The sequence below is a fragment of the Myxine glutinosa genome, chromosome 3 (assembly GCF_964187855.1).
Source record: "Myxine glutinosa chromosome 3, kmMyxGlut1.1, whole genome shotgun sequence".
Lineage (NCBI taxonomy): Eukaryota > Metazoa > Chordata > Myxini > Myxiniformes > Myxinidae > Myxine > Myxine glutinosa.
The window spans coordinates 44,031,010-44,103,098 of NC_136263.1; the positions used below are offsets into that span (position 1 = coordinate 44,031,010).

The window sequence follows — 72,089 nt, forward strand, 5'->3', positions numbered from 1 at the left end:
CTGAATGCCTCAACTCTGTGTTTGCCTCTAAATCTTGTGTCCCAAACCCATCCCTCTCTGTACCCACCGTTCCCAGTCGTACCCAGCTGCTCCTGGACTCTGTGTCCTTTCCTCCTGACGAGGTGGAAAAGTTTCTGTCAACCCTCGACTCTGATTCTGCAACTGGTCCTGACGGCATCAGCCCACGGGTCCTAAAATCATGTTCTTCCGCTCTTTCACTCCCTCTTTCTGTTCTCTTCACCCTCTCTTTTGCTCAAGGTCATCTGCCATCTGCTTGGAAATCAGCCAACATCACCGCTTTGCACAAAAAAGGTGCAAAAACAGATCCCAGCAACTACAGACCAATCAGCCTTCTCCCAATTATCAGCAAAGTTATGGAATCCATCATTGCTTCAGATATGAAATCTTTCCTCTTCTCCAATGGCTTGATCTCTGATCATCAATTTGGTTTCAGACCTGGTCACTCTACTCTGGACATGCTGCTTCTGCTTTCTCAACAATGGATGGAGGTCCTCAACGCCAAACAGGAAATTAGAGCTGTCTCCCTTGACATTTCACGTGCCTTCGATATGGTCTGGCAGCCTGCTCTGCTCACCAAACGCTCCTCCTTTGGTATCCATGGAAATCTCCACGCATGGCTGGTGGACTTCCTCTCTGGTCGTAGTCAACGTGTGGCCCTGAATGGGTTTCTCTCATCTCCTCTTCCTGTTCAGGCTGGAGTTCCCCAAGGTAGTGTTCTGGGCCCTGTGCTTTTTCTGGTCTTCATCAATGATCTCTCTGACTCTCTTGAAAATCCTCTCTATCTCTTTGCTGACGACTCTACTCTCTGTCGCTCCATTCCTCATCCCTCAGATCGGCAGTCTGCAGCCTCCTCACTCTCTGCAGACCTGGACAAAATCACAGACTGGGCAAACAAATGGAACATGTCTTTCAATCCTGATAAATCTCACACTCTTACGATGTCTCTCCGAAAAGACCGACTGGAAAACCCTCCCATCCACTTTCTGAATAATCCTCTCCAAGAAGTTCTGTCACTCAAGCTTTTGGGTCTCACTATTTGCCATGATCTTTCCTGGGAAAACCACATTTCAAATCTGGCCTCCAAAGCCAGTCGCCGACTGGGCATCCTCCGTCGTGCGAAGTCCTTCCTTGGCACACCTGAGCTCCTCACCACATACAAGGCTTTCATCCGCAGCTCCATGGAATACTGCTCTCCCCTCTGGTCTGGTGCTCCTGCCTCACACCTAGCCCGTCTTCACGCTGTTGAAACCAAAGCGTTCAGAATCATTGGAATCTCCCACGATGAAGCTAACTCCAAGGGCCTTTCACTCACTCACCGCAGGCAGGTTGGTGGTCTTTCCGTCTTCTACCGACTCCTCTCTGGCCTTGCCCCCCCAGCCCTCTCTGGGCTCTGCCCCCCAAATATTCCTACAGGTCGCACAAGTTCTGCCTGCAACCCTCTTATGGTTAAACTGCCAAAATCAAGACTTTCTGCTCACCTTCACTCCTTCATTCCTCTTTTCTCCCGCCTCTGGAACAAACTCCCTCACTCTCTTCAATCCCACTCCACCCTCCAGGTCTTTAAAACAGCTGTTCACCACCATCTCTTATCCTCCCCCATCCAAAACCTTGATCTTTTCTACCCCCGCTAATTTCGGTCCCCTTGTGTTTTATACCTCTCCCCCCCCCCCCCTCCCCATCCCACACCTCCTGCCCCCAAGCCCTCTCCCTCCCACACTTCTCCCTGCTCTCAAATGTTGTGGTTGTGTGCTTCCCCTTCTCTCCCCATCTTGTCTTCCGCCCCCTCTTTTTGTATATTTTGTTTGTCTGGTTGATTTGTTTGTGAAATAAATGTTAGCTCTTTCACGAGCCTCGATTCAGTATACAAAAAAAATAAAAATAAAAAAAATAAAAATGATACACTCATTTAACCTTTATGATACACTCATATAACCTTCATTATACACTCATATAACGTTCATGATACACTCATTTAACCTTCATGATACACTCATGTAACCTTCATGATACACTCATATAACCTTCATTATACACTCATATAACCATCATTACACACTCATATAACCTTCATTATATACTCATATAACCTTCATGACACACTCATTTAACCTTCATGATACACTCATGTAACCTTCATGATACACTCATATAACCTTCATGATACACTCATATAACCATCATTATACACTCATATAACCTTCATTATATACTCTAATAACCTTCATGATACACTCATTTAACCTTCATGAAACACTCATATAACCTTCATGATACACTCATATAACCTTCATGATACACTCATATAACCTTCATTATACACTCATATAACCTTCATGATACACTCATATAACCTTCATGATACACGCATATAACCTTCATGATACACTCATATAACCATCATGATACACTCATATAACCTTCATGATACACTCATATAACCTTCATGATACACTCATATAACCATCATGATACACTCATATAACCATCATGATACACTCATATAACCATCATGATACACTCATATAACCACCATTATACACTCATATAACCTTCATTATACACTCATATAACCATCATGATACACTCATATAACCATCATTATACACTCATATAACCTTCATGATACACTCATATAACCATCATGATACACTCATATAACCTTCATGATACACTCATATAACCATCATTATACACTCATATAACCTTCATTATACACTCATATAACCATCATGATACACTCATATAACCATCATTATACACTCATATAACCTTCATGATACACTCATATAACCATCATGATACACTCATATAACCTTCATGATACACTCATATAACCATCATTATACACTCATATAACCTTCATTATACACTCATTTAACCTTCATTTATAAACTCATTTAAACTTCATTGGTGAGGATGCTGTGGAGGGACATGGGTGAGGCTCCTGTAGAGGCTGGAGATGAGGGTGCTGAAGAGGTTGCTGATGGTGTTGAGGTGGAGGTATCGGAGCGAGTAAAATGGTTGATCAACATCTGTTTCATTCTGAGTGCTGCAGGTTTCTGTGCATCTCTGTCCGGCAGCAAAACATCATCCAGTCCTCTCTTAAATCAGAGGTATCGCTCCCATCACGGGGTCGGTATATTGCAACCTGTCTCATTTCCTTCTCTGATTCTCAGCCCACCTTCATCTCTCACCTCTTCCAAACTCTATACTTCTGCAATTTTTCACTCTCTTCAACTTCAGAGATCCTTCCATCACATCCAGGTTGTGGTCTGGATTGGAATCTCCACCAAGGTATGAAAACATTTAAATTATTCCGGTATTTCTGTTTCACCAAAATGTTCTCGATCTGATTCTGTTCCGTTGACAGATTTTCCCCCATGTTTATCTTCTTCTTGTTTTGTGGTTTTTAAACCACGTGTTGTGTGTGACCACAAGTCCCTTATTTTACAAAACTCAACCAGCTTCTCTCCTCGTCTGTTTCTGTTACCTCATCCATAGCTATCAATCACTTACTCATTTCTACATTCTCCAACAACATTCTTCCAATCACCCATAAAATCCTCCAAACTTTTCCTTTTTCTTCATCTATAATTTCCTATTTTTTGCAAATAAAAGTCGAGGCTCATGGAGGAACAGAACTGGAACAGAACGAATCAGGACGAAACAAAACAAAATGGAGAGAGGAAAACACAAACAGCATGGATGAGGGACAAAATAGAGGGATACTTGGACAAACAAGGGGTGTGGGGAAGAATGAGGAGTCAGAGAAGACACATGGGGTGGACAGGAAGGATACAGAAGGAAACTGTAAGGAAGAAAAAACTGAAAGAGTTGAGCTTGGGAAGTGGTGGAGGATGATGGGGGAGAGAAAAGGTAATGGCTTTGGATGAGGGAGACCTGAGATGATGGTGAACAGCTGTCTTGAAGACATGGAGGGAAGAATGAGATTGAAGAGAATGTGGAAGTTGTTTCCACCGGCGGCAAAAAGAAGGACGAATGGCGAGTGGAGGTGAGCAGTGCTCCGGGATTTTGTGAATTTCACCAGAATGAGGTTAATGGTGAACTCCATGTACCCCACAGACACCTGGAGGGAGAGGAGGGGGAGAAAGGACGGAGAGGACGAGGACGAGGAAGGATGTGTCTGCAGACAAAAAGACATCCACTTTGATCATTTCACATCCACTTCTTCCTCAATCTTATCACCTGTTGATGTATGAACGTGAATGCTGATAATATCCACATGGTCACCTGTAAACTTCACAAGGAACATTGCTTGGAGAAACAAATCACTTTGGAGAAACTTTCCAGCATTTTATCATTTTCTCATTTTCCCCTCGAGTCGATTTCCCATCACATCATCATTCATGAAATCCTCTTCTTTCCATCACTTCACAAAGTCCCAACACATTTCGTCTTCCTTTCTGTATCTTTCTCCACATGTTCTCAAGATTCCCAGCTCTTGTCATTGAAAGCACAATGCAGGTATCCACTCTGATTGTTCCACCAGTCTCCAAGTTGTAGGAATTTCATGAGATGTCCACCTGTATGTGAAGACCCTCTCCTATTCCTGTTTGATGTCACACTTCGTTACATGATGAGAGGACCCATCCCATTCTGATCCATATAAGTACCTGAGGTTGTTTCCCATAATCTACCTGTAAGTTTAAAATTTGGAGTTTATTTGGAACTTAGAGAATTAGATTCACAACTTCTACTGAAAGTCTCTTTTTCATGAAAAACACAACAACAGTTTGAGCCTCGTGTTTATCTCCATTTTCAGTTTGAGATACCTGTGACGTCATTACCACAAACAATCTCGAGAGGGGAATTTCTGGTTAACAGGGGTAAGATTAATCTTTGATAACTTGATAACTATTTGAGGCACATTCAGGTTGGTTCCCCAAATAATGATACTGTTCGTGAGTTGCACTTGAAACATTTAAGTGTAAAAATAAATGGTATTTGAAGGTATTTGATGTATTCATCAAATATGCAAACAACATTCCTTGTCGATGAATAATAAACTAGAACGGCACTCAGTCGAGAGCATACCTCCACCTGGTTGGCCATATCACTCAATGGTGAAGAATCACTTAAATACTCTACAAGCCGGATCCGGATCTTCACCAAAATTGAAATGATTCTTCCTTGTCACATACACAACCTGTCCAACAAGTTTCGTTCAAATCCGTCCATAACTTTTTGAGATATCCTGCTGTATATCGTTTTTGGCCCAATATCCCAATGGTGAAGAATCACTTTAAAAATTCCAATAGCCAGATCCGATTCCGGATCTTCACCAAAATCGAATCATTTCATCCTTCTCACAAACGCTAAATCTCTGCCAAATTTCGTCCGAATACGGCCACAACTTTTTGAGATATTTTGTTCACAGACAAACGGACAGACAAACAGACAGGGGTGAAAACATAACCTCCATTCACCTTTGGTGGCGGAGGGAATAATCAATTGTTGTTTTGACTTCTCTTTTTTCTTTTTCTTTTTTTTGTATACAAGATCGAGGCTCGTGAAAGAGCGAACATTAATCACACAGAAAGACAAACCGACACATAAAACATATAACATCGGGAGCGGTAGACAAGATGGTGAGAGAGGGGGGAAGGACACAAACACAACATCTGAGAGCAGGGACCGAGAGACATGGAGACATCAAGAGATCTGTGAGAGGGAGAGGGCTTTGGGGGGGGGGCATGGGAACGGGGGGGGGGCATGGGAAGGGGAGGGGGGTGGGAGAGGTATAAAACATATGGTGTGATTAAGATTGTGATTCATTGTCGATCGAACCTCGAGGTGTTTCTACCCTCTCTGATGTATCAAACCTCGAGGTGTTTCTACCTTCTCTGATGTATCAAACCTCGAGGTGTTTCTACCTTCTCTGATGTATCAAACCTCGAGGTGTTTCTACCCTCTCTGATGTATCGGACCTCGAGGTGTTTCTACCCTATCTGATGTATCGAACCTCGAGGTGTTTCTACCCTCTCTGATGTATCGAACCTCGAGGTGTTTCTACCCTCTCTGATGTATCGAACCTCGAGGTGTTTCTACCCTCTCTGATGTATCGAACCTCGAGGTGTTTCTACTTTCTCTGATGTATCGAACCTCGAGGTGTTTCTACCTTCTCTGATGTATCGAACCTCGAGGTGTTTCTTCCCTCTCTGATGTATCGAACCTCAAGGTGTTTACACCTTCTCTGATGTATCGAACCTCGAGGTGTTTCTACCCTCTCTGATGTATCGAACCTCGTGGTGTTTCTACCCTCTCTGATGTATGGAACCTCGAGGTGTTTATACCCTCTTTGATGTATCGAACCTCGAGGTGTTTATACCCTCTTTGATGTATCGAACCTCGAGGTGTTTATACCCTCTCTGATGTATCGAGCCTCGAGGTGTTTCTACCCTCTCTGATGTATCGAACCTCGAGGTGCCACTCAAGAACATTTATTTTCTTCTCATTCAGCCACTCCAGCGTGGCTTTAGCTTTGTGCTTCAGATCATTTTCCTGCTGAAATGTGAATCTTCTCCCCAATTTCAGATTCATTCCGATCAAGCTCAGACTCTTGGACATTTGGGGTACTGTCCATGGAAAAGGGACGACCACGTGGTTTCTGAAAATTTTGGATCTCTTTCTGCTGACGTGCCTTCTCGTACCTCACCCTGGCACGTTCCATTTGACCAATGTGACATGTGTCACTGTAGCATGTATGTGGTGCCATGAAGCCTTATTGGGTTTCAGTTCAGTATCTGTCACTTGACCCAGTCTGCAGATGATCTCTGGAACGTCACCATCACATCACCATCACCATACTGCCGTAGTTGCTGAACGAAAGTCAGAAATTTTGTATAAATGTCTAAGGATGGCTCATTGACAAGTCTTCTACCATCTGAATGTTGGCATTTTATGAAGAGCTTGAAATTAGTCTCTCGTCTTCCTAACTTAGTTGCACCAGATCTATTTGGTTCTTCTTTCATATTTCTAGGATTTTGGCCTTGCAGGTTTTCCAATCTCTACATAAACCATGAAATACAGAAATGGATGTTACAAATGTCACAAACAAAACAAAATCTGTAAAATAGTTTACAACGGGTTTTAATGATAAATATCCTCTTTTTCGTTTGTTCACTTTTTGATGGGATGTTGGGTAATAAGGAATAAGGTGAGTTGGGGAAGACTGGGGATGTGACTGAAGATTTGGCCATTCTGGATCAATCCTCACCACAAGACACCAGCTCACTCTGTTTTCCTGCAAAAAGCATAAATAGATTTATAAAATATTGTTACGGATTCGGGGGTCGGCTCTCCCCTTATGAAAGGGGGGGGGGGTTAATCCCCTTTTCATTTAAGCTGCCGTCCCCCAATCCTGGAAGCTATGACGCTCCTCCCCGGTCGGTCTTGGGTAGGGTGATTGGTCAATTTGGGGTCCCAAATACCTAATTACCAACCCCGACGGCGAGCAGGGAAATAACTCCCGTTCGAACCACGGATAAGATGGAAATTGCCGAGCGGTAAGCAATCCGCGGCCCGAGCCATTAACAAATACTAAACACGATTCTGAGTGGTTTCCAAATCGTGCCACAGGTACTCAATCGAGAAAAGACCAAAGCGATCGAATAAGAGGAAACCAGAGTTAGGGAAGAACAAAGAGTGGGTTTATTAATTATTTACAAGACCCAAAGAAGAGGAAACGAAAGGAATATACAGGAGGAAGAAGAGCAAAAGACACAGGGCAGGCTTATCTATATAGTCTTACTTACAACCCTGGACAAACAGACAGACTCACACGGGATGGCAGTGGCAGGGGAGGAAGGTCCAAGCAGATGGTCCAGGTGATGGGATCCGGCTCCGGTCCACTCTAGTCCAGGCTCCGGGTCCGCGGGCGAAGAACGGCAGGCAGCTTCGCGTCTCGTTGGCGCACGACCGGACCTTACATACGCGAGGGCTGGACTGCTGCTTACGTATAGCGTGCCAAACGCTCTCTCTCTCTCCCGATCAATCAAGGTCTGTATCAAACGGCCGTTCGTATCAAACGATGGTTCCCTGCACAGTCCTTTGAAACAAGCGCGCCTCCCGATCAATATATTCATAAAGTGCCTTTCCCAACGAGTTCGTTATATTCAAGCTCTCCCTTGAGGGTCTGTGAGAGGTCTGTGAGAGGGCTTGGCGCTTGCGCTTATATAACGCGCTTTGAAATCAATGCGCACTTCATAGAGACACGCCTGCCAGTGAGCTCACCTCAGCCCTGGTTGGATAGTGAGGGTTCACCAGCTCCGCCCTTGACGGCTCGCCGACAGGGCCATGCCTCGTTCTTGGCGCTCTGCCCCCTTCTTCTCCAAGCTTGACCGCGTGCGTAATGGCGTTTGGAGCGAGCGCTGAGGCGGCTGCGGCTGGCAGAGGCGCGTACCCACAATTTGGAGAGAGAGGCTGGCAAAATGGACAGAATGGGGCCTATCTTATTTGATTAATGCAACGCAGATTCAACTATTGGGAACACAGCCTTAACTAAACACAGACTAAGGAAATTAGTCCTATGGTGTCCTACGTGTTGCTGTGGCCTAACTATGGGTGCAACCTTTAACCTTTTAAATGATGAAATATTTACAGGAATTATTTACAAGTGAGGGGTTCTCAAAACCGCAACACTGCACCCTCCTTTCCTCCAGGCCCGGCCCGGGCCGAAACAACTTTAACTTAATGTGACACTTCGGTGTCGTAACCCTCTACTTTTAACCTCACACTAAGTATGTCCCGCCTGCTGCGTTGCATTCTACCTAACAGACTTATGCCCACAGACTAACCGAATTGCAGAATTATTCTCAAAACTACACATTTAAGCCGGTGGGGAGCATTATTTACAAAAACTACTATTAATTTGATTATTTACAAAACTGCAACCCAGGACCTGTCTTTTGTGGGAAAAGCAGAACTTTTGAGAAGAGGAAAATCATTGCCATGCACTGCACCGATGCACCATACCATATGCACCAAATCATTAAAATGCACCAAAAGCACCAAAAAGCACCAAAATAAAAAAATGCACAAAACAAACATTTTCTTAAAATAATAAATGATGCCTTGTGATGTCTTCTCTGCTGGGCCGCTGGTTCTGGTTGCCGATGGATCTTCATGCTTGATGTTATTTAAGATAAGAAAGGGCACAAACCGTGTCCACTTTTTATTATTTCTGGCCAGCAGGGCCAACGTAGGTGGTCCACTGCATGGCATGGATGCCACTTTGAACACAGTGGTCCGCAACCAAACACCGCTGGCAACAATGGCCGGTCCCCAGCAGAGGTGCCAGGCCCCAGAACGTGGGGTCCATAAGGTGGTGCTATGCCACAGAACGTGTGGTCCATATGGTGCATCAGTGCAGGCCGGAGGCAGCGGAGGTGCGGGCACACAACTACAGTCACCTGCGCACTCCCCCCAGGCCCCCAAAAAAACAAGTCCATGAGTGGGGGAAGGACGACAAGCAAAGCAGCGGGCAAGGGCGCAAGGGTACACATTAATACAAGGTAATGCAAGGTGAGGGGCGCAGGAGAGCGAGCCGAGAAAGCTCGTCCCTAGCGTACGTCCCTTGCCCTTAACCGTATTTACACACTTTACAAATTACTAATCCGTCGCTACTGTCTCGTCCCCCATATCTCCCCTAATGCCAAATTCATCACCAATCCCTCCTAAGGAGGAAGAGATGGAATATAAACAATGTCAACCCCATGTCGAGATGCGTCTTACATTCCAAATATTTGCACAAAATATGGTGTGGAGTTTTATATCACCCAGGTGAGTGGATACGGATGGTGCAAAGGGACTTTCATCCTAGCCATACGTCGAAATGACATTAACACTTTTTACTCTACCCGGGGTCTTTCCCTGCAAAACCATTGGCCATCATTAAACTATGTGGTTCTAAAAACCAATTCCCATTGCACATACTGTGGCGCTCACCAATTTGGGGTCTCACTCCCCCGATTCTACTCCCTGTGCCCTCGCACAATTTCGGGGCTGTGTCGTGTGGCTCACCAGCAAGTCCGCTTACCTGCACACCTCCGCCCCTGTACGTCGCCACCTGAGCTTACCTGCTCCTCACCCTAACCTACCTGGGGAAAGCCCTCCCTGGCACTTTCCCCCTCGATGCCCTCTATGGCACTGGGCTACCCGGGTCCATCCTCCGGATCCTCGGGCCCCCGCTGAACTCTAACTCTGAACTCTAACCTGGCTCCCAGAGCGTACCTGCGGCCTCACCTGGCCGACAGACTAACAGTGGCGGAGTGCCCAACCAACCATTCTCACTAACAGGCCACACGCCCAGCCATTTCACTCCACTAATGCACCCATCCAAGCAGTACTCTGCTACTTTCAGCACCACAGACGTCAATATCCAACCACAATTTACCTACTCCCTCTACCTACTTTTAAGCTACCCTGCCCGGGTATTCGTGAAGGTGTCCATCCTTCCCCCATCCACTCCTTCGCACCATACACTCCACTCCACGTATTCCACACTCCCACTCCACACCATTCATTCCATAATCCATTCCAGACCATCTATTCCAGACCATCTATTCCACACAACCATTCTCCATACACCTGTATTTCACTTGCACACCTTGCAAGTCAATCACCCAATGCACAATCACATCTCTCTCGAGCATTGCCTCATTTGCTCAGCACTACCGGGAACTTCCATACCAATTCCTCATTTCATCACTCTCACTACAAACACACTGCGTCATCTGGCTATCTATTGCCCTTCTAAGATTAGTGCTTCCCTGTCACCCCTTATACTATGCACATCCCTCGTCATTATAATCCATCTAATCTGGCTACGTCCCCACTACCTGTACAATGTCACGACTTAAATCTCAGTCACCTAAAGTCATTTCTAGGTCCCTAACCACTATCCAAGCCCTCCCTGGCTAGGTTTTCACCGCCATACCCCATAAATCTATAGCTCCTTTGCCCAAATAGATACGATGTGAGGGATGGTAGATCTACCATCCCTCTTACACCGTATACCATTCGCCATCACTATTTCTAATCCAGTCACTACTCTGAGCCTCTCGGGGAAATACATTTTTTACAGCTCGGCTTTGAAAAACCGAGCAATGCATACGGTGGTCTGTCTCCTGCAGGTTGGGTCCGTCCGGCATTTACGATTCTGGGGAGGAGGTTTTGTCAGGCCAAGGCTCCAAGCACCATCCCTACGCAGGGCCTTGCGCTCCCAAGCGCATTTGCTCAGCCTTCCCCGGCCGGAGCGCCGCCACCACAATGGGGCCCCCTCTGAACCCTTCTCCTTCCCCCCGAACCGGGCCGATCGCCTTGCCTAACAAAGCGCGGCACCGACCGTGCAGGGCGGGACCCGGCCCGAATCGTGCACAGCGCTCCGTGCAGGAGCGACGTGGTTACGATCCCGGCTGGCCCCCGCAGCACACAAAGCACACCACGCCCCGAGAGCTCGCGTCGGCTATCCATCAGGCCTAAGCGCTGCCCCGGTTAACGTCGATGCTCGGGTTGCATGCTCACACCACTCCTTCCGTTCTGCACTCACCAACCCTGGCGCTCCAACGCCTCTCGTACCTCCCATACATTCCCTGCACTCTATCACCACACTCTCTCTCCGTGCACACTCTTCTCTCACACACTCTGTTACACGCCACTCCTCTGTTGCACACCTCTCCCCCGTTACGTACTCCATAACACTCCCGGGTGTGCACTCTTGCATCCACCCACTCAGCGCACACCTACCCACGGGTGTGCAATCCCTCGTCGCACACCCAATCATGCGCTCCGGTGTGCTCTCACGCACACGCTCCTCAACCATTCAAGTGTGCATTCTTTCTCACTCGCCACAACCAACTCGCACTCCGTGTCACTCTCACCCTCACACATACACTCCCTTGTGCATTCTCCCTCACTCTCGGTAATACACTTGCACTCTGGCGCCATTCGCACACGCGTGCCATTTTCTCTCACACCACGCACCACGGACCTCCGACGAGCGCCCGGGCGATGTCGCGATCCCAAACGCGCGAAAAATCTTTTTGCACCATAGACATTTCTGTTTTATACACTCCTGCTCACCTTGGCGCTTCTTCTTCCTCGCTCCTCCACCTGCAAACTTTCCTTGGGGTTAAGCACGGCATCATGATGTGGATACAGACTTTGCACGCATTCCATCACTTTCTCCGGTTTAACTCCTATCTCTGCCGTCTCTCCAATGTCAATTTCGACTATAATTTATTCATTTTCTTTTTCTGCCGGTGAATATGAATTTGCCCTGTCCAATTCGGCGGCCGTCGGGTTTTTCACACCCCATGTCGCTATTTCTATCCCGGTCCAGTTAACTGTGCCTTGCTCCAGCTCGCTTAACCTGCGCTTCTCAAATCGCACTACCCCGTCGCATACCCGTGTGCCCTTCCCACTTGACCCGCGGTCCATGTCCTCTCCCATCTTTTTTATTAACTCCCCTCAGGTATCCATTTTTTCCTCTTGGATGTCCATTTTTCCAAGTAATTTATTTATTTCATTCTTTTGGGCGTCCATTATTTCTCTTTTGGATTGGTTCCCCATCTCTCTCATTTCTGCCATGAATTGCGCCATGAAGGCTTGCATGTCTCCCACCCCCATTTGTGCAGCGGGCGCGGCCCTCGTCACCATGTGCGAGGCGTCGCCATTTTGTGCGCCTGCAACACCCGCTACCGCACCTTCATTATTTTCCTCCTCCATTACTCCCACTTCTTCCCTGGGGTCCTGGGTTGACTCCAACTCCTCTTCTACCCCCTCATCTTCCCCCACCGGCATCCGATCGCCTTGACTATCCATGGCACGATTTAATTTACATCTTTTAATAAAATTTCGGCCGCTCGAAATTTTGACCAAATTTTTTTTAGATGTATAAATATTTGGTTCGGGTCCAATCCCACTCCTGACACCAATTTTTATGGATTCGGGGGTCGGCTCTCCCCTTATCAAGGGGGGGGGGGGTTAATCCCCTTGTCTTTTAAGCTGGCCATCCCCCAATCCTGGAAGCTATGACGCTCCTCCCTGTTGGTCTTGGGTAGGGTGATTGGTCAATTTGGGGTCCCAAATACCTAATTACCAACCCCGACCGCGAGTAGGGAAATAACTCCTGCTTGAACCACGGATAAGATGGAAATTGCCGAGCAGTTAGCAATCCGCGGCCCGAGCCATTAACAAATACTAAACCCGATTCTGAGCGGTTTCCAAATCGTGCCACAGGTACTCAATCGAGAAAAGACCAAAGCGATCGAATAAGAGGAAACCAGAGTAAGGGAAGAACAAAGAGTGGGTTTATTAATTATTTACAAGACCCAAAGAAGAGGAAACGAAAGGAATATACAGGAGGAAGAAGAGCAAAAGGACACAGGGCAGGCTTATCAAAACAGTCTTACTTACAACCCTGGACAAACAGACAGACTCACACAGGATGGTAGTGGTAGGGGAGGAAGGTCCAATCAGATGGTCCAGGCGATGGGATCCGGCTCCGGTCCACTCTAGTCGAGGCTCCGGGTCCGCGGGCGAAGAACGGCAGGCAGCTTCGCGTGTTGTTGGCGCACGACCAGACCTTACATATGCGAGGGCTGGACTGCTGCGTACGTATAGCGTGCCAAATGCTCTCTCTCTCTCCCAATCAATCAAGGTCTGTATCAAACGGCAGTTCATATCAAACTATGGTTCCCTGCACAGTCCTTTGAAACAAGCGCGCCTCCCGATCAATAGGTTCATAAAGCGCCTTTCCCAACGAGTTCGTTATATTCGAGCTCTCCCTGCACAGTCTGTGAGAGGGCTTGGCGCTTGCGCTTATATAATGCGCTTTGAAATCAATGCGCGCTTCATAGAGACACACCCGCCAGTGAGCTCACCTCAGCCCTGGTTGGATAGCGAGGGCTCACCAGCTCTGCCCTTGATGGCCCGCCGACAGGGCCACGCCTCGATCTTGGTGCTCCGCCCCCTTCTTCTCCAAGCTTGACCGCGTGCGTAATGGCTCTTGGAGCGAGCGCTGAGGTGGCTGGCAGAGGCGCGTACCACAATTTGGAGAGAGACTGGCAAAATGGACGGAATGGGGCCTATCTTATTTGATTATTGCAACGCAGATTCAACTATTGGGAACACAGCCTTAAATAAACACAGACCAAGGAAATAACTGAAAATCCTATGGTGTCCTACGTGTTGCTGTGGCCTAACTATGGGTGCAACCTTTAACCTTTTAAATGATGAAATATTTACAAGAATTATTCACAAGTGAGGGGTTCTCAAAACCGCAACAATATGTATTATAATGAAGAAACACACAACCAAATACATTATATGATGATTTTGATTGGAATTGCCACCCAAGTTTTCCTGGAGGACGAAAAACTACCCATGACCTTTGACCTCAGGTCAAGGTCACCAAAAAATAATTAAATAATATCAACAGCAATTTTCTTCAAATTAGGATTTATAGGAATGCAGTTATAATGGCTCACAAAAATTAAGATGAAATTTACATGGGAACCCCAATTCCATACATTGCCCCTCTCCCTCACTAATTGGGCCAAAACCGTTATATGGCAGAATATATCAGAAAGTTATGGACGGATTCAGAGGAAACTTGGTGAATAGGTTGGGTGTGTGACAAGGACGAATTGTACGTTATGTGATGGTCCAGTATGTAATATATGTACCGATTCCTTCATGATCTTTCAAGTTTATTTCTTGTGAAATCGAAGATTCGCAAATCTATTGGTTGGTCTGGTCTGTTATTCTCTGTCTGTTTGTCTGTCTGTGTGTGTGTCAATTACCTACAGGTCACATGTTTACTCTGATCTTCACGAAACTTAACCACCTGGTAGAGGTAGTCACAAGCAAGAGAAGTCTGTTGTTTTTGATGTCCATGTAGGTTAAAAGGTCACATATCTTCAATTTTCATCTGATTCACTTGATATCTATACGGTACATTACATAAAACCGAAATACACAGGTGGAATAATGCAGCATGATATGTAATTCGGTAGGATTTTTGTGCTAAAATTGTTTTTTTTGCAGATTTGGTACCATTTTGGATCAAAATAACAAAAAATATTGGGGTCCAATTTTTTCGGGCACTTTTCAAAATGGCCGCCACCAGACGGGTCTAGGGGGATATCTCAGGAATTTTATTGATCTGTGTGTCTAGTTGGTGTGTTTTTTTAGGGTGCCAAGTCTGATTATGAGGGTTCCAGATCGATTCGAGGTAGAGGGCAAGGTCATTTGGTCAAGGTCAAGGTCACAACTGCAATACAAACGCAACACAAATTACTTTTCAGCAAGGTGAAGAATTTTCTCATAACCATAAAACCAGCAAAAAAATTAATCAATTTTAGCTCAAAAATCAGACAGGACACTGCAATAATCCAGCAAAACTCATCGCCACTGCAATTCTCACAATAATACTGTACAAGCGCTAGAATACTAGAAATACTACATGTAGTAATACAAACAGTAAAAGTCTATGGTGTAAAACAAGTGGGAGTAGATACCATTAAGATTTTCTCATGGAACATGGACTATCTATACAGCCTTTTAGCTCATTGTCATCCTCATCATCATCATTGTCCTCATTGTCTTGCAGTCGGCAGTCAGAGAAATTGTTACAACCTGAAGTGAAACATTTGCAAAGAGGAGTGCAGGCCAAATTGTTCTTGATGCAGGAGCAATTTCTTTGGCATAATGTTCGACATCCACATTTTACAAGCTCAAGAACTGCACGAGGAGCGGGGGGAGATAGACATTTCAATGGAATGTAAACTTCCTCCTCAAGCAACCTTCCATTCTATTCCAAAGCAGGAAGACACGGATTTGGAGAGACATAGGATTTGTCTCGCATGCATATGAAGTTAGTTCGGACAACATGGGGCATCAGAGTGGTGCGAGTGGGAGGGAGCATCTCATCCTCGAGGTTTTTTGATCTAAAGAGCTCCCACCGGAGAGCAGGCAACGTTGTCGGACCCTTTTATACAATATACATTTCACCTCTTTCGGCACACATTGAAAGCGCCTAGGACGGGTCCCTTCTTGGTATTTCCCAGGACGACCAGGCCCTCTTTTTGATGAATTATTAGAGCGAGAGAGAGATTCTGATTGAGCCCGCTTCCTGTTTCTAGCTCTTTCTAAATGGTCTTTGTTCACAATAGGCTTGTGACAATCGCTATGATATCGAACATTCTCGAGCTGAGATTCATCTAAACTAGACAAACGATCTGCAAGTGGCTTGAGTTCATTCTCCCCCAACGATATACGCTCTCTGCAACATGCTAACAAGTCAGTAATCTTGTCGACACCCGGTTTCTTGACCAGTTTTTTCTGCGACGATTCGCCTGCCAGGCAGACAATACAGCTATTGGAGAGGTCTTGAGACATTGTGTGTGATACTGCACTGTGCCACACTCAGTAGGTCTGTAATTGTGTTAAGCAAACTGCTCCAAGACCTGAAACATAAGAAAAATGTGTGATGCCATAAATTCAACTTGATGGTATTCTTTACTGTCGTGTATACAATTACAACATGTAGTAACATTACAAACTAGATTTGACCCTGACGCTCATTCTTGACCTTAACGTCGTGATTGACTATACATAATCTGAAACATCTTGGAAACTGATAATGTATAATAAACAGGTACATAATTATGCTGAACACTTTAGCATCAATTTGCTGCGTTATTGAAAGCACCACAACACCATTTTATATTAGCTCTATGGTTATGCCCCACTCTCCCCTACATAATCTTGACCCTGACCAAAATACCTTTACCTCAGATCGACCTGGTACCATCATAATTCGACTCGGCATCCTAAAAAAAACCCAACTAGACACAAAGATCATCAAAATCAGCCAAATTGTTCCTGAGATATGCCCTTGGGCCTGTTCGGCGGCGGCCATTTTGAAAAGGGACCGAAAAAGGGCGTTCCGGGGCCAGAAAAATTCGGACCCTAAAATTTTCTGTCACTATGGTCCAAAATGATACCAAACCAGCAAAAAAAATCAATTTTAGTACAAAATTCCTACGGCACCCTGTTTTCGTACATTTATCATACTGCACTAGAAGGTGAACTCTCGTCGAGGTGAAGCCTCAGTCGACCCATGTGAGTCTTGGTTCACGAGTTATCAAACAGAGTGATCACTATATTCGTCATGGGTGTGTGTCTGTCTGTCTGTCTGTCCGCAGCATATGTAACTACCTCTTGATGAAACTTGGGTGGGAGGTTGATATCATGATCGAGTTGTGTCCTGCCTAGAGTGGGCGCATTGCGCCCATTGTGGGCGGAGCCACGCCCGAAAAAGATGTCTTTTTAGGGGGTAATCGAGTTCAAGCTACATCTTCTCCGAGGGGTTTGGTGGAATCTGACAGGTGTTTCGGTATTTGGTGAGGCCAATGTCACGTGTCTAGCCCCACGGAGTTCGATTTTTCATTTTCGCCCCAAGGTCAAGGTCACAAGGTCATGAAATTTAGAATTGTCGATTTTTTATGGTTTTATTATATTGTTCGCTTCCTGATAGGGTGAAATGTCGTACATGATCTTATATTATCACATACATCATGAAATACAAGTTTCCAACAAATTTCAGAATCTTAGACCTTTGACCTTTGAAGGTCACAGAGGTCAAATTTTCAAAGTTGTTGGAATCGAACCGAATTTACGGTAATGTTTAGCTAACTAACCTCATGACTGATATTATACATTACTTTCTATCTCATTTCAAGGTCAGTAACCTTCGTTTTGACATTTCAAGGTCACAAAGGTCAAATTTTCAAAGTTGTCGGAATCAAACCGAATTTTTGTTGTTGTGTGAATAACTAACCTCATAATTGATTATACATTATTTTCTATCTCATTTCAAGGTCAGTAACCTTCGTTTTGACATTTCAAGGCCAGCACCACACACAATTACGTATAGCTGGCCCTTAAAGGCCTACGCACGCAGCGCATTGGGGCCCTTTGTAAATAGGCATGTACACCGCATGTCGGGGGTCGACACCTGCCACGTGGGCCCCCGACCCCCCAGTCCGGGCCTGTTTCGGTTATAGTCCGTCCTTTGTCATTGAATACCGCTCGCTCGTGAACCATCGTCGTCTCCTGACTTGTGTCATTTTATTATGTACTATTTGAACGTGAGTTGGACCGTTAATTACGTATTTTAGACCATGACTCCGTCTATTATTTAATTACGGACCATTGGAACGTACCTTTTAGACATTAAGTCCTTCATACCCCTTAGATCTTTGAGACTCCTTCAGATCTTTTAGAATTTGACCCTTTAAACCTTTTCTGACCCTTTATACCCCCCCTAATAGCTTTAAGACTTGTTCACCCTTTAGACCACTTTTCCCTTTAGACCCTTTAAGCCTTTAAGGCCTTATAGACATTTAAGACCCTGGAGACACCTTAAACTCCTGAAGACCTTAACCCATTTTAGACTGCTTCCACCCCTTGATACTTATATATTTTACACAACTAGACCCTCTTTAGACATTTCAGACCCCTTTAGGCTCCTTAAACCTTTTAGACCGTTTCGACCCTTTAGACCTGTAACTGCTGCTGGAACATACCCTTGAGACACCTTCGACCTTTTAGACCCCATTAAAAAAAAACATTTTGGACGTTTTACACCCCCCCCCCCCACCCCCCTTAAACCATTTTAGACGTTTTAGATAATTTTACACCTTTTAGATCCTTTACACACCTTCAGACCCTTTTAAGACCCTTTAGACCATTTTACATGTTTTTGGATGCATAGTCAAGACCCGTGTTATATCAGCAACACAGAATGGATCAGGATGCAACATATAGAAGTAGCAGAAGGGGAGGGGGAAATACCATGAAGGGGGAAATACCACCAGCAGGGCCGAGGGAGAAACTAGACGGAGATGGACAAATAGGGGGTGTGGGTACCCCACCCGTGCAAGTATCGTGCTCTGCATGATATCAATTGGCTTGATTATGGCATAATCATCTTGTTTGTTTATTTGTTTCCTCATATTGAGCCTTCAAGATCGTCAAGTTAGTCAAGTAATCAAAATGGAGAAGAGATAATGACTTATATTTAATAACGTGTAAGTTGTTTTTTTAAACAGTTCAACTGAAGCATCACAAACCTGAACCCATCAGGTCTCTGTTAGGGATTTGTATGGGATAATTCAGGGAGGAGGGATTTGGGTGGGGTAACTTAGGGAGGAGGGATCTTGGTGGGGTAATTTAGAGAGGAGGTATTTGGGTGGGGTAATTTAGGGAGGATGGATCTTGGTGGAGTAATTTAGGGTGGAGGGATTTGGGTGTGGTAATTTAGGGAGGGGGGATTTGGGTCGGGTAATTGAGGGAGGAGGGATTTGGGTGTGGTAATTTAGGGAGGGGGGATTTGGGTCGGGTAATTGAGGGAGGAGGGATCTTGGTGGGGTAATTTCGGGAGAAGGGATTTGGGTGTGGTAATTTAGGGAGGGGGGATTTGGGTCGGGTAATTGAGGGAGGAGGGATCTTGGTGGGGTAATTTCGGGAGAAGGGATTTGGGTGTGGTAATTTAGGGAGGGGGGATTTGGGTCGGGTAATTGAGGGAGGAGGGATTTGGGTGGGGTAATTTCGGAAGGAGGGATTTGGGTGGGGTAATTTAGGAAGGAGGCATTTGGGTGGGGTAATTGAGGAAGGAGAGATTTGGGTGGGGTAATTTATGGAGGAGGGATTTGGGTGGGGTAATTTAGGGAGGATGGATTTGGGTGGGGTAATTTAGGGAGGAGGGATTTGGGTCGGGTAATTGAGGGAGGAGGGATCTTGGTGGGGTAATTTAGGGAGGAGGGATTTGGGTGGGGTGATTTATGGAGGAGGGATTTGGGTGGGGTAATTTAGTGAGGAAGGATTTGGGTGGGGTAATTTAGGGAGGATGGATTTGGGTGGGGTAATTTAGGGAGGAGGGATTTGGGTGGGGTGATTTATGGAGGAGGGATTTGGGTGGGGTAATTTAGTGAGGAAGGATTTGGGTGGGGTAATTTAGGGAAGATGGATTTGGGTGGGGTAATTTAGGGAGGATGGATTTGGGTGGGGTAATTTAGGGAGGAGGAATTTGGGTGGGGTGATTTATGGAGGAGGGATTTGTGTTGGGTAATATAGTGAGGCAGGATTTGGGTGGGGTAATTTAGGAAGGTTGGATTTGGGTGGGGTAATTTAGGGAGGGGGGATTTGGGTGGGGTAATTTGGGGAGGTTGGATTTGGGTGTGGTAATTTAGGGAGGGGGGATTTGGGTGGGGTAATTGAGGGAGGAGGGATTTGGGTCGGGTAATTTAGAGAGGAGGGATCTTGGTGGGGTAATTTCGGAAGGAGGGATTTGGGAGGGGTAATTTAGGAAGGAGGATTCTTATTGGGGTAATTTAGGGAGGATGGATTTGGGTGGGGTGATTTAGGGAGGAGGAATCTTTGTGGGGTAATTTAGGAAGGAGGGATTTGGGTGGGGCAATTGAGGAAGGAGAGATTTGGGTGGGGTAATTCATGGAGGAGGGATTTGGGTGGGGTAATTTAGGGAGGATGTAATTGGGTGGGGTAATTTAGGGAGGAGGGATTTGGGTGGGGTGATTTAGGGAGGAGGGATTTGTGTTGGGTAATTTAGTGAGGAGGGATTTGGGTGGGGTAATTTAGGGAGGTTGGATTTGGGTGGGGTAATTTAGGGAGGGGGGATTTGGGTGGGGTAATTTAGGGAGGTTGGATTTGGGTGGGGTAATTTAGGGAGAAGGGATTTGGGTGGGGTAATTTCGGGAGGTTGGATTTGGGTGGGGTAATTTAGGGAGGGGGGATTTGGGTGGGGTAATCGAGGAAGGTGGGATTTGGGTGGGGTAATTTAGGGAGGGGGGATTTGCGTGGGGTAATTTGGGGAGGGGGGATTTGGGTGGGGTAATTGAGGGAGGTTGGATTTGGGTGGGGTAATTGAGGGAGGTTGGATTTGGGTGGGGTAATTTAGGGAGGGGGGATTTGGGTGGGGTAATTTCGGGAGGAGGGATTTGGGTGGGGTAATTTAGGGAGGGGGGATTTGGGTGGGGTAATTTCGGGAGGAGGGATTTGGGTGGGGTAATTTGGGGAGGTTGAATTTAGGTGTGGTAATTTGGGGAGGGGGCATTTGGGTGGGGTAATTGAGGGAGGAGGGATGTGGGTGTGGTAATTTCGGGAGGAGGGATCATGGTGGGGTAATTTAGGAAGGAGAGATTTGGGTGGGGCAATTTAGGGAGGAAGGATTTGGATGGGGTAATTTAGGGAGGAAGGATTTGGATGGGGTAATTTAGGGAAGAGGGATATGGGTGAGGTATTTTAGGGAGGAGGGATTTGGGTGGGGTAATTTAGGGATGTTGGATTTGGGTGGGGTAATTTAGGGAGGGGGGATTTGGGTGGGGTAATTTAGGGAGGGGGGATTTGGGTGGGGTAATTTAGGGAGGGGGGATTTGGGTGGGGTAATTTAGGGAGGGGGGATTTGGGTGGGGTAATTTAGGGAGGTGGATTTGGGTGGGGTAATTTCGGGAGGTTGGATTTGGGTGGGGTAATTTAGGGAGGTGGATTTGGGTGGGGTAATTTAGGGAGGTGGATTTGGGTGGGGTAATTTAGGGAGGTGGATTTGGGTGGGGTAATTTCGGGAGGGGGGATTTGGGTGGGGTAATTGAGGGAGGAGGGATTTGGGTGTGGTAATTTGGGGAGGGGGGATTTAGGTGGGGTAATTGAGGGAGGAGGGAATTGGGGGAGGTAATTGAGGAAGGAGGGATTTGGGTGGGGTAATTGAGGAAGGAGGGATTTGGGTGGGGATTTTGTGCAGGTTTCGTTTTTCTTTACCAATATCAAATGAGCATCGTCATGGTATCGATAAGAATATGGCCTGAGATCAAGCCCTGATCTGACTTTGATCTTATGCACACTTAACAGGGTGCACTGTGACTTAGCTCACTGATGTATATTATTATGGGATGGGAAGGGGAGTGGGAGGGCCCATGGTTGGGTTACTGCCCGAGGCCCAAAGCACCCTCAATCCATCCCTGGGCCCAGTCACAGAGAAACACACCATGAGAACCAGAGTGGATGTGGAGGCTGCGATGGATACTATCCGCAAGCAAGAGCTTCATGCAAGCAGTTTCACCGCCCTCTCATGTCATTCCCCAATCCTTCTCACTATCTTTGTCTCCCCTAATAACTCGATACCTAACCCAACCCTTTGACCTGTAAGTACCTGAATTTTCTCTCCACCTCTCTCTACTTTTTTCCTGTTTGTTCATTCTCTTCCTTGTTGTGTCCAACTGTGGCTCCACAATCAGTCTGTTTCCTTTTCGTAAGTGTTTTGCCAAACCGAGAGTTTGTTTTTGTATTTGCTATACTCCCACATAACATACCTGGACTGGTGGTTTCTTGGTTGGTTTTTTTCTACACTGGGTCGAAAGGTCACGTCAGGTAAAATATGATACTTGAGAACTGGTGAATGGATTTTAATCAAACTTGGTACAAGTATGTACAATGATGTAATAATGTGGAAGGAGGCATATTGGTCTACATTGTGATGTCGAAGTGTCGTTCTAGCTTTCTATACATGGTATAGGCTCATGGAAGCGCTCGGACACAGAGCAGATCAGGAGACAACATAGGAAAGGGAAGAGCAGGAGAACGGGGAAACGCCAAGAGCAGGGCAGAGGGAGAAAGTTGATGGAGATAGACAACATGGGGATGCAGGTAACGATGAGTGGTCAGGGAGCAACCAAGGGATGCAGGTAACGATGAGTGGTCGGGGAGCAACCAAGGGATGCAGGTAACGATGAGTGGTCGGGGAGCAACCAAGGGATGCAGGTAACGATGAGTGGTCGGGGAGCAACCAAGGGATGCAGGTAACGATGAGTGGTAAGGGAGCAACCTAGGGATGCAGGTAACGATGAGTGGTAGGGGAGCAACCTAGGGATGCAGGTAACGATGAGTGGTAGGGGAGCAAATGTTGCTGCGGATGAAGAATATGGACAGGTAAGTAAAGTCTTGGGAGGGGTGGGGGTGGTTTATTGGGTGTAGAAAAGATCATGGTTTTGGATGGGGGATGACTTGAGATGGTGTTGAACACTCAACAACTGTCTTGAAGGCCTGAAGGGAAGAATGAGAAGGGAAGAATGAAATTGAAGAGAGTGTAGAAGGTAGTTCTGCAGGTGGGGAAAAAGAGGGTAAATGAGCAGAAGTGAGCAGTGGTTCTGGATTTAAGCAATTTTACTCGGAGGGGTTGCTGGTGGACCACGTGCATCCTGTAGATACATGGGGAGGACAGAGGACAGAGGACAGAGGACAGAGTACGGAGAGGGCAGAGGGAACAAGACCACAAATTTGGTGGAGGAAGTCAGAGAGAGACCACCGACCTGTCAGCGATGGTGAAGTGATCGGCCCTTAGACTCAGCGTCATCGTGTGAGATTCCAATGATCTTGAAAGCCTTCGTTTCCATGGCATCAAGCTGAGCAGGATGTGAGGCAGGCGAGCCAGTCCAGAGGGGAGAGCAGCACTCCACCAAGCTGCGGATGAAAGCCTTGTGGGTGGATAGGAGCTCAGGTGTGCCACTGACAAGGAAGGACTTTGCATGACGGAGGACGTGCAGTCGGCGCCTGGCTTTGGAGGACAGCTTGGAAATGTGGTTTTCCCAGGAAAGATCATGGCAGACAGTGAGACCCAAAAGCTTGAGTGACAAAACTTCTTCTAGAGGATTGTTGAGAAAGTAGATGGGAGGGTTTTCCAGACGGACTGCACTAATGGTATAACTAGACCATATATCTCCCATTACCCCCTCAGGTGGGTGTTCCCACAACAGTATATATCATGTCAGGTGTTCCCACAACAGTATATATCATGGGATTCTTTTTTGATGTTATGTCCCTCCGCAGGTTCAGTGCTGCCACCAGACAGGAATAGTACGGCAGACAGGTGAAGTATTTGGGAGAATTGTGCCTTTGATGATACAAACACGAGAGTTCGCACATAGTTAGAGTATGTCCGAAGGAAGATATTTGGCTGTCGGGCCATCGCAGATTTGTCCTGTGACAACAAAAGCGGCCATTCTTTTTTTTTTTTAAAGGACAAATCTGCGATGGCCCGATAGCCAAACATCTTCCTTCGGACCTACTCTGACTGTGTGCCAAATGCCATGCTTGTGTCATCAACGGTACAAATCCTGCACCCATCTGCCATACGAGAAAGGGTTACCGTACTGAAAAGGTGGGTTGCGTGGGTTTACCTCCACCTTCCCAGTGATAGCCAGACCAATCATTTGAAATGTTGCCGGTGATAGCTTGCCGACTCTTAGCAAAGGACACTAAAGGATCTTTAATGTCCACCAGCTAAAGCTGGCAGATGGGATGCCCATTTTAACATCTGTGTGAGGGACAGCACACACATTGATGAATCATCTCACCTGTGAAACACCAGAATAACGGTTTATAGCTGGGTCTGGATTCGAACCTCGGCTAGATAACTCGGAGGTGAATGCGCATATCTCTAAGGTATTCTACCAATGTCAACCTACATCAGGTGAAACAGTGAGGATAATAAATAAATAATTGTTGTGTACGTGGTACAGTGTGAAACAGAAACCTGATATTCATCAATGTGTGGGTGGCACACCTGTTGTTAAACCTGCTCTTGTTTGTTTTTACCAACATGTCACATGTGATCTCGGTCGCTCATGGTCTCCAATAATCAAGCATATAGGTACATATACACACCTTTATAGTGCGTTGTTGTAAAACTGAACTTGGTTCATGGTGTAAAGGTGTAAGAATGAGATAGTGTTTAAAATCGGTCACGTGACGGGTTCGTGGGAAGTCTGTGAAGCGATCCGGGAACGTGGCCAACAGGAAGTTACAGAAACAGCAAAACAAGGAGAGGGAGTGGAAGGAGGGGGAAGGGGAAGGTGGGGGAAGGGGAAGGTGGGGGAAGGTGAAGGTGGGGGAAGGTGAAGGTGGGGGAAGGGGAAGGAGGGGGAAGGGGAAGGGGAAGGAGGGGGAAGGTGAAGGTGGGGGAAGGTGGGGGAAGGTGAAGGTGGGAGAAGGTGAAGGTGGGGAAAGGTGAAGGTGGGGAAAGGTGAAGGTGGGGGAAGGTGAAGGTGGGGGAAGGTGAAGGTGGGGGAAGGAGAAGGAGGGGGAAGGGGAAGGTGAAGGTGGGGGAAGGTGAAGGTGGGGGAAGGTGAAGTTGGGGGAAGGTGAAGTTGGGGGAAGGTGAAGGTGGGGGAAGGTGAAGGTGGGGGAAGGTGAAGGTGGGGGAAGGTGAAGGTGGGGGAAGGTGAAGGTGGGTTGTGTGTGAGGTTATTATCATGAAGAAAAAGAAAGATTTAGATAAACAAAATCTGAAATCAATGACCCTTCCTGAGGAGGTTTGGACACGTGGTGGTTTCCAGGTTTCCTCGCTATATTGAGCATCACGTGATTCCCTGATGGACCAAATATCAGTAGGTGAAGAGAAGATGTGCAGATGACAGGTAGTGAAGACTCAGGGAAAACAGTTTTTGGTACAAACGACAAATGAAAGAAAGACGAGCTACAACGATGTGTACTTTAGATTTCGTATAAACGAGGAAATTTAGGGATAAAAACTTATTCAAGAACTTGCACGAAAAGAGAGAAAGTTTGGGTTTAGAGATATAACATCATTTATAGTCTGATTTGACCACATCTAAAATAAATATATAACTACAATATCAGATATAAAACTGTTTAAGATGATGAAGAGGAAATTAATAAATAAATTGTTTAATCACATTCTTCCCTCCAAGTCTTCAAGAAGAATGTGCACCACCATCTCAAGTCAAACACAAAACACAAACAAGTCAAACTAAATTGAAAATCATTCCAAACATGAAACTTCCTGTTTTTAAAGAAATCCTAAAGGACACAAACAACAGGCACAAAGAACGAACACAACGTGTTGAATAAGGAGGTGTAAAAGACGCTGCATCAATGGTGGTAAACTTTCTGAAATATAGATATTTTTCTACAACCTTCCAAATATTTATTTTATTTCCATTTAATTATATACATGAACATTGTAAACACAATTCGCCTTCTTGGAACTTCCAAAACCTTTCCGTTTAGCAGCATTTGGAGAAAATATGACAGCATCTTACATCATCTCGACCAATCAAATTTGCCGCTCACAGGCTCCGCCCATATCCTTGTTTCTGAGGAAAGTGTGGGGTGAGGTGTTCCATTAATCCTCTAGTTTGACATTTATCTTGTTCAACAGAGAAGAAAATTGTTCAAGATGAAATAGTGAAAAAAAATAAAAAATTAATGTCGAGTTTGTATATAATTGGGTCCTGGTTCACCTGTAAGGAAGAATGAATGAATGATCGTTTTAAGGCCATTTTCCCTGCTGGAGCAGGGGTTAGCCTTGCGGGCCCCATGACAATCATGGTTCCCTGTTTGAGGCAATGTTTTTATGGCCGGATGCCCTTCCTGACGCCATCCCTTGGTCACGCTCTTACGATGCGCAGGGATACGGTGTACACACCGTGATCATTCATCCCAGCAAGCTGGTACTCAATTTGCCGACCTCGGAAGGTATGACAGGCTGAGTCAACCCCCCTGGCGTTAATTCAGCGATCGACCGGGATTCGAACCCAGGATCCTAGAATCCCAAGCCGGCATGCTATCCGCTAAGCCAACACCAGGGCTAAGCCAACACCTGTAAGGAAGAATCAAAGGAAATGGAACAAATCAAATTATGAGTTCGTGAGAAGTGGACACGATGAAGAACTCTGCAGTGAAATCCCAAATCCTTCAGACAGACAGGAAGCAGCCTCTTACCTCTTCTCAGATGTTGACAAAATCAGAAACTGATCAAACACTTGGAATATGTCTTCCAATCCTGAGAAATCCCACACTCACTCCCGATCTCTGAAAGGACCATACCACAAACCCTCACATCTGCTTTCTCAACAACCGTCTAAGAGGTTCAGTCACTCACACCCTTGGATCTCACGATCAGCCCTGATCTCTCTTGGGCAAGCCACATTTTAAAGATGGCCTCCAAAAAAATTTCTGCTGCATTGAAGATTCCCAAGAGCACAGTGGCCTCCATAATTCTTAAATGGAAGAAGTTTGGAACAACGAGGACTCTTCCTCGAGCTGGCCGCCCGGCCAAACTGAGCAATCGGGGAAGAAGGGCCTTGGTAAGAGAGGTGACCAAGAACCCGATGGTCACTCTGGCTGAGCTCCAGAGATCCTGGGTGGAGATGGGAGAAACTTCCAGAAGGACAACCATCACTGCAACACCCCACCGATCTGGGCTTTATGGCAGAGTGGCCAGACGGAAGCCAAACAGTTCAATCTTGGTTTGATCAGACCACAGAATCTTGTTTCTCACAGTCTGAGAATCCTTTAGGTGCTTTTTTTGCAAACTCCAAGCGGGCTTTCATGTGTCTTTCACTGAGGAGAGGCCACACTGGGACCAGCCTTCGCTACCACACTGGGACTAGCTTTCTCTACCACACTGGGACCACCTTTCACCACCACACTGGGACCATCCTTCACCACCACACTGGGACCAGCCTTCGCTACCACACTGGGACCATCCTTCGCTTCCACACTGGGACCAGCCTTCTCTACCACACTGGGACCAGTCTTCGCTACCACACTGGGACCAGCCTTCGCTTCCACACTGGGACCAGTCTTCGCCACCACACTGGGACCAGCCTTCGCTACCACACTGGGACCAGTCTTCGCTACCACACTGGGACCAGCCTTCGCTTCCACACTGGGACCAGCCTTCGCTTCCACACTGGGACCAGCCTTCTCTACCACACTGGGACCAGCCTTCTCTACCACACTGGGACCAGCCTTCTCTACCACACTGGAACCAGCCTTCTCTACCACACTGGGACCAGCCTTCTCTACCACACTGGGACCAGCCTTCTCTACCACACTGGAACCAGCCTTCTCTACCACACTGGGACCAGCCTTCTCTACCACACTGGGACCAGCCTTCGCTACCACACTGGGACCAGCCTTCTCTACCACACTGGAACCAGCCTTCTCTACCACACTGGAACCAGCCTTCTCTACCACACTGGGACCAGCCTTCTCTACCACACTGGGACCAGCCTTCTCTACCACACTGGGACCAGCCTTTTCTACCACACTGGGACCAGCCTTCTCTACCACACTGGGACCAGCCTTCTCTACCACACTGGGACCAGCCTTCTCCACAACACTGGGACCAGCCTTCTCTACCACACTGGGACCAGCCTTCTCTACCACACTGGGACCAGCCTTCTCTACCACACTGGGACCAGCCTTCTCTACCACACTGGGACCAGCCTTCTCTACCACACTGGGACCAGCCTTCTCTACCACACTGGGACCAGCCTTCTGCACAACACTGGGACCAGCCTTCTCCACAACACTGGGACCAGCCTTCTCCACAACACTGGGACCAGCCTTCTCCACAACACTGGGACCAGCCTTCTCCACAACACTGGGACCAGCCTTCTCCACAACACTGGGACCAGCCTTCTCCACAACACTGGGACCAACCTTCTCCAAAACACTGGGACCAGCCTTCTCCACAACACTGGGACCAGCCTTCTCTACCACACTGGGACCAGCCTTCTCCACAACACTGGGACCAGCCTTCTCCACAACACTGGGACCAGCCTTCTCCACAACACTGGGACCAGCCTTCTGCACAACACTGGGACCAGCTTTCTCCACAACACTGGGACCAGCCTTCTCCACAACACTGGGACCAGCCTTCTGCACAACACTGGGACCAGCTTTCTCCACAACACTGGGACCAGCCTTCTCCACAACACTGGGACCAGCCTTCTCCATAACACTTGGACCAGCCTTCTCCACAACACTGGGACCAGCCTTCTCCACAACACTGGGACCAGCCTTCTCCACAACACTGGGACAAGCCTTCTCCACAACACTGGGTCCAGCCTTCTCCACAACACTGGGTCCAGCCATCTCCACAACACTGGGACCAGCCTTCTCCACAACACTGGGACCAGCCTTCTCCACAACACTGGGACCAGCCCTCTCCACAACACTGGGTCCAGCCTTCCCTACCAAACTAAAACATTAACTCGACCTTTCTTGCTTTGACAGCACTATAATCAGTCACATGTCTGAATTATGAAGAGCAGTAAATATAATCTGTGGTTCCAGACTTTTCGGACATCCCGTAAATTAGTAAATACCAGGAAGAGATAGAAGGAAACACAAGGTGTTTGTTTCACTGGAAGAGAAATACAAACAGATGGGGGTATGTTGTTAATTAATTAAATAAATCACTGGGTGTGTATTTGTGTACAAGGAAATAAACCACGTGATGATGCCGAGCTGGGTGTGGATGGATGTTTTAAATTCCTCATCCGTTCTTTACCCCCTGGCACACGATAGGTTGGCACGAACACCTTTTGGTTTCAACACCAACAAGCACGGTCGAGCACATACCAGGCTGAACAGTTTATGTTTTGTATCCCACTGATCGGCCTGATCTGGATTCGGACCTGAATCAAAATCGAATCGGCTTGTTCTGGTCGCTTAAGCAACTCACCCACAAAGTTTAGTCATAACTCGTGCATACCTTTTTGAGATATCATGCGATAACCGGTTTTAGCCCTTCCTGTCAATGCTGAAGATTCATTTTAAAAAATCTCTAATCCAGATCCGGATTCGAATCTTCACCAAAATTGAAACAATTCTTCCCTGTCACATACACAACCTGTCCACCAAGTTTTTTTTTTCTTTTTTTTTTTTCTTTTTGTATACAAGATCGAGGCTCGTGAAAGAGCGAACATTAATCACACAGAAAGACAAACCGACACATAAAACATATAACATCGGGAGCGGTAGACAAGATGGGGAGAGAGGGGGAAGGACACAAACACAACATTTGAGAGCAGGGACCGAGAGACATGGAGACATCGAGAGAAATACAGTTTCGACAAAATACAATTGTGAACAGACTTAACTTTGAAAACGTGGAGACCGTGTGGAGCTTCGAAAATCCCTGCCGACGTCTCCAAGATCTCGCGAGATCCAAGATCCAAGTTTCGTCCCAATCCGTCCACAACTTTTTGAGATTTCCTGTTCTCCAACAGACAGGCAGACAAACAGATATACAGCGGCAAAAACATAACCTCCATCCACCATCAGTGGCAGAGGGAATGAATATTTCACCCTGTATGATCTACGGACCCACAAGAGGACCAGAAATGAACATTTCCCCCTGTATGATTCACAGACGTACAAGAGGACCAACAATGAACATTTCCCCCTGTTCGATCCATGGACCCACAAGAGGACCAGCATTGAACATTTCCCCCTGTACGGTCGAGAGACCCACAATAGGACAAGCAATGAACATTTCCCCCTGTATGGTCCACAGACGTACAAGAGGACCAGCATTGAACATTTCCCCCTGTATGGTCGACAGACGTACAAGAGGACAAGAAATGAACATTTCCCCCTGTATGGTCTACAGACCCACAAGAGGACAAGAAATGAACATTTCCCCCTGTATAATCCATGGACCCACAAGAGGACCAGCAAAGAACATTTCCGCTGTATGATCGATGGACCCACAAGAGGACACTCTGTGGGATTCCGAGACAATTTTATAAACATTATTTGATATTTTTGATATTTAGTGATTAAATTTGTACTGTTTCCGGTGGTTCATCACATCTACTATTGGTTCGTTTCCAGTGCAGCCGAAGTTCCCCAAGGAGCAACACAAGATGGTCATGTCCCCCCTGAACCATCAGGAGAAAGGTCGAGCACCTTCTACATCCAAGACGTCTGTGCATTTTCCTTTTCCCACCATAAACGTTTTGGTTATTTTAATATTTCTGTGAGAAACCATTCATTATTAGTTACTAGGGCATGCCCGTACTATATATATATGCCCGTACTTCTATATATATATGCCCGTACATGCCCGTACTTCCTAGGGCATGCCCGTACTATATATATATCTAAAATTATATCCCCCCCCTCTATTTACATGAAATGGTTTGGTCCATTCGCAAAGCCAGTAACGACCACAGAACCCCCCCCCCCCCTCTATTTACATGAAATGGTTTGGTCCATTCGCTAGCGCCAAAGTGAACGGCGAACGGCTAAATCGCCATAGCTCGGTAACTACTTGTCCGATTAATATGAAACCTTGAAAAGGCACATCCTCGGGTCCCCAGCAATATACCTGGCAAGTTGCAAGTATATCGGACCCGTGGTTGTCGAGAAACAGCGGTCACAGACAAACATACAAACATACAAACACACATACACACAGAGATTACTGGAATTATAGATAGATTCCTTCCACCACCAAATGTGGATTATGTTTTCACCCCCTGTCTGTCTGGTTGTTACTTTGCAAAAATTGAATATTTTTCAACTATATCGGTTTGTGTTGTGCGTTATTACTTTGCAAAAAAAAAATTTGACAAGTATGTTGATCACTCCGGTTTGTGTGTTTGTGTGTATGTTTTTGTGTTTGTGTGTATGTTTTTGTGTTTGTGTGTATGTTTTTGTGTTTGTTTGTTTGTGTTTGTGTGTCTGTTTTTGTGTTTGTTTGTTTGTTTGTGTGTCTGTTTTTGTGTTTGTGTTTGTGTGTATGTTTTTGTGTGTATGTTTTTGTGTTTGTGTTTGTGTGTATGTTTTTGTGTGTATGTTTTTGTGTTTGTGTTTGTGTGTGTTTTTGTGATTGTGTGTTTTTTGTTTGATTTGTGTTTGAATGTTTGTGTGTTTGTTTATATGTTTTTGTGTTTGTATGTTTGTGTGTCTGTGTGTTTGTTTGTATGTTTTTGTGTTTGTATGTTTGTGTGTTTTTGTGTTTGTGTGTATGTTTTTGTGTTTGTGTTTGGGTGTTTGTGTGTTTGTTTGTATGTTTTTGTGTTTGTATGTTTTTGTGTTTGCGTTTGTGTGTATGCTTTTGTGTTTGTATGTCTGTGTGTCTGTGTGTTTGTTTGTATGTTTTTCTGTTTGTATGTTTGTGTGTTTTTGTGTTTGTGTGTATGTTTTTGCTACAGGCTGCATACAAAACAACAGCAAGAACAGGTCAAAAGGTCAATATAGGCCAAAAGGTCAACAACCTTTTCAAATTTCTAAAATCCTCAATTTTCATCTGATTGACTTGACATTTGAATCGGATTTTCATGTCAGCGAATTGAATTCAACCGCCATCTATTTGTGAGGTCATCGTCGGCCACATTATCAACATAGGCCAAAGGTCAAACACTTTTTTCTAATTTCTAAAATCCTCAATTTTCATCTGATTGCATTGAAATGTGAATATGATTTGCATACCAGGTACCTGAATTCAAACACCAAGTATATTTGAGGTCATCGTCGGCCAACAACTTATTAAAGGGATTTCGCTCGTATCGTGCTGTGCACGACATATTTCTTGTTTGTTTGTTTGTTTCTCTGTTTGGTACAGGGGAAAATTTGGTGGAGAGGTCGTGTTTGTGACAAGGACGAAAATATTACATTTTGCTGAAGATCCGGATGGAGATACGAGAATTTCAAGTGATTCTTCACCATTGAGAGATGGGGACAAAAACGATATAAAGCAGGATATTTTAAAAAGTTGTGGACGGATTCTGACAAAACTTGGGGGATGAGTTGGTTCGGTGAGAAGAACAAACCGATTAGATTTTGGTTCAGGTCCAAATCCAGATCCGGCCTATCCGAAGATACAAACCATAAACTATTCATTCCGGTGGAGGTTTGCGATCTACTGAGTGCTGTTCCAGTTGGTTTTGTTGTTGTTCTTGGTGTAAAATGAAGAACTTCTAAAGTTGCGTGATTATGACGTCATTCTCGTGGAAAGTTTCCGCGGTAATCCCGACGTCGCATTGAGGAAGTTTCGGAAACAGAAACAAACGAAACGGGAACAGTCCGGGGGGGGGGGGGGGGATTGGGGACAGCTTAGCTGTGCAGGGGGAAAAGGGGGGAAATACGGGACAGTGTGGCCGTGCAGGGGGAAAAGAGGGGAATTGGGGGACAGTGTGGCCGTGCAAGGGGAAAAGAGGGGAATTAGGGGACAGTGTGGCCGTGCAGAGGGGAATTAGGGGAAGTGTGGCCGTGCAGGGGGAAAAGAGGGGAATTAGGGGACAGTGTGGCCGTGCAGGGGGGAATTAGGGGACAGTGTGGCCGTGCACTGGAAAAAGAGGGGAATTAGCGGACAGTGTGGCTGTGCAGGGGGAAAGGAGGGGAATTAGGGGACAGTGTGGCTGTGCAGGGGGAAAAGAGGGGAATTAGGGGACAGTGTGGCCCGGCAGGGGGAAAAGAGGGGAATTAGGGGACAGTGTGGCTGTGCAGGAGGAAAAGAGGGGAATTAGGGGACAGTGTGGCCGTGTAGGGGGAAAAGAGGAGAATGAGGGGACAGCGTGGCCATGCACTGGAAAAAGAGGGGAATTAGGTCACAGCGTGGCCATGCACTGGAAAAAGAGGGGAATTAGGGGACAGTGTGGCCGTGCAGGGGGAAAAGAGGAGAATGAGGGAACAGCGTGGCCATGCACTGGAAAAAGAGGGGAATTAGGGACAGTGTGGTCGTGCACTGGAAAAAGAGGGGAATTGGGGGACAGTGTGGTCGTGCAGGGGGAAAAGACGGGAATTGGGGGACAGTGTGGCCGTGCACTGGAAAAAGAGGGGAATTGGGGGACAGTGTGGGTGTGCATTGGAAAAAGAGGGGAATTAGGGACAGTGTGGTCGTGCAGGGGGAAAAGAGGGGAATTAGGGGACAGTGTGGCCGTGCACTGGAAAAAGAGGAGAATTGGAGGACAGTGTGGGTGTGCACTGGAAAAAGAGGGGAATTAGGGGACAGTGTGGCCGTGCAGGGGGAAAAGAGGAGAATGAGGGGACAGCGTGGCCATGCACTGGAAAAAGAGGGGAATTAAGGGACAGTGTGGCCGTGCACTGGAAAAAGAGGGGAATTAGGGGACAGTGTGGCCGTGCAGGGGGAAAAGAGGAGAATGAGGGGACAGCGTGGCCATGCACTGGAAAAAGAGGGGAATTAGGGGACAGTGTGGTCGTGCAGGGGGAAAAGATGGGAATTTGGGGACAGCGTGGCCATGCACTGGAAAAAGAGGGGAATTGGGGGACAGTGTGGCCGTGCAGGGGGAAAAGAGGAGAATGAGGGGACAGCGTGGCCATGCACTGGAAAAAGAGGGGAATTAAGGGACAGTGTGGCCGTGCACTGGAAAAAGAGGGGAATTAGGGGACAGTGTGGCCGTGCAGGGGGAAAAGAGGAGAATGAGGGGACAGCGTGGCCATGCACTGGAAAAAGAGGGGAATTAGGGACAGTGTGGTCGTGCAGGGGGAAAAGATGGGAATTTGGGGACAGTGCAGGGTGGAAATGTGGAATGAGGAGACAGTATATGTGAAGAAGGTGTTGGGATTGGTGGTGTTGAGTGGACGAGAGTGGAGATGATGAAATGATCAAGTAACATTATGTGGGGATTCGGGAGAAATGTGAAAAAATGCTCGTATTTAAATCCGGGGGATTATTAGAGATAAAGAGTGAATAATCGGATTGATGATTTGTAACTGTTTGGAGAATTGAATTACACGATTCTCATATGAAAGAAGAAAATTTTTAAAACACAAATCTGAGAATACATTTGTATTTATAACGTCATGACCGGACTGAACTGTGATTAATAAATATCAACTCATTAATTATTATCAATCAATCGTTATCAATCCCTCTTTTAACCCCTCATTTAAAATTCCTTATTATCAATCCATTTGTCAACCCCTCATTATCAATCCCTCTATCAACCCCTCATGATCAATCCCTCATTATCAATCGCTCTATCAACCCCTCATTATCAACCCCTCTATCAACCCCTCATTATCAATCCCTCGATCAACCCTTCATTGTCAATCCCTCTATCAACCCCTTATTATCAATCCTTCTAGCAACCCCTTATTATCAATCCCTCCATCAACCCCTTATTATCAATCCCTCTATTAACCCCTCTTTATCAATTCCTCTTTCAACCCCTTATTATCATCCCCTCTATCAACCCCTCATTATCAATTCCTCTATCAACCCTTCATTTATCAATCCCTCTATCAATTTATTGTTGTCAATCCCTCTATCAATTTCTTATTATTAATCCCTCTATCAACCCCTTATTATCATCCCCTCTATCAACCCCTCATTATCAATTCCTCTATTAACCCCTTATTATCAATCCCTCTGTCAATTTATTATTATCAATTCCTCTATCAATTTCTTATCAATTCCTCTATCAATTTCTTATTATCAATCCTTCTATTAACACCTCTTTATCAATCCCTCTATCAACCCCTCATTATCAATCCCTCGATCAACCCTTCATTGTCAATCCCTCTATCAACCCCTTATTATCAATCCTTCTAGCAACCCCTTATTATCAATCCCTCCATCAACCCCTTATTATCAATCCTTCTATTAACCCCTCATTATCAATTCCTCTTTCAACCCCTCATTATCATCCCCTCTATCAACCCCTCATTATCAATTCCTCTATCAACCCTTCATTTATCAATCCCTCTATCAATTTATTGTTGTCAATCCCTCTATCAATTTCTTATTATTAATCCCTCTATCAACCCCTTATTATCATCCCCTCTATCAACCCCTCATTATCAATTCCTCTATCAACCCTTCATTTATCAATCCCTCTATCAATTTATTGTTGTCAATCCCTCTATCAATTTCTTATTATTAATCCCTCTATCAACCCCTTATTATCATCCCCTCTATCAACCCCTCATTATCAATTCCTCTATCAACCCTTCATTATCAATCCCTCTGTCAATTTATTATTATCAATACCTCTATCAATTTCTTATCAATTTCTTATTATCAATCCTTCTATTAACACCTCTTTATCAATTCCTCTATCAACCCCTCATTATCAATCCCTCTGTAAATTTATTGTTATCAATTCCTCTATCAATTTCTTATCAATTCCTCTATCAATTTCTTATTATCAATCCTTCTATTAACACCTCTTTATCAATTCCTCTATCAACCCTTCATTATCAATTCCTCTATCAATTTCTTATTATCAATCCTTCTATTAACACCTCTTTATCAATTCCTCTATCAACCCCTCATTATCAATCCCTCTGTAAATTTATTGTTATCAATTCCTCTATCAATTTCTTATCAATTCCTCTATCAATTTCTTATTATCAATCCTTCTATTAACACCTCTTTATCAATTCCTCTATCAACCCTTCATTATCAATTCCTCTATCCATTAATTCACTCGGAAACATCGTGGTGGGATGATGAAGTTGGAAAGAAGATTGACGAGAAGAGGAAGAAGTTCAAGGAGTGGCAGAAGGTGAAGGGTACGGGAGCAGAAAAGGCAGAGCATGAAAGTTATAAGGCAGCCAAGAAGGCTGCAAAGAAAGAGGTAGCAAAGGCGCAGGAGGCATGTAGGAAAATGTTCGGAGAACGCTTGGATTCGGAAGAGGGTCAGAGAGCAGTATTCAGGATTGCAAAGCAGATAGCGAAAGAGAGGTGTGATGTGATGGGGGTGAGTTGCTTGAAGGATGAAGTGGGACAAATCGTTGTGGACCCAGATGGAATTAAAGGAAGATGGAAAAGATATATGGAAATGCTGTTGAATACAGAGAATGAATGGGATGGCAACATAGAGAGTAACCCAGTTTTAGGACCGGCAGAGAAGATAACTGAGAAGGAAGTTGAGGAAGCGATAAAAGCAATGAAGAGTAGAAAAGCGGGAGGGCCGACGGGAGTTGTGGGAGATATGTTGAAGGCAGCAGGAAGTTGGGGTGTGAAGAGAATGACAGAGATCTGCAATCTGGTGCTGAAAGAAGGCCGCATTCCAGTGGTTTGGGAACTGAGTACCCTCGTCCCTCTATACAAGGGGAAAGGTGACCCTCTGGACTGTGGCTCGTATCGAGCGATAAAGTTATTGGAGCATGGAATGAAGGTATTGGAAAGGGTGTTGGAGAGGAGGATAAGGAAGAAAGTGAAGATTGACGAAATGCAGTTTGGATTTATGCCAGGAAGAGGAACGACAGACGTGCATTTTATTGTGAGGCAGTTGCAGGAGAAGTATATAGAGTAGAGGAAGAAGTTGTTCCTTGGGTTTGTTGATCTGGAGACAGTATTTGATAGGGTTCCACGTGAAGTAGTGACATGGGCATTGAGGAAGTTAGGAGTGGAGGAATGGTTGATCAGAGTAGTGATGGCAATGTACAAAAGAGCGCGCACAGATGTAAGGACGAAGGACGGGAACAGTGGTGAGTTTGAGGTGAAGGTGGGAGTGCATCAGGGGTCGGTACTAAGTCCACTACTATTTGTAGCTGTGATGGAGGTGCTGGCTTAGAACGTAAAGGAGGGTTTACCGTGGGAGTTGTTGTATGCAGATGATCTGGTGTTGATTGCAGAAAGTATGGATGGACTGAAGGAGAAGATGAACAAGTGGAAGGAATGTATGGAGACAAAAGGTCTGAAGGTGAATATCAGGAAAACGAAGGTGATGGCAAGTGGTAAAGCATGTGGTGAGGTGGAAAGAACTGGGAAGTGGCCGTGTGCTGTGTGCAGGAAGGGTGTCGTAGTGAATTCCATTCAATGTCCAATGTGCGCTGAGTGGGTTCATCAAAAATGTAGTGGTTTGAGAGGGTCATTGGCCAGTGTGGCAGCTACATTCAAGTGTAAGGTGTGCACAGAGGGAGCTGCAGATGGAGGAAATCTTGAGTTGGATCTTGGAGATGGCGTGAAGCTGGAAGGTGTGAAAACATTTTGTTACCTTGGAGACATGCTGAATTGCTGAATGGAGAAGGTGGATCAGACACGGCAACGGTTGCTCGAGTGAGATGTGCATGGAAGAAGTTTCGGGAACTGAGTGGCGTGCTGACGAGGAGGGGAGTGTCATTGAAGCTAAAGGGAAAGGTGTATGCTGCATGTGTGAGAAGTGTTATGATTTATGGGAGTGAGACATGGGTAATGAACGTAGAGCAGCAACGAAGGCTGGAAAGGGTGGAAATGCGAATGGTTCGGTGGATGTGAGGAGTATCGTTGAGAGAGAGGAAGCCAAATGATGAATTGCGAAAGATGATGGGAATAGAGCCTGTGATTGATGCTGTGAAGAGGAACAGGTTGAGATGGTTTGGTCATGTGTTGAGGAAGGAAGAAAGTGACTGGTTGAAAAGAGTGATGGAAATGAATGTAGAAGGAAGTAGAGGACGGGGAAGACCGAGAAAGACTTGGCTAAAGATGGTCGAAGAAGAAATGCGGGCAAGGGGGTTAACAAGGAGAGATGCAGAAAATAGGGCAAAATGGAGAACATTGTCATGGGGACCGCAAGGCTATCTAGCTCTTGCAGGGAAAATGGCCTTAAAATGCCTGTTGTTGTTTGTTTGTATCAACTCATTGTTATCCAATCCCTCTATCAATTTCTTATTGTCAATCCCTCTGTCAACCCCTTATTATCACCCCCTCTATTAACCCCTCATTATCAATTCCTCTATCAACCCCTCATTATCAATCCCTCTATCAATTTCTTATTATCAATCCCTCTATCAATTTCTTATTATCAATCCCTCTATCAATTTCTTATTATCAATCCCTCTATCAACTCCTCATTATCAATCGCTCTATCAATTTCTCATTACACTGGACAACAAAGATTTTGCTCCCGGGGTAGAAACAAATGTTCTAGAATCTAGATCTAGACTAAATCGAGTTTGCTGATTCTGAATCTGAAGTCGGAATTTTCTCAACTCGTCACGATTTTGAGTTACACATCTGGTCCAATTACAGTAGCTTGCCCTCGTGGGTGATTTGGAGTGATCATAAATTATTATTTTTTGTTCCAATTATAGCAATACAACTGTTGTAGAATATTATTTCTCATATAAATAGCTTTAGAATGCACTTTAAATGATTTAAAATGGATGAAAATTGACCAAGCTATGAATTTTTAAGTACAATTTTCCACGCAGCATTACAATTTTTTGTGCCGCTTCCGTGCTGAGAGGAGTTAATAAGTTGATAATAAAAGGTGTAAATGCAATGTATATATATTTTAAGATGTATCAAGTTTGGAATTCATATCATGCTAATAGTATCGATATATTTTCAGGTTATAACATGATATATTGTCGTGTGGCTACCCTTGTGGTGAACACCGTAGGGTAGCACGGATTACCAAACTAGCATGAACACTCCGAGGCGTTCAGTTCAAAAATATAGCGGAGCATACGTGTGGGGGCAAGTGGGGAAAGGGAAAAAACAAAGAGATTACCTTCACGGATTTCCCCCGCAGTCCTCAAACCCATAATAAATAAACTCAACCGCCACAGGTATAAAATGTACAAGAATAAATGCCAGCTTTATGAAAACAAAAGCCGGTAATACAAAATAATCCATGGTAAATAAAATCCTAAATGGGACGTCCCCGCACACAGATCCACTACACAGACAAAGGGAAAGATAACTGAAAACAAACGTGTTTGGTCATTCAATTGCACTTAGCTCGACTCGACCAGTGCATCTCGTAAGGACTCATCCAGGCCCTGAGCGTGCGGTCTGTGGTGTGGCTCTAGTGTTGGTGGGAAATCCGCTTGCTCCCGTGCTGCTAGGCCTCAGTACGTCCTCGTTCACTGGGCCATGCTCGCGGGCAAGAAACAGGACTTACGTGCGAAGCGAACGGCAGGCATGCAGCCTGCTCTTCCATACCGTGCTCATCCACCCATCCTCCGAACGGAAAACCGCAGTTCCCCGGCCATGGCTGTGCCTCTGCACAACAACCAGCAAGTCGCAACACAGCCGATTGTGACGTCATCCAAATCAGAAGGGGCAAGAGCGGCAACAACGACCCTTCGCTCTCGTCTCCAGAACAAACAAGGCAAAAGTGAGGGCAGATGTGGGTCAGAGCGTTCAGAACTCCCCACACGTAAGATAACAATACGTTGGGAACACAGTCTCTTGTTCCTCTGGCTCTGACGTCATCTCCACACATCTCCGTCCCGACCCTATCAGCGAGTTCCATCTTACCCGTCCTTTCTGTCAATCAAACCCCGCCCAATCACGGCTCCTCGGGGCATGGCCTCACAGATCTTTTGTCCCGTGTGCTTCCAAAGTCAGAGTTGTCAGCAGCAGTGCTTCATGCCTGGCTTCCGGTGGTTTTATTAATTAGGTGTGTTTAATGGGCAATTTTGGCTAGTGTCTCTGGTGTGGTGCCAATAGGGACGTAGGAATAAAGTACAGAGGTAACGACATACAAGGGATAAATTACCCATAATCCCTGAGTTAATTAAAATACCCCACTCCTCGTAATGGGGACGAAGGTACACTTGAACGACACACGGCCAACCGGATCCCTACTTGTAGTACATCAAGGTGGTTCTTCTTCTTCGCGACAGTCAGAGTACACGAATCTATACACTCTACCTGGTCTATGGTATCATTACCCCCGACAAACGTAACAATATTTTTCTGTATATTTTCAGGTTAGGCATATGTTACCACAGGTATCATGAATAGGTGAGGCTGTGTGAATCACCCTGATAACTTTTGTTTTATCTGTGGGAAATATACTCCATGTACCAGCGCAATTACCTCACAAAGAGGGTGAAAGGTACTTACAAGTGTCATTTTGAATGTAAAGTTGGAGACCAAGACAAGAGCTGGGCACCTCAGGTGTGCTGCACCGTGTGTAACTCAGTGGTTTAGTGGCAAAAGGAAGGGAATGCCTCTTGCTGTGCCAATGATATGGCGTGAGCCAACGAATCATCACTCTTACTGCTACTTTTGTATGACAAATATTGCTGTTTCTCAACGAAAAACAAGTCAAAATAGTATATCCAGATCGTAAGTCTGCTCTGAAGCCGGTCCTCCACGACCTGGATTCTCCTGTGCTAGTTCCGCCAGAAGCTGCTGCAGATGAAAGCGATGACAACTCTGACGATGCTATGGGTGAGATGGATGAACTGTACGAACCTGAGTCTGAATCAAAGAAGCCACACTTGCTAAATCAAGAAGAATTACACGATCTGCTGAGAGATCTGTCATTGTCAAAGGAGAAGGCGGAAGTGTTGGGCGCCAGACGACAGCAATGGAATCTCCTCGAGGAAGGAACCAAAATTTCCCACTTCCGTGATCACCACACAAACTTAGCTACCTTTTTAAAGATAGAAAATGATGTTCGTTGCCGTGCTGGTGTTCATGGCCGAATGCATGAGCTCGAAACCAAACTGTGCCTGATGAATGGAGACTCTTCATGGACTCCTCGTAATGTGTCCTCGTAATGCCTTCTCCCCCCCCCCCCCCCTTCCCACGCCTCCTCCCCCCAAGCCCTCTCCCTTCCACACATCTCCCTGCTCTCAAATGTTGTGTTTGTTTGCTTCCCCTTCTCTCCCCATCTTGTCTTCCGCTCCCTCTTTTTATATATTTTGTTTGTCTGGTTGATTTGGTTGTGAAGTAAATGTTAGCTCTTTCTCGAGCCTGATTCAGTATACAAAAAAAAAAAAAAAAAACCACAGCAAAGTGATCTGAAATCTGATTTGTTCCGCAATGGTAACAAACACCTGCTGTTCCTGTAGCTCCTGCTGTCGGCATGAAGGAGACGAACAAGTCCATGGAAATCCTTATAAAAGAGATAAATTACTCAGATCATAAGTGGAACATTTGCGGTGATCATAAGTTTGGTGCAGAGGAAACTGATGCTGAACTCAAAGCAGGTATTTTCATTGGGCCCCAGATCCGAGAACTGATGTGTGATCCCGAGTTCAAAAATAAACCGAACCCACTTGAGTTTGCAGCATCGGAAACGTTTGTGTTGGTTGTTCAGAACTTTCTTGGGAACCATAGATCTGAACAGAATGCTGAATTAGAGGACAACTTGCTAAAGGTCTATCAGGGAATGGTCTGTAGAATGTCTCTTAAAATGGACTTCTTGCATTCTCATGTTGATTTCTTCCCACCTAATCTAGGTGACGTAAGCGATGAGCATCGTGAAAGGTTCCACCAAGACATTTCGGTCATGGAAACTCGGTATACAGGTCGGTTCAACCCAAACATGATGGGTGATTACTGGTGAATCCTACAACCGGAGAGCAACTCCACACACAAGCGCAAGAGCAGGTGTCTCACACACGTCTAAACAAGTCTGACCAGTGGGGCCGACACTGACTACATTACAAGGAAGAGTGTAAACCTGAAGCGTTGTTTCTGAATCACTCACAATGGCAGCTTTCCAGATCAAGTTTACACCCTTCCTAAGATTACCATTTTCTCATGTTTTATTTACTTATTTTTCAACAACTTGTTTATGTTCTTGGTTTGTAAACTACACATTATACACGGAGATCAATCATCGTTATCTCAATATGATGTGAAAGTAATTACTCAGCACTGATATCAGATGTACAATGTGCTGATCTGCAATAATAAAGTATCTAATATAGAGTGCCGGGTATTATTAATACATTTACATATTTTGAAAACCTGACGTTTTGGATAAATTCTGATCAGATTTTAAATCAGCGGCTCAGATTTAGCCAAGAACACCTGCATTTCCCTTAGTAGCAGATGAAACGTTTTTTGTTCTTGCCCAGTGTTATCAATCCCTCATTATCAATCCCTCATTATCAATCCCTCATTGTCAACCCCTCATTATCAACCCCTCATTATCAACCCCTCATTTTCAAACCCTCGTTATCAATCCGTCTGTCAACCGTCATTAGCAATCCCTCATTAACAATCCCTCATTAACAATCCCTCATTATCAGTCCCTCATTATCAATCCCTCTATCAAATCCTCATAACAATCCGTCCTTATCAACTCCTCATTATCAACCCCTCATTATCAACCACTCATTATCAACCCATCATTTTCAAACCCTCGTTATCAATCCGTCTGTCAACCGTCATCAGCAATCCCTCATTAACAATCCCTCATTATCAGTCCCTCATTATCAATCCCTCTATCAAATCCTCATAACAATCCCTCCTTATCAATCGCTCCATCAACCATTGTTATTAATCCTTCATTATCAATTCCTCATGAACAGCCCTTCATTAACAATCATTCCTTATCAATCACTCTCTCAACCCGCATTATCAATCCCTCATTATCAACCGTTCATTAACAATCCCTCATTTTATCAATTCCTCATTATCAACTTTTCATTAACAATCCCTCATTATCAAATCTGCATTATCAACCCTTCATTAACAATCCCTCATTAACAATCCCTCATTATCAGTTCCTCATTATCAACTCTTCATTAACAATCCCTCATTGGCAATCCCTCATTAACAATCCCTCATTATCAGTCGCTCATTATCAATCCCTCTATAAACTCTTCATTAACAATCCCTCCTTATCATTCGCTCTATGAACCCTCATTATCAATCCCTCCTCATCAATTCCTCATAATCAACCCTTCATTAGCAATCCCTCCTTATCAATCCTTCTATCAACTCCTCATTATCAATTCCTCATTATCAAGTCATCATGATCAACCCTTCATTCACAATCCCTCTTTATCAATAGCTCTGTCAACCCTCATTATCAATCCCTCATCAACAATTCCTCATTATCAATCCCTCAATCAGCCCTTCATTAACAATCCCTCATTATCAATCCCTCTATCAAACCTTCATTCACAATCCCTCACGATCAATCCCTCATGAACAATCTCTCTATCAATCCTTCAAAACAATCCCTCATTAACAATCCCTCTATCAACCGTTCATAAAGAATCCCCCCTAATCAATCGCTCTATCAACCCTCATTATCAATCCCTCATTATCAATTCCTCATTATCAACCCTTCATTAACAATCCCTCATTAACAATCCCTCATTATCAATACCTCATTAATAATCCCTCTATCAACCTTTCATTAACAATCCCTCATCAGTCCCTCATTAACAATCCCTCATTAACAATCCTTCTGTCAACTCTTCATTATCAACCCCCTCATTATAAATTCCTCATTATCAATCTCTCATTATCAATCCCTCATTATCAATTCCTCATTATCAATCCCTCATTAACAAATCCTCATTATCAACCCTTCATTAACAATCCCTCTATCAACCGTTCATAAAGAATCCCTCCTAATCAATCGCTCCATCAACCCTCAGTATCAATCCCTCATTATCAATTCCTCATTATCAACCCTTCATTAATAATCTCTCATTAACAATCCCTCATCATCAGTTCCTCATTAACAATCCCTCTATCAACCATTCATTAGCAATCCCTCATTAACAATCGCTCTGTCGATTCTTCATAATCAATCCCTCATTATCCCCTCATTATAAATTCCTCATTGTCAATCCCTCTATCAGCTCGTCATTATCAATACCTCATTATCAATCCCTCAATCAACCCTTCATTATCAATCCCTCTATCAGCTCCTCATTATCAATACCTCAATCAACCCTTCATTAACAATCCCTCATTATCAATCCCTCATTATCAATTCATCATCATCAATTCACCATTATCAAACTCTCATAATAATCAGTCGATCATTATCAATCTCTCATTATCATCCCCTCATTATCAATCACTCATTATCAATCCCTCTATCAACTCCTTATTATCAATACCTCATTACCAATCCATCCATCAACCCTTCATTAACAATTCCTCATGATCATCCCCTCATTATCATCCCCTCATTATCAATCCTTCATTATCAATCCCTCTATCAACTCCTTATTATCAATACCTCATTATCAATCCCTCTATCAACCCTTCATTAACAATTCCTCATTATCAATCCTTCATTATCAATACTTCATTATCAATCCCTCTATAACTCCTCATGATCAATCCCTCATTATCAATCCCTCAATTAACCCTTCATTAGCAATCCCTCATTATCAATCCCTCATTATCAATTCCTCATCATCAATTCACCATTATCAAACTCTCATAATCAGTCGATCATTATCAATCCCTCTATAACTCGTCATGATCAATCCCTCATTATCAATCCCTCAATTAACCCTTCATTATCAATCTCTCATTATCATCCCCTCATTATCAATCACCTCATTTCAGAATCATTGGAATCTCCCGCGATGAAGCTACCTCCGAGGGCCTTTCACTCACTCACCGCAGGCAGGTTGGTGGTCTTTCCGTCTTCTACCGACTCCTCTCCGGCCTTGCTCCCCCAGCTCTCTCTGGGCTCTGTCCCCCAAATATTCCTGCAGGTCGCACAAGATCTGCCTGCAACCCTCTTAATGTTAAACTGCCAAAATCAAGACTCTCTGCTCACCTTCACTCCTTCATTCCTCTTTTCTCCCGCCTCTGGAACAAACTCCCCCACTCTCTTCAATCACACTCCTCCCTCCAGGTCTTTAAAACGGCTGTTCACCACCATCTCTTGTCTTCCCCAATCCAAAACCTTGATCTTTTCTACCCCCGCTAATTTCACCCCAAAATTACTTTTTGAGGTGACTTTTGACTTCTTTCCTGGAAGTCCTTGGTGGCCTTACGTTTTGTACCTATCCTGCCTCCCCCCAGGCCCTCTCCCTCCCACACATCTCCCGATGTCCCTGCTCTCAAATGTTGTGTTTGTGTGCTTCCTCCCCTTCTCTCCCCATCTTGTCGACCGCTCCCCTTTTTATATACTTTGTTTGCTTGTTTGTCTGATTTGTTTGTTTGATAAATGTTCGCTCTTTCAAGAGCCTCGACTCTGTATACAAAAAAACCCCAAAAAAACAAACTCATTATCAATCCCTCTATGAACTCCTTATTATCAATACCTCATTACCAATCCCTCTATCAACCCTTCATTAACAATTCGTCATGATCATCCCCTCATTATCAATTCCTCATTATCAATTCTTCTATGAACTCCTCATTATCAATCCCTCATGCTCAATCCTTCTATCAACTCCTCATGATCAATCCCTCATTATCAATCCTCCTATCAACTCCTCATTTATCAATCTCTATATCAACTCCTCATGATCAATCCCTCATTATCAATCCTTCTGTCAACTCCTCATTATCAATCTCTCTATCAACTCCTCATGATCAATTCCTCATTATCATCCCCTCATTATCAATCCCTCATTAACAATCCCTCATTATCAATCCCTCTATCAACTCCTCATGATCAATCCCTCATTAACAATCCCTCATTATCAATCTCTCTATCAACGCCTCATGATCAATCCCTCATTATCATCCCCTCATTATCAATCCCTCATTAGCAATCCCTCATTATCAATCTCTCTATCAACTCCTCATGATCAATTCCTCATGATCAATTCCTCATTATCATCCCCTCATTATCAATCCGTCATTAACAATCCCTCATTATCAATCCCTCTATCAACTCCTCATGATCAATCCCTCATTAACAATCCCTCATTATCAATCTCTCTATCAACTCCTCATGATCAATCCCTCATTATCATCCCCTCATTATCAATCCCTCATTAACAGTTCCTCATTATCAAGTCCTCATTATTAATAACTTATTTAATTACATTTAAGTTCTCCGGAAGTTCTTTTATAAAATGTCGTTTTCATTTCGTGGTGAATTAAATAAATGTTTCCCAATAATATTTTAATGACGTAATATCGTGATGACGTGTTTATATCGAACTTCTCGGGCCCAATTATCACACCCTTCGTGTGGTCGGTCGGGGCGAACAGTTCTGGCACAGGTCCTTCACGAACTGGCTGCCCAGGCATGTCGTTCGACTGTTCTCGAAGTTTGTTCAGGATGCCGGCGAGAACTCGCCTACTCTTCGTGAGGGACACCGTGGGATCTTCACCGTCTCCGCATGACCAGTGGGTGCTGGGAGACGGGTCCATACCACGTGTCTCCCACGGACGGAACACCCATTGATGCATCGCCTGGGTTCGTTATACCAGGGAAACGGTTTACAGGTGTCGGTGGTGATTGGAACCCAGACTAGACACTCCAGGTGTATAATCTCTAAACTATCCGCCAATCAACATTCTTCAAACAATTCTCCGTAAATGAAAATAACACATTTGTTCTGAACTCAATATTCGCGTCATTTCTGGGAAGGGGCGGAACTCACAGTGAGAGCAAGCTCCGTAAACCAATCAGATACAGGGGATGATGACGTCATTTCGCGGTACAAAAGGCATCTCCCGAAAGTTCGTTTCTCGTTCCAAGGGAGGAAGTTCGTACATAGAGTGCGGCGTTTGATCGGAGTTATACACCGGAACCTGGGACTCGGTATGTTATTGTTCTTATTATAATTCTACGTGTGTGAACCCTGAACGTGTGTTCACACACGTTCACCCGGTTCACACACGTTGACCCGGTAATTCACCCCAGAGTCCTTGCAGTGTTCATATGTTTTATTCCTCTCCCACCTCCCCCCAAGTCCTCCCGATGTCCTTGCTCTCAAATGTTGTGTTTGTGTCCTTCCCCCTCTTCCCCCTCTCTTTTGTGTCCTTCCCCCTCTCTCCCCATCTTGTCTGCCGCTCCCCTTGTTTTTTGTGTTTTGTGTGTCGGTTTGTCTTTTTGTGTGATTAATGTTAGCTCTTTCACGAGCCTCGATCTTGTATACAAAAAAAAAAAAAAAAAAAAAAAAAAAAAAAAAAAAAATAAAAAAAAATAAATTATAATTCCGTTTCCTTATTCGTTCAATTTTTGATCAACCCTTTTAATATCATCTGCTTGGTGCTGGTCTTGTCGGGTCCACATACACGTTCCGCGTACACTCGTGGTGCTGGTCTTGTCGGGTCCACATACACGTTCCGCGTACACTCGTGGTGCTGGTCTTGTCGGGTCCACATAGATGTTCCGCGTACACTCGTGGTGCTGGTCTTGTCGGGTCCACATAGACGTTCCGCGTACACTCGTGGTGCTGGTCTTGTCGGGTCCACATAGACGTTCCGCGTACACTCGTGGTGCTGGTCTTGTCGGGTCCACATACACGTTCCGCGTACACTCGTGGTGCTGGTCTTGTCGGGTCCACATAGACGTTCCACGTACACTCGTGGTGCTGGTCTTGTCGGGTACACATAGACGTTCCGCGTACACTCGCGGTGCTGGTCTTGTCGGGTACACATAGACGTTCCACATACACTCGCGGTCCAGGTTCACACACGTTCAGGGTCTCATTGGGGCCTCGCGCACGGTCCGGGTCTGTTTGTGGTAAAACAGGGGATTTCCAGGGTGGCCCCGCCCCTCGCTTTCAAACCTTTTGGTTTCACTGCGTTTAACTTCGGTTCCACCCACATAGTCACCATGTACTGTAGAACATAATATTAACCCATTCACTCCCAAATTAATGTAAAGCATATTAACCCATTCACTCCTGAATTGGTGTAGAACATATTAACCCATTCACTCCTGAATTGGTGTAAAGTATATTAACCCATTCACTCCTGAATTGGTGTAAAGCATATTAACCCATTCACTCCTGAATTGGTGTAAAGCATATTAACCCATTCACTCCTGAATTCGTGTAAAGCATTTTAACCCATTCACTCCTGAATTGGTGTAAAGCATATTAACCCATTCACTCCTGAATTGGTGTAAAGCATATTAACCCATTCACTCCTGAATTGGTGTAAAGCATATTAACCCATTCACTCCTGAATTCGTGTAAAGCATTTTAACCCATTCACTCCTGAATTGGTGTAAAGCATATTAACCCATTCACTCCTGAATTAGTATAAAGCATTTTAATGAATGAATGATTGAATGAAATCATTAAATTTAACTGAATTAAATTAAATTGAATGAAATAATGAATGAATGAAAAATGAATTTTAATGAATGGGTTACTCCCTCCTCTGGTATGATAGACCTGAGCCTCGTCTTGGTGGTGGGGTGGCTATCTTTATCAAAAACTCTCTTCCTCACTCTCCTTGCACTGCCCTCTCTCCACCTCACCCCCAGGAGTACCGCTGGCTACGGCTTCCTCTCCGCTCCCACCTTTTGTTCATGTGTTCTGTACCGTCCTCCAAACAGTGATGACTCCATTTACATTTCACTGTCTGACAACATGGACGAACTTCTATCCACTCATCCCAACTCTCTCTTCCTCATATGTGGTGACTTCAACTGTCATCATGCCAGCTGGCTGGGTGTGGGTTCATCTCTCACCAGCCATGGCACCTCAGCAAAGGACTTCTGCGACTCACTGGGATTGACACAATCTGTCAATTTCCCGACCCGGATCTCAGCCAATGGTGTATCTTCTCTTCTAGACTTGGTTATGACAAACTTCCCTGCTAATGTCTGCTGCTCTTCTTCTGCCCCAATCGGTTCTTCTGATCATGTGCTTGTTAAAGTGGACATCTCTCTGGCCATTCTCAGAGAGCCTCCTCAGCGTCGCAGAGTCTGGCATTTCACTAAGGCCAACTGGCATGGTCTTCAAGCAGCCATCAATCATCTGGACTGGTCTCCCATCTCCACTGCCTCTGACATCAATTCTTCCTGGGAATTCTCCCAAAGCAAACTGCTCTCTCGCATGCACAGATTTATCCCATCTCGTCTTCATTTGTCTTACCCCTCCTCCCGTCCATGGTACACTGAATCTTGTGGTGAGGCAGATGCCCTGAAACAACTTGCCTTTGCCTCTTGGAAGGCTAATCCAACTGAAGGCAATCTCAGTTCTTTCCACCAAGCTCGGAACAAGTGTGTGTCTACCCTCAGGAGTGCCAGGAAGCACTATCTCTCCACACTCAAAAATGAACTCTCAAACCTGTCTCCTTCCTCCAAATCCTGGTGGCGTCTGGTCAAATCAGTTTCTGGTGTTTGTTCCCCCTCCATCCCCTCCCTTACCTCAAATGGCTACACAGTTGACACCGCACGTGACAAAGCCGAATGCCTCAACTCTGTGTTTGCCTCAAAATCTTGTGTCCCAAACCCATCTCTCTCTGTTCCCACCTTACCCAGTCAAACCCAACTGCTCCTGGACTCTGTGTCCTTCTCTCCCGACAAGGTGGAGGAGTTTTTGTCAAACCTCGACTCTGATTCTGCAACTGGACCAGACGGCATCAGCCCACGGGTCCTAAAATCCTGCTCTCCCGCTCTATCTCACCCTCTCTCTGTTCTTGTCACCCTCTCTTTTGCTCAAGGTCATCTGCCAGCATCCTGGAAATCAGCAAACATTACCGCTTTCCACAAAAAGGTGCAAAAACAGATCCTTGCAACTACAGACCAATCAGCCTGCTCCTAATTATCAGCAAAGTCATGGAATCCATCATTGCTTCGGATATCAAATCCATCCTCTTCTCCAATGGCTTGATCTCCGATCATCAATTTGGATTCAAACCAGGTCATTCTACTCTGGACATGCTGCCTCTGCTGTCTCAACAATGGATGGAGGTCCTCAATGCCAAACAGGAAATCAGAGCCATCTCCCTTGACATATCACGTGCCTTCGATACGGTCTGGCACCCAGCCTGCTCTCCAAACTCTCCTCCGATGGTATCCATGGAAATCTCCATGCATGGCTTGCGGTCTTCCTCTCTGGTCGTAGTCAACGTGTGGCCCTGAATGGATTTCTCTCATCTCCCCTTCCTGTTCAGGCTGGAGTTCCCCAAGGCTGTGCTCTGGGCCCTGTGCTTTTTCTGGTCTTTACCAATGATCTCTCCGACTCTCTGGAAAATCCTCTCTATCTCTTTGCTGATGACTCCACTCTCTGCCGCTCCATTCCTCATCCCTCAGATCGGCAGTCTGCAGCCTCCTCACTCTCTGCAGACCTGGACAAAATCACAGACTGGGCAAACAATTGGAACATGTCTTTCAATCCTGACAAATCGCACACTCTTACTATGTCTCTCCGAAAAGACCGACTGGACAACCCTCCCATCTACTTTCTCAACAATCCTCTCCAAGAAGTTCTGTCGCTCAAGCTTTTGGGTCTCACGATCTGCCATGACTTTCTTGGGAAAACCACATTTCCAAGCTGGCCTCCAAAGCCAGTCGCCGACTGGGCATCCTCCATCATGCGGTCCTTCCTCGGCACACCTGAGCTCCTCACCACATACAAGGCTTTCATCCGCAGCTCAATGGAATACTGTTCTCTCCTATGGGCCGGTGCTCCTGCCTCACACCTAGTCGGCTTCACGCTGTTGAAACCAAAGCTTTCAGAATCATTGGAATCTCCCGCGATGAAGCTATCTCTGAGGGCCTTTCACTCACTCACCGCAGACAGGTAGGTGGTCTTTCTGTCTTCTACCGACTCCTCTCCGGCCTTGCTCCCCCAGCTCTCTCTGTGCTTTGTCCCACAAATATTCCTGCAGGTCGCACAAGATCTGCCAGCAACCCTCTGATGGTTAAACTGCTGAAATCTCGGCTCTCTGCTCACCTCCACTCTTTAATTCCTCTTTTCTCCCGCCTCTGGAACAAACTCCCACACTCCCTTCAATCCCACTCCTCCCTCCAGGTCTTTAAAACAGCTGTTCACCACCATCTCTTATCTTTCCCCATCCAAAACCTTGATCTTTTCTACCCCCACTAATTCACCCCAGATCCACCTTGTTTGAAATTCCAACTTCTTTCCTGGAATTCCTGGCAGTGTCCATATGTTTTATACCTCTCCCACCCCCCACCCCCCCTTCCCATGCCTCCCCCCCAAAGCCCTCTCCCTCCCACAGATCTCTCGATGTCCCTGCTCTCAGGTGTTGTGTTTGTGTTCCTCCCCCTCTCGCCCCATCTAGTCTACCGCTCCCCATGTTATATGTTTTATGTGTCGGTTTGTCTTTCTGTGTGATTAATGTTCGCTCTTTCACGAGCCTCGATCTTGTATACAAAAAAAAAAAAAAAAAAATTGGTGTCGAACGTATTAACCCATTCACTCCTGAATTGGTGCAGAACATATTAACCCATTCACTCCTGAATTGATGTAAAGCATATTAACCCATTCACTCCTGAATTAGTGTAAACCACCTTTAGAGGCCATTTTTCCCCGCAAAGCGGGGGTTGGCCTTTTAGGCTTTACACTAAGCCTGGTGTTGGGCTAGCGGCTAGGGTGCCAGCTTAGGATCCTAGGATCCTGGGTTCGAATCCCGGTCGATCGCTGAATTAACGCCAGGGGGGTTGACTCAGCCTGTCATCCTTTTGAGGTCGGTTAATTGAGTATCAGTTCACTGGTGAGCCCTGTTTGTCGTAAAAGGCGACAAAAAGGGTTGGCGGCAGGAAGGGCATCCGGCCGTAAAACATTGCTTCAAAAAGGGGACCAAAAAAACAACAACCACGGTGCCTACCTGAATTAGTGCAAAGCATTTTAACCCATTCACTCCTGAATTGGTGTAGAACATATTAACCCATTCCCTCATGAATTAGTGTAGAACATATTAACCCATTCAGTCCTGAATTGGTGTAAAACATATTAATATGTTCTCCACAAATTTGGGAGTGAATGGGTTATTATGCTTTACACTAATTCCGGAGTGAATGGGTTGATATGTTTTATGCTAATTCGGGAGTGAATGGGTTGATATGTTCCACACTAATATGGGAGTTAATGGATGAATATGCTTTACATTAATTCAGGAGTGTTAACCCATGAGTTAAATGGGTTAACCCATTCACTCCCAAATTAGTTTTTCTGTATGAGTTAGAAATGTTTCAAAAAAAAAAAAATCGTCTGTGTTGGCCTTTTCACTCTTACCTCAACCCCAGATATTCTTAGCCTAGTACTCAGCTTTAATCCCAGGTTTTCTTGGCCTGGTTTCACACCTCATTTCTTAACCCCAGGCTAACCCTTAACCCCGGGTCTCCTTTTCACCCATCATGAACAGTAATCTTGGCTGAGTCTAATATTGTGAATGTGAAACTCTTCAATCCCACTCCACCCTCCAGGTCTTTAAAACAGCTGTTCACCACCATCTCTTATCTTCCCCCATCCAAAACCTTGATCTTTTCAACCCCCGCTAATTTCACCCCAAATCCACTTTTTTGATATACCAACTTCTGTCCTGGAAGTCCTTGGTGTCCTTGCGTTTTATACCTTTCCTGCCTCCCCCCAAGCTCTCTCCCTCCCACACATCTCCCGATGTCCCTGCTCTCAAATGTTGTGTTTGTGTGCTTCCTCCCCTTCTCTCCCCATCTTGTCTACCGCTCCCCTTTTTATATACTTTGTTTGCTTGTTTGTTTGATTTGTTTGTTTGATAAATGTTAGCTCTTTCACGAGCCTCGATTCTGTATACAAAAAAAACAAAACAGTGTACCACCCTAAATGAATATTTATGAAATTATGAGAGTACCACATCATGATCGGTCAGCGCGACTGTGAACCGAGGTCAATATACATGGACGTATTGCCGTTCTGCTTGCGTGTGTACCCAGGACAAAGGAAAATAGTCGTTTCATAACTCAGAGCTTCCCCCTCCTTTCAGCTGATTTCTGGGGATAACACACAATTGTGGTGCTAACCCTGCTTCCAAGCATGGCTATCTTAGCCCCAGCAAATTGCGGTGCCATTCCTTTTTCCAGAGATGAGGTGTGAAAATACATGGAACTGTGGGTAATCGCTCGGGCTACCCACCAAATGAGTATCTTAGGTATTCGGCAAGAGTTCAATGGCAGATCAACATATCATGCAGCAGTTGAGACGTTATTCATAATCTTTCATATTACATTTACACTCCACCTTGCCCAATACTACCCAGACTCCAAAAAAGCACTGATGGACATCATGAGTTGGTATAGCATGTCGACATCAACAACGTATATGAAGATTACATTGGGTGGAAGCAACTTGGGGAAAAGGTATCGCATGTGTCGGCGTTAATCAACTTTTAGCAATAACTGAAAAAAAATTACTACAGATATCAACACAATCAGGATGAGACGCAATCGTGCAGACCGCCAAGCATGACTGGACAAACGCAGGTTGGGCATGGGGACAGCTGTAGCGTCGAGGCATGGATGGATGGCTGACTACGGACCTGGAAATGGACATCTATGGATGGTGGATGGCAGTGATAGACACCGGGCTGTATGGCTGCGACAACCTTCAAAGGGATCTTGGGACGACGAGGAGCGGCAGTGGCGATTGCGGTATAGGTTGGGACACTGGGGGTGGTGTCTAACGATCCCAGGTATACTCCAGGTCAGAATCAGACTCCAAGGGATGGGATTGGCAGATCACGCTGGTGGGAGAAGGATGAATGAGAGCCAGAACCTGGCAACATTTGTCCAGGTGAACCCCATTGGCGGATGAATGCAGCAGTGCCAGTTCGCTGAGATGGACCTCATCGTGTTCTCACTCCATCGGATCACACACAGCACGCCTTTTCTGTGAATAGACAAATGTCACCATTTTCATGGAGTATCCGAAAAAGAAGCCTCCTTATTCAAATCGAACGGCTCGTCCTAGTGAGCTCTTCCCCATTGCCACATATCATATACCCTTAGTATATGTCTGTACCTACAACATAACACAACCCCTTTACCCACAAACAGCGTCATGTCACCACATGGTCGTTATCAAATGGCATCCCAAGGTTACTCCCAATCCCCCTCCTACTGTTTAATAATGGCTGCTTGTAATGCAGCGAATCATCAAGAGGAGGAGCAATTTAGCATCTCAATCTGCTTTACCCAAATGAGATAACCTTAATAATCAAAATATGTCTCCACTTTCTTTTCAATATTCCCAACAGTAACATGTTTTTTTAATTTCTAGCCATGTATCCTGCCGTACTCTTCAACCTTTTGGGAAATACACACACCCATGCAATATGCACCCTTATTTGCGTCTGTAATGCCATTGTTGCCATATCCAGGTTGGTGTTATTTCCATAAAGTATGTTCACCAATTTTCGTCCACAAACTTTTGAGAAACACAGACGATGTCCACATTGAGACCAACATTTTGTCCCACAATAGATTATCCAGATTTTATCCATCTGGTCTATAATTGTTAGAACTAGCGTGACTCGGCGCGCTCCGCGCACCTCACCACACGTCATTTCAGTGGGGTCGGCATCTTTGACCATTTCGGTGTCTTTTGGGTTTCATGTTGTTTTGGTTCTTCAGGGCAATTTGGATCTTCAGGGTCTTTTGGATCCTCTGGGCCTTTCAGGGTATTTTGGGTCTTCGAGGTGTTTTGGGTCTTTGATGTCTTCAGGGGCTTTTGGGTCTTCTTGGTATTTAAGGGTCTTTTGGTCTTTTGGGGTCTTCCTGTCTTTTTGGGTCTTCAGGGTCTTTTGGGTCTTTGTGGTCTTTTTGGTCTTCGGGATGATTTGGGTCTTCGGGGTGTTTTGGGTCTTCGGGGTGTTTTGGGTCTTCGGGGTGTTTTGGGTCTTCGGGGTGTTTTGGGTCTTTGGGGTGTTTTGGGTCTTCGGGGTGTTTTGGGTCTTCGGGGTGTTTTGGGTCTTCGGGGTGTTTTGGGTCTTCGGGGTGTTTTGGGTCTTCGGGGTGTTTTGGGTCTTCGGGGTGTTTTGGGTCTTCGGGGTGTTTTGGGTCTTCGGGGTGTTTTGGGTCTTCGGGGTGTTTTGGGTCTTCGGGGTGTTTTGGGTCTTCGGGGTGTTTTGGGTCTTCGGGGTGTTTTGGGTCCTCGGGGTGTTTTGGGTCCTCGGGGTGTTTTGGGTCCTCGGGGTGTTTTGGGTCCTCGGGGTGTTTTGGGTCCTCGGGGTGTTTTGGGTCCTCGGGGTGTTTTGGGTCCTCGGGGTGTTTTGGGTCCTCGGGGTGTTTTGGGTCCTCGGGGTGTTTTGGGTCCTCGGGGTGTTTTGGGTCCTCGGGGTGTTTTGGGTCCTCGGGGTGTTTTTGGTCCTCGGGGTGTTTTGGGTCCTCGGGGTGTTTTGGGTCCTCGGGGTGTTTTGGGTCCTCGGGGTGTTTTGGGTCCTCGGGGTGTTTTTGGTCCTCGGGGTGTTTTTGGTCCTCGGGGTGTTTTGGGTCCTCGGGGTGTTTTGGGTCCTCGGGGTGTTTTGGGTCCTCGGGGTGTTTTGGGTCCTCGGGGTGTTTTGGGTCCTCGGGGTGTTTTGGGTCCTCGGGGTGTTTTGGGTCCTCGGGGTGTTTTGGGTCCTCGGGGTGTTTTGGGTCCTCGGGGTGTTTTGGGTCCTCGGGGTGTTTTGGGTCCTCGGGGTGTTTTGGGTCCTCGGGGTGTTTTGGGTCCTCGGGGTGTTTTGGGTCCTCGGGGTGTTTTGGGTCCTCGGGGTGTTTTGGGTCCTCGGGGTGTTTTGGGTCCTCGGGGTGTTTTGGGTCCTCGGGGTGTTTTGGGTCCTCGGGGTGTTTTGGGTCCTCGGGGTGTTTTGGGTCCTCGGGGTGTTTTGGGTCCTCGGGGTGTTTTGGGTCTTCGGGGTGTTTTGGGTCTTCGGGGTGTTTTGGGTCTTCGGGGTGTTTTGGGTCTTCGGGGTGTTTTGGGTCTTCGGGGTGTTTTGGGTCTTCGGGGTGTTTTGGGTCTTCGGGGTGTTTTGGGTCGTAATGCCTCGTTTTGGTGTCGTTTTGGTGTACAGCAGTGGCGTTTTACCTGTTCACACCTGTCGTAATACCTCCAGACACCTGTCTGCAACTTACTGGAGATGTCGGCACCTGTTGGAGCTCCATTATGTCAGGCTTTTTGTTTTCTCCTGTGACCAAGTCAGAACAGCTTCATGTGATTAAACCATATTCACACCAGAAGACGCTCGGTCGACGGGCATCGGCTTCTCCAGTGTCCCAGTTCCCCACACGCGAAACACCGGTCGTTGTCATCCTCTGTTTTCTTCGCCCTTTCTCTCCTATCTCTTCCTTGCCACTCAGGCCTTCGATTATCTTTTGAGTCATACGAAAACCTTCTGCGCTGATTTGCAGGCAATAAGTCTTGGTTCTGCAGATGCATTAACTTTTCGGTAGTTGTCGCATTATTTCTTGCCTGCATTCGCTGGTGATGCAGGGCATAAGTCTATATTTCTTGTATCGTCTTTCCTTCCCAAGCAACACACTGTTTTTCTACTTCTCCCCGCAATTTGAGCAAGAGTCCATTCATAAAGAGGAGTCTTAAAGCATTGTTTGCCTGTTCCTCCTGTATTCCTGAATGGAGGCGGAACACTTCTCGCAGTCTGCCCAAATATTCAGAGGGATCTTCTCCGGTCTTTTGTTTGCATGTAACCACCCTATTCCAATCGGTTACTGGTGGTAGGTTTTTCACCCTTCAGCCCAAATTGGGCTAAGGGGTATTGTCGTCCGGGCGTCCGGCGGTCCGTCAACTTTTGGTTTCTGTCAATTTCAAGGAGAACGGCTTGCCCGATTAAATCCGTTTTTGCAGTGTGTGTTGGGGTTGGGTAGAGGAAGGTTCATGGGCGCGCTGTGATTTTCAATATGGCCGCCGCGGCAGCCTTCTTGAAATTTGTTTCCATCAATTTCAAGCAGAACGACTTGTCCGATTAAATCCATTTTTGCAGTGTGTGTTGGGGTTGAGTAGAGGAAGGTTCCTTTCGAAAATGGGCACGCTGCGATTTTCAATATGGCCGCCACGGCAGCCATCTTGAAATTGGTTTCCACCATGCATGGGCTGAGGGGTTATGCCCGCTTTGTGGTGCTATTTATTATATGTTGTAACAAGCGAGCTATCTGTGCTTGTGCTTCATCCTTGGGCAAGTCGACCAATTCAGGTACTGGTGTCCTCCAGATGGCCTCCGACTTCAGTTTAAGTCGCAATGTGGGAGGAATTATCCACTTCAGGAGTGTTTCCATGTCTCTGACAGGTGGTAGCTGAGTTTCCACAATCAATTGTAACTCATTTGCAAATCGAAGCGGATCAGTTTTGATGGACAGCATAGTGTTCCTTATGTCCCGAAGTTCGTGAATCTGCCAGGGTCTGTACATATGCTCTTTTTGACCTACCTGAGCTCCTGGGAATTCTTTCTGAGGTAAATTAGTGACATGGGGGGAGAAAAAGGAGAAATAGCCCCAGTCATCGTGCCAAAGTTATTCTTTCTAGGAGTCACGTTTTGAGAAGCTGGCAGCATCTGTGGAGCAGGCCCAGTCCTTCTCAAATGATGGGTGTGGGTGGAAAGAGCTGGTTCTTGTTTAGCTTGGAGTTTTCCTCCCTCATCAAGATCTACTAATAGTCCCTCCTCTTTACCCACTGGAACCACTGCTGGTCTCTGCTCACATTTGATAAGCACATGTGATAAGCTCACATTTCCAATCCCATCTTGGGGGCTAGCAGCAGCTGCCCTAGCTCGGTTTCTAGTACAGTTCCGGGTGCTACCATGGATGTATCATGAATGACAGGTGATTGTTCCCGAACCCCAGGTTGATTATAAGGAGGGGCCTCTTGTGGGGTTGAGGAGTTTCTTCCTCATATCTCGTTATCTCATATATCTTTGCCTGAGGGTACAATTTGTGAGTGGGTGCGGAACATGGACCTTCTTTTCCCATTTTGAGGGGCATTAGCATGGTTCCCTTTCCCAGGTGATCCTGCACCTCTTTTACTTGCTTCTTTAAGTCTCCCATTTTTATTGCTGTTCTCTGTCCCAAGACTCAGTGTCCCAATCATGAAATGGCTTCCAGTCTATGGTCATGTTCTGTGCTCTGTCTTCTAATTCTTGTTGCAGTCTTTTTAGTCTACTTCTTTCAAATGTGCCATCTCTGGGAAATCTCTTGGTATATCCCTTTGTCCACGAGCACCATGATTCAACATCTTTAATTGAACCCAATCCATAATGTTTTACATATAATAAGCACAAGTATCTTTTTCCAGAAGACCTAGTTGGTGCTCCTTTATCTTACCAGCACAATTACCCATGGCGGACACACCTCGGTATGTAAACTTCGCACTATTCAATCCTGATTTGTCTGGTCAATATACAGCAGTCTACACCTCCAAGTACAACCCCAAACACTGACCACTGTGTTCGTTGTAAGAAGAGTTCGTTGGGTTATGTTCCACCTTATACAGTGTAGAAGTGGACACGTCGTCCTTCAAGTTGATCAAATGTGAGTCCTCAAATGCTGCTTCCACGAAGGCTCTCTTCCCTCCACGAGGTTGACAGTCATAGCTGGCTGGCTCCAGTAGCACCTTTCTTTTACCTGTGAGTGCCCCAGCAACCAATCTCCCAGGTTGGTACAGCAGGTGAATGACAACTGGCAGACAAAGACCAAGATACACAGGAACTTCAGCCATTAAAATCAAATCCAGTTCCACAAAACCTTAAGCAGTCACCGTCCTGCCAAAAAACCACACTCGATGTCCACCACATATATATATATAATGATGTAGACAACTCGGGACAACTTGACATAGACTCTGCCCAGGCTTATTCATTCATCCCAACAACTTCAACCTTTCCAGAACAACGATTTCAACCACCTCACAAATGTCTGTCCCACAACTGACAAGACATCATTAACAGTCCGACAGGTAAGGACTTCAAACTCCATTGTCTATCTTCTAAGATGTCACTATCCACAAGATCAGCACAGAGCTTCACTTGTCATCACTATTTGGCTCAACATGACTTAACCCCACCTGGAACCAATCTCCACTATTCTGATTACAAACCAACCTGGCCACCACTGACCTCATCACGTATGCAGATTACGTATGTGACAACTCAATAGAATATGAATAAAATATCATCAACACATGACATGTGACACACATCAATCATGCATGCACATACAATTATGACAATATGTGAAACAGCAGACAACATGTGTTATTTTCTCCTGAAAAGTTCCACAGCCATCTTTGACCAGGTACGAACGGTTTGTAAGTCTTCACTCACTCTGTTCGTCCATCTTGATCAAAACATATGTGGCCATCTCCAGACAGGGAACAACATAGGAATATTTGTTGTATCCCGGTGTGGAAACACCATATTAAATCGTTATATATTTTAATGATACCTCCAATCACCCCCACTCCCAGGGTTGGTTACCTGATCAGTATCTAATATAACTTTACATAATTCTGGGAATGGAAAACCACGTAAATTTGGTCCAAATATTTCCAACCAACAAATACAGATATCCTCCAACTGTTTCCGAAAGACTGCCGTCAAGATTACCTCTAGACTGGTACTCTGCCACAACATCATACACCTGTACACTAAGTTCGACTTAGATCCATCAGCTGTTCTCAAGTACCCGATCTCAGCCGCCATAAGCGACATTTGACATCAGAATATCCTTAGCCATGTTTTTATGAGGTCTAAAATTCTGGTCCCTATTCGGAATCCTATTCAATTTCCATTTACCGCAGTCAGTGTCATCCTCAAACATCCCGTCAAGAACCGCCATTGAGAACCTCCAAAGGTGTGCTGACCCTGAAATATCATTTCACCGCACTCAACTCAATTTGGTCCTTGAGTGGGATAACTCCCTAGGTTACTCCCTCTCATAGGCCTAAGTCCTCATTATCACACCTCCTGTAGGTCACATAACCTACTTGTAAGATAACAATATGGAATGTTATTTGTTAATAGGGGATGATAAGACAACTCGATCATCATGTGTAGTTATTGTCTTGCATCCAGGGCAAAGGAGCAGGAAACCTCTGTATTTACCTTCCGCCATCGGACAAAAGTACTCGCAAGCATGAGGGGCGCAGCATCGTGAAGCACTCCCAGTCTCAAGCCCCTCCCCTCTATCGCTGCAGTGGACGATGTGTCCAGCCGTGTCCGAGCTGCACAAAGCATCCTGAGTAGAATCGGACAAATTGTCAGGGAGGTTTAGCTCGATGTACTCGCCAAGCCATAGTTGTACTTTGTGGAGGGGCATGTAACAAATGGGCCCGACGGAGTACCTCATGGAGGGACACGTAACAAATGGGCCCGACGGAGTACTTCATGGAGGGACACGTAACAAATGGGCCCGACGGAGTACTTTGTGGAGGGGCATGTAACAAATGGGCCTGACGGAGTACCTCATGGAGGGACACGTAACAAATGGGCCCGACGGAGTACTTTGTGTAGGGGCATGTAACAAATGGGCCTGACGGAGTACTTCATGGAGGGACGCGTAACAAATGGGCACGACGGAGTACTTCGTGGAGGGACACGTAACAAATGGGCCCGACGGAGTACTTCGTGGAGAGGCGCGTAACAAATGGACACGACGGAGTACTTCGTGGAGAGGCACGTAACAATTGGGCCCGACGGAGTACTTCGTGGAGGGGCACGTAACAAATGGGCATGGCGGACCGCATGGTGAGTGGGAGAGAAATCAGATGAACCTTGTCGGTATATGGACCCATCATTGAGGATGATGTGGCGTTCAGCCGGGCGAACAGAAACGTCATTCAGCTCCATGAAAGGTGTTCTTGCCAGGACATCAACGTGCAGGTTTTCAACAACAATACCTTTGAAGGTAAACTGTCGGTCGTCACGGGTCATGATAAAACTGACTCCACCAAGCACTGTGAGTGTGGAGGAGCCATCAGCCTGGTGACCTGACTGAGAACTCCTTCTCATGGGTAGACCGAGACGTTTGGCAGTCGGTTGGCTCATCATGTTTCCAGTGGCTACATTATCAATCATGGCACAGATAGTGTGGTGATGGTAAAATGTGTCCAAGTAAGGTGACTGGCAAACTTGAATTCTATACGCAGGGGTGGAGGACTTGTCAGAGTCATCTGGAGAGTAGATGTTGGGGTCTGCCACTTCCTCATCATCATCAGAGGGGTCCAAGATGTTGGATATCTGCCTCGCCTTGGCCATATATTTACGATCTTCTTCAGGGAGGCAGCTACACTCGCTGAGAAAATGGCAGAAAATGTCAGTTCGCCCGCCCCGCTTGGTGACATAATGGGCAGGATCTTTGGGAGCGCTGAGAAAGTTTGTATCTTGATTTAGGAGTCGATGTTTTGGGTGGAAAGACAGGTCTCTTTTGACTTTTATAAAGACAGGTCCGCATGACTGTTGTATCTTCACCGGACCGTATTTCATCTCACAAGGACGGATGGTATGGGATGGTAACAAGGATGGGATGGCAACAAGGATGGGATGGTAACAAGTGTTACGTGTTCCTCCCCGACCTCCTGATCTCGGTATACCTCCGAACCCCAGGAGGAGCCACGGCAGCAAAATATTGTTACAGACGCGGTCTTTGGATGTTGGTTTACCGAGCGGTTTGGTATGACCACGTCTGCAACGTTTACCCGATTATACCCGAACGTTGACTAAGTCGCGCTATGCTAAATCAATTAAGGAAAAGACACACGGCTGGGAGAAATGACCTACGACACCAAGGGTACAGTTCTCGGAGGTTATAATTACAAGGTTGCGGAAGGTTTAGATTACAGGGACGAGAGAGACAGCATAGAAAGGTGGGCACTTAATTACGGTCTTATAGTAACCCCGACAGACGACAGATAAACAGGACAAAAACTGACTCACACGGGGATTGATGGCAAGGAAAGCGGGCAGTCGATGGCTCCAGGTGCACCTGGGCTCAGGGCAGGATCACGCACGGTCCAGTCCAAGAGATGCGGGGAGGTATTGCAGCGCTCGAGGGGTGGCTTCTTCTCTCTCCAAGCTCAGGGCGCATCTCCCTTCACTTCCGGAAGTCGCTCCGTGTATATCCGGCGGGGAGTGACACGCCCTCGGCTCGCTAGCTCCGCCCCAGATGGAATCGGTCCGCCGCTTCTCATTGGGTGCGGGGGGGGGGGTTACCGGGGGCTCCGCCCTTGACGGGGAGCTGACAGGCAGCCCCTTCGTGGTAACCCCGTCGGACGGAGCACATGGGCCATGGCAGCTAACCAAGCCGGAGTGAGGACGCGCACTCCCCACGCCGCCCCCCGCTGTTGTTGTAGTTGGTGTTGCTGCTTTGTTGTTGTTGTTGTTGTTGAGGAAGAGATGCGGGGAGGTATTGGAAGGTCCTAAACTTCCTAACAGGTGCCATATAATCACATTCTGGTGCAACGAAGTGTCAGAATTAATGGAAACGAGTCCTTAACTGACATAGACTAAGAATAACTAGCAAGAGGTCTAGAGTTGTCTACGTGAGATGCGGTGGACCTGGGCACGACATTTAATGGGGGAAAAAGGGGGAGATCGGCCCTACTGAGTGTCGTTTACAGACAATGGGACTAGGGAACGGGGGATTGGGGATAGTTGGGGAGTGTTGGGGAAATAGGGGAATATTTACAAGCGGATATGGAGGCCAAATTCCATATCCGCAACATTGCACCCTTCTCTACCCTCGGGGCGTCCCGACCCGATAAATTCTTACCTATTTTAGTGTGGCACTCAGATGTAGTTCCCTCTACTATTAACTCTACCCTGAGTGCGACAGTTTTACAGATGTTCACAAATGAGTAAATATGTCCCCCTGCGACGTTGCACCCTTCTCCTCACGGAAACACACCCACAGGATAACCGAATGGCGGAAAGAATTCGCAAACTAAACATACAGCCGGTAGGGAGCATTATTTACAAGACTACGCTGATATTTACACTACGATCCAGGACCTGTTTTTTTTGGAGGAACACATGCAGATGTTATGCATTGAGAGAGCACGCATGCCAGCATCGATACACCAACCCACGAGTGCTCTGTGGCCTTACGGCCTTTAATAATGTGCAGAGCACCCCTTCCAAGCACCATAAGCACCACCCCATCATGCACAGTCAGCACCATCCGGTGCACCACCATTGTTTATTAAAATAAAAACAACAACCCCTAACCCTGCAGGTGTCTCTTGCTCTTCGTGTGGTGCACTTGGCCTTCTTGCTTCCTTCAAAAAATAAAGAAAGGCGCCAACCGCGTCCATTTCTATATTGTGGCCGTCAGGGGGCCAACCATTAGTGGTTCACCTGCTTGGCATAGGTGCCACGTTGACCCCGAGGTCCATCAATGGGTGGTGCTTGGCCGCAAAAGAACTGCGGTCCATGGTGGGCGGCCACAAACATTGCGGTCCATATGGTGTATCGATCCCAGCAGCAAGCAGCGAAAGTGCAGGCCCACAACTGCGGAGCCAGCACCTCTCTCTCCTCTCTCTCTGCCCCAAAGCCAGATCCTCGGAGGTGGGAGACAAAAACAGAGCAAGTGAGTAAGGTGGTAAGGGCGCAAAAGTGCACGCAATGTAAAGTGATGCACACTGGGGGCACATGGGAACCAGGTGAGACAGGTACGTTCCTACCGTACGCCCCTCCTCCCCCACCAGGTAACCTACATGGCCCCTCCCTTACCCCTTACTGTTTCCACAAAACACAACACTACTCATAAACATCTACTTTACAAATCAACAACCGTCCCTACTGTCTTCCCCGTTCCTCCCATAAACCAAATTCGTCTTCTCTCCCTCCTAACCAATCAAATTTGCCATTTCCAACTCTCATCACAATTTGCCATCTCCAACTCAACATCAAAATTTGCCATCACCAATTCATCATCAGTCCCTCCTAGGGAGGGAGAGATGGAATCACCCCAATGTCTCATCCACGTCGTGATGCGTCTCACAAATCCAACCGCAATTCTCATTTCCTGCAACACAACAAAGAAAACACAGGTGTGGAGTCATCATCATCACCTCAGGCAAGTGGCTGCGTATGGTGCGACAGGTTCATCAATCCTAACTATTTCCTAAATGATTTTAACAACTTTACATTACCCGGGGTCTTTCTCCTGCCAAACCATTGGCCCTCTTACACTATGGGTTCTAAAAACCAATTCCCATTGACCAAACTGTGGTGCTTTTCAATTTGGGGTCTCACTCCCCCGATTCATCTCCCGGTGCCCTCGCACAATTTCTGGTTGCGACGTGTAGCTCTCCCAGCAGGTCTACCCACATGCACACCTCCACCACTGCAGTTGCCTCCGAGCTTACCTGCTCCTTACCCTACCCTAACTACCTGGGGAAGGCCCTCTGGCGCTCTCCCCACTCGGTGCCCTCTCTGGCACTGGGCTACCCGGGTCCGTCCTCCGGATCCTCGGGCCCCATCCACAACTCTACCGGCTCCCAGAGCCCACCTGCGGCCTCACCTGGCCGACATCCTCACAGTGGTGGAGTGCCCAACCAACTACACACACTAACAGGCTACACGCCCAGCCATTTCCACAACACTAATGCACCCATCCAAACATCATTCTTCCAACCGCACCACAGATGCCAATATCCAACCACAATTTACCTACACCCTCTACCTAACTCTTACACTACCCGCCCCGGGTACTCGTGAAAGGGGGGTCCACTCTTCCCCCATCCACACCTTCGCACCATGCACACCACTCCGTACCACTTACTCCATTTATTCCACACACCTGTCCTTGCACACCTGTGCTCTCACACCTGGTGCCGCCTGCACCCTTCTCTCCCCAAGCGCATTCGCGCTGACCCACACACTCACTACTCATACACTGCTCCACACACCTGTCCAGTTCTCACACACACGGCATCATCTCAGCTAACTACTCCCCTCTGAAACTTGCGCTTCCCAGTCGTCCCTTTAAACTATTGCGCTCCCTCGTCATTATAATCCACACTAATCTACCTGCGTCCCCACTACAGGTATCAGTCACTAACTAACCTTAACGTTACCTAATGTCAATCTCTAGATCCCTAACAATATAACCTAACCCACCCGGGCTAGTTTTCACTGCCATACACCCCATAATCTATTGCGCATTTGCCCCACTTTGTGAGGGATGACAGAGTTGCCATCCCACCACATGGGGCATCTCCCACTACCAATTTTGCACATCAAATTTCAACAAATTAAAAATTTGCCAATCCTACCCATCATCTGCCAATCATTACTGCCAATCCTTTGCCAATCATCAAATTTTGCTTTTCTCTAATTTTGGGTCCAAAACACTAACCTCATCACACAGTCTACTCACTAATGCCTCTCGGTGCGCCAATTCCCGTCCAAAGCCCGGCTTCGTAAAGCCGAGCAATGAATGCGGGTTGTTTGGTGCCAGCGGCTGGATACGTCCCGCATTCGGGGCAGGGACGGGGGCTTACCCGGCCCGAGATCCCACGCACCACCTCGGCGTGGAGCCATCCAATGTCCCGATCTCGACCTGCCGGCACGTCTCAACAGAAAGTGGTCGCCATGACGACCCTTCCTATCGGGCTGCCCGACGCGCACCGAGGGCCCGATTCGGCTATAAGTCGTTCTAACCTCTAGCCCGGTTACCGTCGATGCCTCCTCACCTGCATGCTTACACGCATACGCTACCCCTTTTGTGCTCACACCTCCAGCTGTTCCCATGCTCCTCGTACCTTTCCTTACACACCCAGGTACTCTCATTCCACTCACAGCCTTGGTCACACACCTGACCACCGAACACTTTGGCACACACTCGTTGGTCGCACACCTCACCAACACACCTCTTCGCGCCCCTTCCTCGGTCACCTCCTCTGTGACAATCACAGGTGTGCCCTCACTCGCACACCCAACCACGTGCCTCACTACCAATTCCAGCGTGCTTTCCCACTCACGCTCTACCATTCCAGGTGTGCTTCCTTCCATCCCAGGTGTACATTCTCGCTCACCTGTCACAACCAACTCACGCTCCTTGTCACTCTCACTACTCTCACCACTACTCTTGACAGCGCACTCACCCTTACTCTTGACGGCACACTCTTTCCTCATGCACCCGTCCGTTACACACCTTTCTCGCGCACACTCTTGCACACACTCTCCCGTCACACCCTCTGTAACACTCACCACAGGTGTGCACTCTTCCTTACTTTTGACAGCGCACTCTTTCCCCATGCACCTGTCCGTTACACACCTTTCTCGCGCATCCTCTTGCGCACACTCTCCCGTTACATCCTCTGTAACACTCACCACACCGCGCTTCCATGTACCCCCTCGCACACGCGCTACGACCGACTCACTCTTGCCAGCACCCTCACTCCTTGGCACGCACTTTTTCCTCACACACCCCAGAGTCGGACTTTCTCGCACACCTCCTTTTTCGCACACCAGACCTGTCGCACACTTCACCAACGGCCTCTCACGAACACCCGGGTCCATCTCGACCCCCAAGCTTATCAAATCACCTGGCGCATCATACGCCCGACCATATTGGTCACCACTTACACCGGGTCCTCTTCCTCTTCGCTTCTCCTCCATCACCTGCGAATCCCTCATCCGGTTAATGAGCACATCACCACGATCCGAACACAGACTTTGGACTAATTCTTTTACCTCCTCTTTTATTTCTTTCTTATCCTCTCTCCGTCGCTTCTTAATTTCGCTTACCCCTTCTTCCACTTCTTCTAATTTCTGCTTCACCTCTTTTATTTCCCGGTGCGTCTCCTTAAGTTCTCCCTCTAACTCCACCTTGACCGTTTCTATGTGCGTCCTCACCTGCCGGTCCTTCGTCTCCATTACCTCTATCACCTCGTCCAACCTCGTTGTTAGTCCCTCACGTACCATCTGACATTCCCTCTTCGTCGCTACCAAGTCATTTTTTAGGTCATTTTGTGTCGCTTTTAACCCTCCTATTACCGATGTGTTCTTCTTTGCCTGGTCCGTTAGTTCTTTTTGTCCCTCTGTCAGTTGTTCTACTTCCTGTGTCAGGTCCTCTATGCCACCTTGCAGTTTTACAGTCCCCTTTCTCACCTCCTTCTCCATGCGCTCCTCACAGTGCCTCACCTCCTCGCGCACTCCTCCGACCTCCTCACTCACACCTCTTCTGATCTCTTCTCCCATCACTTGCATCTCCTGCCCAGATGCCACCCTCATCTGTTCCATTTCCTCCCTGTGAGCATCCAGTTTAGTTTCCACCCCCATTCTGACCCCCTCTATCTGCTGCCCCATTTTTTAAACTTCCTTTTCCGCTTGGTCCCTCATGTCCCTCAATTTGCCTTCCATACTGTTTTCTAACCCCTCTGACCCCTTTTGCATCCCTTCCATTTGATTCTCTTGAGCGGCCATTCTGTTTTCTACCCCCGTTAACCCATTCTTTACCTCTTTTATCCCATAGTCTAACCCCTCACCGGTACCCCTCGCTTCGTCCCTCATTACCCCCATTTGGTTTCCCATTACCCCCAATTGCTCACTCTGAGCCCTCGCTTCGTCCCTCATTGCCCCCATAATTCTGTTTTCCATTTCTTCATTATTCTTGTCCATAAGGGCCTTCATTTGCATAAAAAAAAGGTTCAAATCCACCAGGGGCGCTGCCACGGTCGCGGGCGTGGGCGCCGTGGCCATGTGCGAGGCGCCATTTTGCTCGCCCCCAACGTCGGGCGCAACGACGCTATTTTGTGCGTCTGCTACCCCCGCTGCTTCGCTCTCATGTCCCTCATTTTGGTCCTGGATCGACCCTGCCTCACTCTCCCCTACCGGACCCCAGCCGACTTGGTTTGCCATAGCGCGACTTTCAAAATTCGGGTTTTTATTTTTTTTTAAAACAAAGTCAAATTTTGCCGTTATAATTTCGAGCGCGTGAAACGCGCTCCGGATCGATCTCACTCCCGACACCAATTGTTACAGACGCGGTCTTTGGATGTTGGTTTACCGAGCGGTTTGGTATGACCACGTCTGCAACGTTTACCCGATTATACCCGAACGTTGACTAAGTCGCGCTATGCTAAATCAATTAAGGAAAAGACACACGGCTGGGAGAAATGACCTACGACACCAAGGGTACAGTTCTCGGAGGTTATAATTACAAGGTTGCGGAAGGTTTAGATTACAGGGACGAGAGAGACAGCATAGAAAGGTGGGCACTTAATTACGGTCTTATAGTAACCCCGACAGACGACAGATAAACAGGACAAAAACTGACTCACACGGGGATTGATGGCAAGGAAAGCGGGCAGTCGATGGCTCCAGGTGCACCTGGGCTCAGGGCAGGATCACGCACGGTCCAGTCCAAGAGATGCGGGGAGGTATTGCAGCGCTCGAGGGGTGGCTTCTTCTCTCTCCAAGCTCAGGGCGCATCTCCCTTCACTTCCGGAAGTCGCTCCGTGTATATCCGGCGGGGAGTGACACGCCCTCGGCTCGCTAGCTCCGCCCCAGATGGAATCGGTCCGCCGCTTCTCATTGGGTGCGGGGGGGGGTTACCGGGGGCTCCGCCCTTGACGGGGAGCTGACAGGCAGCCCCTTCGTGGTAACCCCGTCAGACGGAGCACATGGGCCATGGCAGCTAACCAAGCCGGAGTGAGGACGCGCACTCCCCACGCCGCCCCCCGCTGTTGTTGTAGTTGGTGTTGCTGCTTTGTTGTTGTTGTTGTTGTTGAGGAAGAGATGCGGGGAGGTATTGGAAGGTCCTAAACTTCCTAACAGGTGCCATATAATCACATTCTGGTGCAACGAAGTGTCAGAATTAATGGAAACGAGTCCTTAACTGACATAGACTAAGAATAACTAGCAAGAGGTCTAGAGTTGTCTACGTGAGATGCGGTGGACCTGGGCACGACATTTAATGGGGGAAAAAGGGGGAGATCGGCCCTACTGAGTGTCGTTTACAGACAATGGGACTAGGGAACGGGGGATTGGGGATAGTTGGGGAGTGTTGGGGAAATAGGGGAATATTTACAAGCGGATATGGAGGCCAAATTCCATATCCGCAACAATATATTATTCTGTGTCGAAATCAATACAATAAGGAAACCACACCAAAAGGTATCAACAAACCAATGATATATTAAAAACACACAGGAATAACATTACCAAGTATAGCAATTCACCATACAATCACTCTTAAGATGGTACCACCTTATCTAGTCCCTTAACCCCAAACTCACGGCACTCCCCCAATGTCTCTGTACCCCTCCAAGGCGAAGTCCCAATGTCTCTGTACCCCTCCAAGGCGAAGTCGATTCGCTCCAGCGATCGTTGGATCAATGTCCGATCAAAGTCAATTGAGGCGTGGACGATCGAAGCTACCCAGAGGTCACGTGGTTCAATACCCAGCAAAAATAGTGGTGGAATGGAAAACCTCCCAAAGACGCGCTCTGACGTACATGTTTGCGGTTCAATCAGCGAGCCTCTGTATAATCCTCAAAAGCCACTTTCGTGCACATCCGTCCCCGGCAACCCACCGGGGAATAATGCCAGCCGACGCGACAAAAACCTTTTTTCACTGAAGGCAGCGCGCGTGACAAAATGGCGAACGGCTCTCACGCGAGCCGGGGCTTCGAGGCAAGGATACTCCAGAACCTCAATGCAGATACCCGACGACGCAGGCTCCACAGTACTCCGGCGATATCACCTATCAAACAAACTTCCTTTCCAGGACTCAAAGTTCACTCGCACTGTACGCTCGCCCGCTCGGTACGGAGCTTCAACCAAGATCGTCTTTTCACTTCTCTTCACGCCTCTTCCTCCTCTTCCCCCTTTTTCTCCCCGGTTCGTTTTCCTGTTTCATTTTAAGTTAACCTTTTTTAACTTTAGATAGCTGTTCCTGCATACTAAACCTTTTGAGAATAATAATAATACATGATATCTGAAACATGTCAAGTGGGTGAAAACCACAACAGCGGAAGTGACGAATCCATAACACAAGGTATGGGATGGTAACAAGGATGGGATGGTAACAAAGATGGGATGGTAACAAGGATGGTATGGTAACAAGGTATGGGATGGCAACAAGGATGGGATGGTAACAAAGATGGGATGGTAACAAGGTATGGGATGGTAACAAGGATGGTCGGGCCAGCGAGATTTCCGGTTTAATGGAAGCCAATGTACGAGAACGTAGTTCAGAACATGACGTTGTTTGACTATTTTCGGCAGCGTCGGGTGGATTAGTTGAAGCCAGCTGAGGATGACGACATTTTCGGGGGATGGAGTTAGCTCCTCGTCATTCGCAGTAACTTCACCATGGTGCGAGATAACTCCGTCATGGCGGAACAGATTGTCGTCGATAAAAGCTGCCAAGCGCTGGTACAGGTCTTCTGGGTCTTGACGGATATCAGACAAATCTAGGAAATGTGCGACGGTCGACTGAAAACAGAAATGCAGGAATTGTTGCTGTTTCTGTTTTCATAGTTGTTGAGGTCAATTAACTCCCTGGTAAAACAGATTTGGTGTGAGTTCAGTTTTGACCACAGCACAGTGACTTCTGAGGAACCTTTCCTCCCCCTCCATCCGCCTCCCATTCCTCCTCTTCCCCTCCCTCCCCTGCCCTCTCCTCACTCCCCTCCTCCTTCACCCTCTCCTACTCCCTCTCCTCACTCCATTCCCTGCCTTCTCTTCCCCTCCTTCCCCGCCCCTCTTCTCACTCCCATCCCCCTTCACCCCACTCCTACTCCCTCCCCTCACTCCTTCCCCTCCCTCCTCTTCCACTCCCCTCCCGTCCCCTCACTCCCTTGCCCTTTCCTCACTCCCACCCCCCCCCCCCATTCACCCCAAATCCCCATTCCTCCCTTCCCCTCTCTCCTTCCCCTTCCTCCCCTTCCCTCTCCTCACTCCCCTGCCCTCTCTTCACTCCAGGCCTCCTTCACCTACTCTCCCTTTCCCTCTCTTCACTCTCCTCCCCTCGCCTCACTCTCCTCCCCTCTCCTCACTCCCCTCCCCCTTTACCTCTTCTCCCCTTCCCTCCCTCCCCTCCCCTCTTCTATCTCCGCTCCCCTTTCATCTCCTCTCCCCTTCCCTTCCCCTCCGACTCCCTCCCACCTCTCCATGTTCCCGGCATGAAGCAACTCTGCGTTGCCCGGCAACGCCGGCACCTTTGCTAGTTAAGAATAAATAAACAATTCAGTCTGGTTCACCCTGCAATTTCAGATTTCCACGTAAGTGCATCATCGGAGCAGAGATACAAAGCAGAGTGCAATGTGTGAATGGGAATGTTCAGCAGATTCTCATAAAAGTTTCGTCATCACCAATTCAAGAGATTATGCTTCTGCCAGAGTGAGCTAAAGAATGTTTCCTGGACCCACATACTATAACTCTATTGTTGTTGGGTGAAAACAACTGTGACATCACTGCGAACAAAGACTGTACCACATACTATAACTCTATTGTTGTTGGGTGAAAACAACTGTGACATCACTGCGAACAAAGACTGTACCACATACTATAACTCTATTGTTGTTGGGTGAAAACAACTGTGACATCACTGCGAACAAAGACTGCACCACATACTATAACTCTATTGTTGTTGGGTGAAAACAACTGTGACATCACTGCGAACAAAGACTGTACCACATACTATAACTCTATTGTTGTTGGGTGA

At 46.5% G+C, this 72,089-nt stretch overlaps 2 protein-coding genes and 1 long non-coding RNA gene across 6 annotated transcripts in view; 2 read left to right on the forward strand and 1 right to left on the reverse strand.

Annotated features, from left to right (window-relative positions):
* The first annotated feature begins 2,868 nt into the window (after positions 1–2,868).
* Positions 2,869–42,511, forward strand: LOC144891295 (uncharacterized). Its single transcript, XM_078773967.1, has 3 exons — positions 2,869–3,315; positions 41,647–41,784; positions 42,037–42,511. The coding sequence occupies exons 1-3, from the start codon at positions 3,039–3,041 to the stop codon at positions 42,141–42,143; spliced, it is 522 nt and encodes a 173-aa protein (XP_078630093.1). The 5' UTR covers positions 2,869–3,038; the 3' UTR covers positions 42,144–42,511.
* Positions 42,512–47,147: 4,636 nt separating this feature from the next.
* LOC137423623 (uncharacterized) overlaps positions 47,148–72,089 on the forward strand; it is a 364,689-nt gene continuing 339,747 nt past the window's right edge. For all 4 annotated transcript variants that reach the window (XM_078773964.1, XM_078773961.1, XM_078773962.1 and 1 more), the window contains exon 1: positions 47,148–47,288. The gene's annotated coding sequence lies outside the window, so the exon portion shown is untranslated. The remainder of the gene's footprint in view (positions 47,289–72,089) is intronic.
* Positions 53,249–59,527, reverse strand: LOC137423626 (uncharacterized). Its single transcript, XR_013622814.1, has 2 exons — positions 58,900–59,527; positions 53,249–54,318 (listed from the first exon to the last, which is right to left on the reverse strand). It is a non-coding gene; the product is annotated as an uncharacterized LOC137423626 (long non-coding RNA).

What these genes read in the sequence shown, in the direction of transcription:
- LOC144891295 (XM_078773967.1), top strand. Translation starts at nt 3,039, where the DNA reads ATGGTTGATCAACATCTGTTTCATTCTGAGTGCTGCAGGTTTCTGTGC. An exon ending in GGATTGGAATCTCCACCAAG is followed by an intron (nt 3,316 to 41,646) that starts GTATGAAAACAT and finishes CTGTTCCTGTAG; the next exon opens with CTCCTGCTGTCGGCATGAAG. An exon ending in TGATGCTGAACTCAAAGCAG is followed by an intron (nt 41,785 to 42,036) that starts GTATTTTCATTG and finishes CACCTAATCTAG; the next exon opens with GTGACGTAAGCGATGAGCAT.